A 72,089-nucleotide genomic window follows, 5' to 3' on the forward strand; every position below is an offset into this window, starting at 1 on the left:
AGCAGACCCCCGTGACCCTGTGTTCGGATTCAGTGGGTTAGAAAATGGATGGATGGGGTGATGTTCTTCTATCCAGATTCTGAGCTGACTGTTAAAAACTTGCAAAAGTTGTTCTACAATAATAAAATCAATAACCTGTTCTACTGTGTGCTTTTTTGGCTCTATAGCCACTTGAAGCAAAGGTTTGTAAGTTGTGCTAATAGTTCTTTTGAAGACAGGTTTTCATCCCATTCCACAAAATGAAAATAAATTTGGTCTCTGTGCTAATGGTGAATTTTTCCCATATGGCACCCTTTAAACTGTCATAATGTAATGATTCTTCTGATGGCTAAAACTGCTTCTCTTGCCTTTCTGGTCAGCAATGGAACTAAACAAATTGCCCACTCCATCTTAGGCCACTCACATACTGCTGCCAACCTCTCAAAGGTAGTCAGGTAATGTTCAATATCTTCTCTTTATATGGCAGTAAACAAAGAAAATCCTTTTAACGGACTGGTGAATGCCTTCTTCCCTCCATAGGAACGTCAGGGGTTGGGTATCAAGACCGCTGTTGCACTCTATTTACTTCTCCCTGCATCTAGGTGAACTGATGCTGCAAGCTTTGGATGTGCTGATCCATACACTGCTCATTCATCTCTTGGGCAGAAATAAATTGTCTGAGAAGCACTTCTAGGGCACATACATCCCCTGTACTGGTGGTGTCTTTGCCAACTGGAACTGTACATGTGTCTGCTCCCTGGGAACGGTCTGAAGTACCAGCTACAGGCTGTCTTTTCGGAGCGGAAATGCTCAAAACAAAAATCTTTGTCTATGCTCAAAGTCTGTCTTTTGCTCCTCTATCAGGTGCTCTAGAGAAGGCAAAATGTAAGTTCTCTCGCCCATTGGAAAGTACTGTTCCTCTGCTTCTTCCTCCTCCAAGACACTGCAGACAAAAAACTGCAAGGCAGGGTTTGTTTGTTCATGCAATTCCTTTAGCATACAAATTTGAAAAGTCTGTTTAGGTTTCCTAGGGTGATCGGGCATATGTACCTCATAAGTGACAGGACCCTTCTGTGCCATCACACCCAGATGTTCCAACTAATGTTTACTAACTTCTGTAGGTACACAGAATAGTACTGGAACACATAAGGACATACACAAGACATGCTGGCTTTGACAGACAAAAAGTATTATGGCCACCCTAACATAGTCACTTTTCTCCCTTTTGTTTTGAGATGATGCAAAGGCATTAACACTCAAATTAATGGATTCAAGTCTTTCATCCTCAGGACATAAGACTGTTCATTAGGCACACATTTTGACCTCTGCATGAGACTTTCTTATACATATAAACTTTCTGTATTTTGTCTCACTTGTACCCATATTAGATGTATTAGATGAAAACCATTCTATCCATTTATCCACTATTAAACACATTTAACTTTTCCTAGGATGTTGGAGGTCATAGTCTTTTCTTAGAGCACATTCACATACAATTAAACATTTGTTCACACCAGGCCAGTTTTTAGTCACAATATTTACATGTTGCTTGAAAGACATCAGAATATACCCAATTACAAATCAGGGGTGATTTTCCTGTAAACTTTGCAACTCTAATAACACCACCAAAAGATCAATCGTTGAGTCATGAGAGTTTCTCTATGGCACTTTAAATCCTTCAGAATCTGTGTTTATTCAATATCTCCCTGATCACCAAAGCTTTCCTGAATAAGTTAAATATGTGCCATCGTTAGTGACAAACAGTGATCACAAGAGAGCTTTTCAACACAAAGCAGGAACAAATCCCGGGCAGGGCACCAGTGCACCGCAGATTTATCTAATGTTCTAATTAAATTCACATGATGATTATTATTATTATTAATAATAATAATAATATAAATATATATATATATATATATATATATATATATATATATATATATATATATATATATACAGTATATACAGTGGTACCTCGGTATACGTCCCTTATCCGTTCCAGACCCCTTGACGTATACCAAACAGGACGTATACCAAACAATTTTTTTCCATAAGAAATAAAGGGAAAATGATTAATCCGTTCCCATGAAAAAAAATCCTATTGCTATTGGCATATTATACATTGATGGGGATGTATAAAATAATTTAAGCACTGCTTAATACTAAAATACATAAATACAAAAGCAATTAGATGAAATAAATGAAAGTTTAACCTCACTTTACTTTTTAATAACGTCTTTGTTTTTCACAATCGTAGATACCGTCGTTCTTGGCATACGATATGCAGCAGCCATGTCCCGGATACGCATGCCACCTTCATAGTTTTCAACAATCAATTCAAATTTACGCGAAAAAACACAAAATCACGTGAAAATTCACAATGAGTTATAGTGCGGAGTTGTTCACTGAATTCTAGCAACTGCTGTACTGATGCTCGTGGGCAGTCGTGGCTTTGTCTCGAGGGAGGTAAACAAGGGTAGTGTAGAATTCTCTAGACTGAAGTAGCGACACACTCAGAATAACGTTTTGAATGCTGTTTATTTTGAACCATGTTTAACCAACTCTCCATATAGCGTGCCTTTTAAACCACACCCCTCCCTCCGGCAGTCATACGTCTTAAAAGATGCAGACCATAGCAATCAACACCCGAACATGAAGCAATGGACAAAAGCATCATTGAACAATCATATACAGCAGGTAGCACGCGGGTTGTTCACTGAATGCTAGCAACTGGTAAACAAGGGTAACACGCAAGTCGTATTCCAAACAAAGGTCGTATACCAAAAAACATTTTTCATGTCCAAAGAGGATGTATACCAAGGTATCACTGTGTGTGTATATATATATATATATATATATATATATATATATATATATATATATATTTACTCACACTATGGGGTATATGTACAGTCGAAGAAACTGTACCGGCCATCCCTGCTGGGTATCCAGTTCTCCTTTACATTGAGGAAAATAACTGCAGGCAGGAGGAACCATCAATCTTCTTTTTAGTCTTAAAAGGGTAACACTCAAGTCAGCAAAGCAATAAATTGAAAGTGTTACAAAGAGGTATTCGTGCTGCATCCTTTTATACACTCCAAAATCAAATCTTTAATTCTTACTCATAACATAAGCTCTAATACCACCGGTTACACCTAGTTGCTAACAGGACATGGCAGAACAGAGTCACCTTAAATGGTCTTAACTGCCCCTGGTCAGTGACCTGTGCAACTCCTTTCTCAGCAGTGCATTTTTAATTGCAAGTTCAGTTAGTATGTGCAAAAATGATCTTATCAGATATTGCAGTTTCTTTCGTACAGAGGACACAGCTTCTTCCCAAGCTTGCTACAAGCTTCTTCCTGTTTATGTAGATCTGACAGAACTGTGCAGAGGCTGTCAGCTAACTTGACCACAAGAAAGTATGCAAATTTTTGTTAAGTAAAGACTTCATGCATGCTTCCTGTAATAAGTTACCACTTTTGAAGCAGTTTTCAGTAAGCACTACCTGTGACATTTATTCGTATATTAATGTTTTTGAAATGTATATTTTGCTTAAACTTATAGCAACTTTAACCTTTAAACATAAGCTTAGTAGAGTAGAGACTCAGTATAAACCCAGTAAGCAATGCAGCTGTTTTTTCTTGTCTGGTCAACACACCCATATTACATGCCAGGTGCAAACCGAACCGGTTGTCCAAATTCAACTTCTACAGTACAAGTTTGAAATCATTTCAATACTCTCTCCAAATCAGGATTGTAGGGGATAGAGCCCTGTAACTAAAGGGTACAAAACAGGAGACAAAACTAGACAGGACACCAGCCCGTCCCATGGCACCCACAAAGTTACTCATTTGCAAAGTCTATAATTGCAAATTAATGTAGTGAACATGTCTTTAAGATATGTGAGGGAAAATATCAGACTAGCATGAAGAAAACACAAACTCAACACAGATGTTAAGAAAAGTCAGGACATTAAAATTGACAGACATTAAACCTGTCAGGTGCAGCTGTGCCTCACTACCATTAGGAAATGACCCACAATGCCACACGTTACACACAGCTCTATATTTTATAGCACTTACTATTAAAATGGGTCCCATAATTCATATTCCAGGTGGATTATTTGCTGAGTGTATTTTAAATGAGAGGTTTTAATTTGCCTGACTAAAATTTAATAACAGTTAGGCCTATTCTTGCCAATAAATCAGTTCACATTTTATCACTTGAGGAGATGCGCTGACTTGCTGTGAGTCAGGATCTTTATCTGAATTTTTGTAACTACTTGTACTTCTCCTTCTTTTATTAACAGGCTTATAAATCAGCACAGAGCCTCTATGCTGAAATAGACTTAGCTTCTTTTTCTTTCGGCTGCTCCCTTTTAGGGGTCACCTCTGCCACTTCCAGCTCTGCCTCCTGCCTTTCATCAGTGCCACTGCTCCCAAAACCTACAACACAGCTGATCTCACTAACGTTTTATAGACCTTCCCTTTCACTCTTGCAGATATTCTTCTATCACAAATCACTCCTTTCACTCTTCTCCACCTTGCCTGCACTCTGTTCTTCAGCTCTCTGCCACTCTCTCTGTTGCTTTGAACTGCTGAAACCAAGTATTTAAATTTGTCTCCCTTCACCACCTCTGTTCCTTGCAGTCAAATTCTTACATCAGCCTCCTCCTACACACATGTTCTCCATCTTACGCCTACTGACTTTCATTTCCCTTCATTCTACTATAAGGGGCGGAATTACAGTGTTATTAGTAGGCAGGAACAGTACTGGCTTCAGATTTCATTGGGCTTGTGCAACTTCCTGATCTGTTTAATAGAATAAGCGCCATTATTATTTTACCTTAAAGAGTCAAGGCAGAATAACAGGAGCTGAGCAAAACACCAGAATTAAAGGTACCAAATTCTTAAAGTATTTTATCTTCTTTGAGATTGTCATTGACCTTTTATAATCACTTATATTGTAAATATTTTGTGCTTATTACATGGTTACATAACAAAAAGCTGACTGCTTGGATGTTGTTGTAACTGAAAGTTTATATATTAGCTAAGTTTCTTCCTATTCACCAATTGAAATATATGGTATTGGAATAAACATTTTAGAGAGCACCAAGATGGGAGACAGAGAGACACATAAAGTTATTAATTTAACCTTTAAGAGATTGGGTCTCTTTATTGTTTTACCAACAGGCAGCTGCATAACCCCAGCATGCTTAGGTGAACTTTCCTGTTGTCAGAGAATTGGGAATGCTGTAAAATAAATTCACACCCCGTTTACCAAGACAGGTCTCAGCTTTCTTCACCGTATTCCACTCAAGTTAGCTTAAATCAGTGATTCTCAAAGTGTGTGGCTCTCCCACCCACCGGAGCGCCGTGACAATACAGTCTAGCTAAATAAGTAAGTACCAGCAAAGCAAATGTATGTGTTAATTTAACTTAAATTTATTGATTTGAACAATTTAAATTATTCCAGTAGACTTGACTACATTTTGTAGGAAGCATAACTACAAATATTTGATTCATATTTTCTCAGTTTAATTGAGTTGGTTTAACATAATACTTCAAGAAATGTTAAATTAAAAAGGTCAATACAAACTGTTGCCTTTATTGTACTGCTTAAATATTACTTAAAAATAAAGACAATTATCAAATGCAACTTATTGAGTTTTATTCAGATAAAAAATCCTAAAAAATTGGTGATTAAGCTTATTTTTAACAAAACTAGAATTTACAAAAATATAGTACGTTTATGCACATTAAGTGCATACCATTCCCAATAAACATTACTCATATTATGTTAACACTTTTCTGATATAATGGATATAAACTTTACATACAGAACAGTTTTCGACAAAACTTGTGGAATATGAATTTACTTAATTTTTATTCTTATACATTGAACATATACCAATTTGCATATACATTTTGGACACACAGAAATTTCATTAAAATAAGTCTGATGCTTTCTTTTGATAATCTTTTTCAACTGAACTTTAGGTAAAACAATGGATAATTTTATATCCAAATAAATAATAATAAACTAAAAATGCCACACACACACACACACACACACACACACACATATCTTTTTTCCATCTGTTCAGTCTATTTAAACAAAACATACTTTACAAAAATTATCCAGCATCAAGATATTAAGCATCTGCATTCATAAATTGTTTCCTTGTGTATTGTCGATTGTGATACCAAATTCTTCAAGAGCATCAGTCAGTTCTGCACTTTCTTGTTGATGGTGTGGATGTTCAAAGTGTATTGCGAAACATCAGAACAATCCACATCCTTTAACAATCACAAATTAACAGTATACTTAAAAGGATATTCAATGTATACCTTAAAAGCTTGATAAAGCAAGCTAAATGTATGCTGTGTATTACTAAAAAGAGCATATCAAGTAACAAACATTTCTTCAGAAACAAACTTAAGGCAACACATCAAAGGTTCAGATAATGAAACACTAAATTTCATAGTCATACAAGTGGAAAGAACAGATAAAAGAATATTACAGAACTTTTTTGGGACAGCAAATGGACCTCAATGCCAGCAAAACCTTTATGTTAACATGCCTATTCTATACTGCAGTTCCTAAAATATTCTGCCAGATTATCAGTCATATACCGCAAAGTTCATACTTAGCTTACTAGGCGCTCTTTGATTAGGCCACTTTCCCTCATATGTGACAGGTGTCTGGTCACACTTACAGGTAATCTAACTTAGAAACCATCCAAATATCCGACTACGCCACCCAGTTTTATCAAGAGACTGGGAACTCCTGAAATTTACCAATAATAGCACACAGGTTTCTTTAAATTGGGCGGTGAATAAACACACAATGAAAGACACAACAGTAATTTCGGGAAAAGCAACAGTAACTTCTATTACACCAGACAATAATAAGTACATTAAAAAGATAAATGAATATAAACCAAATCTAACAGTATCATAAAGAAAATTTCTTTTTAGAAAGGAAAGCACACAGTCCACACTCTAAAAGTCCATGAAAAACAAGAATTGGATGATACAACCTGTAGTGATGCAAAGTCCAGTTTGTTCTCAGTGTTACCCCAACACTTAATTGTTCAACTGTCCACGGATGCACTCTGTTCACCGGACACTCATTTCCCAAGAGAAGTTTTTGTCAAAATCGTGAAATCCCTGTCGACGTCTCTTCGTTGTTCCCTTTTTTTTTTCCACCCTGGGCTCCTTGTATTGCTGTGAATTAGGCGCGCCTTATTTCTTGTCTGCCATCTTTGCTCAGTTCTTTCATGCGGCTTTCCTCTCTCGCTGGACCCACAACCGGCGTCTCCTTGTAGAGTTGTCTCTTCCTCCCTGGAAGTATTGCTGTCCTTGTGCCTCACGTCGTGCCAGCCACGTACCCCAGTCTGCCAGTGAGCCCCTGTGCTCTCTGCGTGTCTTGGCAGCGTTCTCAGTGGACTGTTCTCCTCTGCCTTCTCCTGGCCAGAGATTAAATCTCCTTCAGTCCCTGCAATTATCAGTTCTGAACAACCAGATTAAACAATGGCACATCTAAATTTCCTGGGTTTAACAAATAATGGAAACACAAGTTAACAAAATGTATTGTTACCAACCATTAATGAGTACAGAGCTGCTGTTTAGGATCCAATATTTCCAAGTCAGGTAAATACAGACATCCTCCAAGGCCAGACTTCAAAGCGGCGACTCCTTTGCAAGACAGCAAATACTTACACAAACAATCCTGACACAATCAGTAACTGGATTATCCAGGATCCTCCAAGGAAACAGCAGTTCTGTTATCACACGGTGGTATTGTTTATAAATCTCAACCAGCCATAAACTTCAAAATGGTGACACCTTTGCAATACAGCCAATACCTACAATCTACAGACAGCCTTTTAACTTCTTACCCCCACTGCCAACAATGGGTGCCTATTGCCTGTTCATCTGCTGGGCTTTAAATGTAATATTTGCATGTTTCTTTTCCTAAGAGAGAAATGGAATGACCCAGTGTACAAAAATGTCCCCCCTCTGACACATATACTCCATTAAGCATCAAATGAAGACATCTCTTCTCTGCTCTGTTGCATTTTCACCCAACAAAACTATAATCCTTTTCCACCTGTTACGAGAGCATTATATTCAATTTTCTGAATTTGCTTCTTCTTTACCTTTTGCAGACAATGCATAATGCCACACATCTTTTTGCTTGAAGCACCTTCCCTGATATTAAAAACAGACAACAGCTTTGGTGTGTATTTGTCAAAAAAAGACATACATTTTCTCTCTAGTTTCAAAGCAGTTATCCTCTGGAATTCTTCTTTAACCTGTAAAACACAACAGAAAAGGCTTCAGCAAAAACACACACACAGTGGTAAGCATCAACAAACAGAGGCAACTATGTAGGACTAAAGTGAAGAGTGCACCATTAACCTTTCTGTTTTTTCTTTGTCGTTTAAGTTAATATTAGTGTAATGGTATCAACTGATTAAGGTGTCTGCTTAAAAGAACATATTTAAATAAATAGCCAGGATATTTGCTTCACCACTGCTCCAGTGTGGTAAAATACCATCCATCCATCCATCCATCCATTACCAATGTCTCTTAATTGGCAATATTTCTACTGTTTAATTAGCTTATGCTGTGTTTACTAAATTTAGGAACAAATATTAAAATATGTGCTGTGGTGGGCTGGCGCCCTGCCTGGGGTTTGTTTCCTGCCTTGCGCCCTGTGTTGGCTGGGATTGGCTCCAGCAGACCCCCGTGACCCTGTAGTTAGGATATAGCAGGTTGGATAATGGATGGATGGATGAAATATGTGTGACATGGTGGGGCAGCTGTAGCCCACATCAGTATGGAGACAGCATTTTAGTCTTTTTTGTATATGGAAAAAACATAGCTTGAAAGATTTATCATGTAAAAATCAGGTACTCTTCTATTTATGACAAAGTGATCCATCACTTGAAAAAATAACTATCCCACCTTTTGGACCTTTTATACCATGGGGTATAAATGAGTTATGTCAAATTGGGACACCTTAATTTTCAGAGTTTTGTGTCAAGACAAGTGCCTTTGTTAAATTAACATTGAGTTTTGCTGAGTTCAGTTTTATTTTATTATATTCCTATTCTTCTTATACCCTTTGGGTTGAGACACCACCATTGAAATTTCAATGTATGTTCATTCTGGTTGCTCACATGACATCTGCAGACTTTTTAGTCACCTTTCAGTAAATTTTGTGTATTACACCTTTGTCTCTGTTGTTCATTTGACCTTTATCTTTTTTCCTGATATGCTTGAACAGCTTTCTGACATTTCTTAACCCTTTATGCTATTTCTTTAAGATTAATGCCTGAAATTACCGTTAATTATTTACCTTAAATTATTCTCTCACAGTCAACAAGGCTTTCCAGAGAGTGGTACAGTCAGCAAAACACATCACTGGGTGTTTACTCACTAACCTCAAGGATATCTACACCAAACGATATCAAACCTGGGCAAAGGACCCTCGTGCTGCAATCAGGTAAATGTTACCACTGCCTAAAGTGCAATTCAGAGAGACATAAGAGGAGTTTTTTTCCCACAGTCCATCTGCATATTAAGTGAAGAATGTGTCCAGAAAAATGGCACATGATGCCCTGTTATTAGCTCTCTCACATTATTTATTTAGTTATTATTTTTCACATATTTATTATTCTATTAATGATTTTTGATATTTATAGTCATACAGTATATGTATTATTGTTACTGTCCCCTTATTTTGTTTCTAAAAGCATAGTTATTGGAGTTGAGCAACTTAGTATTTCACTACATATTGTCCTGCATGTATAATTTGTATGTAACAAATATAATTTAATTTGAGTGATATGTTTACATCTGACACTATAGTGCAACACCCTCAGTTATCTTTTCATAAGGGGCATGGAAATGACAGTGTAACTTTTTTTTTTTTAACTTGGGGTGACCATTAACAATCACTCATCCCAGTAGTGATCCAGCACAATGTACACAGGCATAAACAATAACTAAATGCCATTACGCATATGACACACCTTGACAAAAACAGGACAAAGGGTGTTTCCCAGGAGTTCTTCATAATAGATTACTATTAATCTAAAAGTTTAATTTCACAAAGGTATTCTTAACGTTTGGGTGAAAAAAAGTTATAAAGAAGGATAGATTTGCAAATGTAAAGCATAAGTAGTCATTTGACAGACATTTGAATTTGACTTGACCATTAAGTAGAACTCTTTTTTTTATTAACCAACGAATGTCTCTTCCACATACAAAAATAAATCTCACAACAGCAAAGGTCATAGACCTGACAAAGTGAATTGCTGACAAACTTGATGTTGAAATAAATTACACTTTTCCATTTCATACCATGGATATATTTTAGCCAACTTTCTTGAAAGTTATCTTTGTACAATTTTTTTTGGGTGTGTGTTATTGATGTTTTTTGATTTTACAGAATTGGACATTTTTCTGTGAAAGTTCACCTATTTCATCATTTTTTTTTTAAATAATTTACCCATACCATAACAATGAATGAGTATCTTGTGGTGTCACAACACAACCAAGAACTAGAATGTACCTGCAATGCAGGACATTGTGAAATTGATGTCAACTTGTACAAATTTAGTGTCATGAGAAATTTTAAAGTCATGCATCAGGTCATCCATCCATCCATCCATTCTCCAACCCGTTGAATCTAAACACAGAGTCACAGGGGTCTGCTGGAGCCAATCCCAGCCAACACAGGGCACAAGGCAGGAACCAATCCCGGGCAGGGCACCAACCCACCGCAACATTAGGTCATTTACTTATAAAATGTCAATATTGGCTGACTTTTGGTCTTTTTTTTTGTGGGTCCTGGTGTGTTCCACAATTTAAAAAATGCAAGTCAGGTCTATGCAAAAATATAATAAAACAAGAAAATTTTTTTTCTTTAATGTCTTTTTCCTTGTTCTAGTTTTCTCTTAACACCAAGTTTGGGGTGGAGGGAGAATGAAACACACTTCATTCTATTCACCATTAGAAAAGACAAATATTTGGCCAGGCACTCCTTACTATAATTATTGATACATATTACTTACTATCTACAACAACAAGAACAACAATTTATTTTTTGTATAGCCCAAAAACACACAAGGGGTGCCGCCATTGCCTTTTTTTGACAATCCCCCAGCCTTGACTCCCTAAGAAGACAAAAAAACTCCAGAAAAACAAACCCTTTTAAGGAAAAAATGGAAGAAATCTTGGAAAGGCAATTCGGAGAGATACCCCTTTCCAGGTAGGTAGGTTGTGCAATGGTTGTCAAAAAAGGTAGTAAATGCAATAAACAAAACAGAACACAAGTAATCCTCTTCACAGAGCTTGTCAGCCAACCTATCATCGCCACCTCAAGAATACAATACAATAGTACAATAGTAACAGTACAAGCTACAAAGCAAAACACAAGAATAGATGATATCACCTAATAAATACAGAAGTATTACATATGAGGATACAGGTTTGTTCAGAGTCCTGAAAACCTCGGCCAACACACTGCCTCCCCCCTACTGGCCATTACATAGCTGAGTCAGTGGTAGGTCGGCCAATCTGATGAACAGACCCTTCAACAAGATGATTTCAGTGCTCCTTTATCAGAGATGACTTTTTCATAGGCAGACAAACAACTTGGCAATAGGGGAGTGGCACCAAGTGCCACATTTGAGTGCCAAGAAGAGAAACAGAGTAGATGAGGGTTAGTAACAAATTATAACTATCATATTACTTATATTTTAGTGCTAATGACTAACAACAGAGATGCAGTATGCACAGTTAGCAGTTATGCACATGATATTTGCAGGCATTTCAATAAGATTTAGATTTGGGTTTTGATTCAGAAATTGTGAAACTCTTCCTTTTTTATTGTGTTATTGGTGTCTTCACATTACATCACTGTTCCTTCCAAAGGTCAATTGTCTGTTCACTGTTGAATTACCTAAATGTCAATATAAAGTTAAGATGAGTATAAATTCAGGATTTATGATTGTGTCCTGTCTATAAGTAAACAATTTCATCCAAGTCTATTTTTGCCTCTTTTAAACACATAATGCAAACTGTAATATTTTGCAGATGTTCTGTGTATCTGTTTTGGAGTATCGTGTTTTTGTTTTTGAAAATGTTCATTCATGCTCAAGATAAATTTAAACTGCAACACATAATTAAAAGAGCAAGTGTGGTCACTGGAATTGATCAAACAATTTTGAATGGCTATGCAAACAGATTGTCATGAATTCTTAGTGACGCAGCCCTTCGTATCAAATATTAAATTCATATTTGGAAGTTTGACAAGAAATAGAGCTCTGTAATTCATAATTTGATATAAGGTTAAATTGTAGCTTTTTAGTGCCAAAGAATAGCTGAGCAAAAGCTACAATGAATTAAGACAATGATGAAATGAAACTTCCAGGCATAAAAAGGGTACTTTTCAGAGGTTTAGTTTATAGTTTTTCTTATTGCAATATGTTTTTGTTATTTAATTGTAATACACAAAGCAAAACAGATTTTTTCTGATAACTTACAAAATTACTATACATTTTTCATAGAAACGGAAAACTAACATAATGCTCTTAACACCCTACTTTACAGATGATATGAGTTTTTTTTTTTTTGTTTTTGGTGTGCACAGGATATTTGAGGAATTGTACCAAAATAACTCCAACTTTGACCAATTTATCTTTGGCACATTGTTCCTAAAATGCTTGCTCTACACATAGATTTAGAGAGTGAATAAGTCAGTGCCTCTTTTTTTCCCCTGTTTAATCCAATTTTATGCAGTCTTTTCTGTCTATTAAGTAATGCACGTTGTCCTTTAGATATTATGATGTTAACATAATGTGTCCTTGTTTATTTCTTTCAGCGGAAATCAAATAGAGAAAATGTCTCATGAAGACCAAGAATATTCTCCTGCCAAAAAGATAAAAAGACAAGGTGAACGTGAACTGAAAATATCTAACCGTTTCTCTATAAGAATCAGTGATGGATTCATACGTACTGTTGGCAATGTTATTGCACCTTTGGTAGCTGCACATGCATCGTTACAGATTATAAGAGAGCTGAGAGGTACAGTATCATGTATTTATTTTATTACTTTCTTTTGATATATCTTATGCTTTAAAATATTTAACATTTCTGGTTAAAGAAGTATTTTTACATTTCATCTTCAATACACTATCTAACAGAATTTTTTAACATCAGATGCCTCATTCAGTCTATTTTAGTTGCCTTTGACTACTTGCCAGTGGACCTTAATTCTAACCCTATGTCACAGGCCTCACGCATTCTGATTAAGCCAGTTCTGGTACAAGATATAGAGGAGGCAGAGGTTGAATTGGAGGTGTAAAGAATAAAATAAAAGATTATGACCTATAATACTGGGAGTATGACAGGAAAACGTTTTGTGGTGTACAGGTGACAAGATGGAAAGGTGAAGGTGCAAAAATGGGAAGAGTGAAAGATGCATGCTTGTTTGCAGGGGTGAAGTGATAGTGATTATGAGGCTGTTGTACTTGTGGCAAAAAAAAGGGGCAGACAGAGTGGTGGAGGTGAAGATGATGAATATGTGCATTATAGTTCTTGAGATAATTGTTAATAAATGACTGATTAATGTGTAGAGTATATCTCATTGGTTGGCAGAAGCAATGAGGAGAAAAATGAGTTTTAGGAGAAGTTGTTGGCAGTGATGTTTAGAGGTCATTGGGAGATTATTGTAATGGGTGGAGACTTGAATGAGCATTTTGAAACCAGTGCTAATAGTTATAAAGGAGTCCACAAGTTCTGGTGTTTGGTAATGTGATAGAAATGGAAATGTTTAAACAGAATGAGCATAAGTTGGTGATATATGAATCCGGTGATGTAAGGAGCAGGGTAGACTATTTGTTTAGTGAGGAAATTTGATTGGAGCATGATGAAAAATGTGAATGTGATTCCTTGAAAAGTGCACCAGTATCACTTGGTTGTAAGAGATCTTTTACTCAGAGGTATCAATAAAAGTAAGAGAAAGTTTGGGGATTAACTATGGTAGCAAAAGCAAATTAAGTTTTAAAAAAAAACAGTTGTACATGATAAGTGGGAAACAATGAATGACTGCCAAGGCACGAGAAAATATTGGTGGAATGCTGATGTACAGATGACAAATGTGGAAAACAGGAGATGCTCTAAATAGTTGCAAGAAAGGGAGAAGGTAACAGAGCAGCTACAGTCTTTGAGGTTTTATCTGGTGATCCTCTGTTGCTGGCATAAGTTACATCTTCTGAGAGGGATGAGACGTGATACTTTTATATTTGGTCTGTATTGCTTATGTACCTTTCTGTTCTTCTGCAAGGTTTGACTCAATTCGGCATGCACACACTGTATGTTATGCATTGTTTGTTCACTGTTATGGTTTGATACTAAATTCAGAAGTGAGTTGTCACTCAAGCCTTAGTTGTGGGTCACATCCTAGGCAACAGACAGTGTCTGCTGGACTGAGCAGATTAGCGCTGCTGCAATTAATCAATATAATAGTCAAATTATATTTTCTTAAATGACAAGTTGTTTCTTTTCCTCCCCAACTTTACGCCCCTGCATGCTATGACTCTTTGTACTGTTTTTGAGAAGGTTAATCATGGTGGCAGCTGCATCATATTCGGTACAAAAAGGTTTCTTCAAATATCAGGCAAAAATTTCCTCTGCATGGGAGTGAATCACCTGATAATCTGAGAAAGTGGTTGTTTTTTTAATGATGTGGTGTTCCACAACAGCACTAGCTCAATGAACACCCAAATAGGAAGAATGCTGGAAGCACAGCACAGGGCAATCCAACGGTGTTGTAGGTAACCCACTTACACTTACTGAGCTGTTTGACAATAGTTATTTTAGTGTTGTGAAGTTGGTTAACATGAGAAACTCATGCTGTTGACTAGGACTGGGGGAAAAGGTCAGAGCCAAGGTATTTCTTCAGACAGAACAGGTAAATTGTCTGCTAAATGGACTCGTCAGTTGCTGTTGCTGTTCCCAAGTGTGCTTAAGTAAAACGTTTCATATGGCAAGCCGAATTAACATTTAGAGATATCTCAAAATGAATTTTAAGATATCTGGAAATGCATTTTAGATATCTCAAATTGACTTACAGATATCTAAAAATGCATCTATTTTAAGATATCTAAAAAGCATTTTATGATATCTTAAATAGATTTCAAGATATCTTGAAATGATATGCTGTACATTTTGAAATATCTGAAATGCATTTTGAGATATCGCAAATACATTTCGAGATATCTTAAAATAACTTCCTGTGCATTTCAAGATATCTCAAATACATTTTGAGATATCTCAAAATCACTTCCTGTAACATTTCCTTTTCTTTCAATGGGACTCCCTGTCTATTTCGAGATATCTCAAAATGAATCTGAGATATCTTGAAATACACAGGAAGTTATTTTAAGATATCTTGAAATGTATTTGAGATATCTTGAAATGTGCAGGAAGTCATTTTAAGATATCTGAAAATGCATTTCAGATATCTCAAAATGAATTTGGGATATCTTAAAATGAGAAGGAAGTTATTTTGAGATATCTCGAAATATAATTTAGATATCTTAAAATGCATTCAAGATATCTTGAAATTCATTTTTTTTCAGATATCTGAAATACATTTTTAGATATCTAAAATTAATTTCATGATATCTTAAAATGGGTCTCTGCTCCATTTCAGATATCTAACAATGTATTTCAAGATATCTCAAATTGTATTTCAAGATATATAAAATGCATTTTAAGATATCTTTAAAAGGACACTCAATTATTTCAAGATATCTCAATAGCATTTTCAGATATCTACAATACAATTTAAGATATCTCAAATACATTTCCAGATATCTTAAAACAGCTTCCTGTCCATTTTCAGATATCTCAAATACATTTCAAGATATCTTAAAATGACTTCCTGCACATTTCAAGACATCTCAAATACATTTTAAGATATCTTATAATAAACAAGTAGTCCCATTGAAATAATAGGCAATTTTACAGGAAATGATTTTGAGATATCTTGAAATGCATTTAAGATATCTTAAAATGCATGAAAGGTCAATTTAAGATATCCGAAAATTCATTTGAGATATCTTGAAATGCAGACACAAGTATTTTGAGATATCTGAAACTGTATTTGAGATATCTTGAAATACATTTGAGATATCTCAAAATGTATTGCAGATATCTTAAAATGTAAAGGAAATTATTTTAAGATATCTCAAAGCGAGTTTCAGATATCTTAAAAAGTAAATTACATTTTAAGATATCCAAAATTCATTTTTAGATATCTCTAAATGTTAATTTGGCTTGCCATACGTTTCATTTACATAGCTAAATTCAACAGACAAGTTGATTAAATGCACTTGCTTGCTTTATTTCCGATTGAGTTGCATTTTCACCCTTTCCCAGATTCCTCTGTGTGGGAATATTCACCTGAAAATATAAGAAAGTGACTGTTTCAGATGGTGTTCCACAACAGCACAAGCTCAATATGTAAACACATTTAGGTGAGGCATGCTGGAAGTAAATTGCAAAGGAGAAGACAATACCATAAGTAACCAGTTACATTTACCTAGCAGTTTGACAATAGTTCCTTTAGTGTTTTGAAGCTGGTTAACTAGAGAAATTCATGTCACTGACTGGCCTTGGGATGAAATCACACTGCAGTGTGGGGTCTCAAAAAACTATTTTTAGTTGTTTTTACCAATCATTAAATTGTAAATGAATCACATTTTATAAGCAATCTAGCTGACTCAATAAGATTTTTTTTTTAAAGCTGAAACTGTTGATCCGGACTGAAAGAGAGCTTGCAGTACATCAATATGCAACTCTCCACTTGCAGGGGAGCTGCTGCTGAAAAGCTGGCCTTTTTGCAGAGACTCAGTTTCTACTACAGTTTAGATTTTAAATGTGCAGACAGCACAGCTCAGCAAAATCCTGTGTGAGAGAATAATTTAGAGGTAACAATAGTTAAGTATTCTGGATTGCAGTATACATTGAAATATTTAAGAACTGGTTTTCAAAAACTACTGAGATGGTCAAGTAAACAAGGGGTGTACCAGAAGAAGATTAATATAATTTACAAAATGTATCAGGGAATGACTAAGATCAGCAACTAAGGCTGGACAATTGACACATACACAGATATTTCAAGGATAATAGCTAAACCTAAAGATATTAAAAGAACAGGAGTATAACAAAAATAAACTTTTATTTCCTAAGTTACCAGAGAAAAATGTACGCATTTATTGACACTGTACACAAATTCAATCATTTATCCAATGAACCTCTACCGTTTGGTTCTCTGATCATTCTATAACAGACTACTGTGAAGAATGCCCTCTGTTCAGTACTTCAGTAAATGACACAATGAACAGCTTCTCTACTGACTCAAAGAGATTTATCAGACTTGTCCCAGTAGAGGGTAAGTTTCTTTCTTTAATTAATATTTCTACCACACTTGGTTTTAAAGTAATATAGGTTTGAAAATAAGCACTTCTGAACTAAAATGGTTATGGGCTCTTTCCACATTCTCTCTTAAGTCACTGGAAAGAAGTGCCATTGAAGTGTAATGTGTGAGTTATCTTGAATGCAACTTATGAAGTGTTTTGCAGTGTAAAGGTTTTGTACCTTTTCTTCTGTTCACTTCTTATGTATGAAACAAAAGTATTTGTTTAGCACCAAATGTTCCAAGAAAATGAATTTTTATGTTGCACAGAACCTTTTGCACAGGGTTTTTAATTGATTATTAATGCTCACTTATGGGGTAACCTACTGAATAACACATCTAACGCAAGTTGCTTTTAAAAAATGAACATAATAAAAATAATGTTGTGAATTTAAAATGAACAAATGGATTAATGTGCATATTGTCAGCCCCGGTTGTCATCATTTTTATAAATAAATAAAAGTAAAATTTGAAGAGACATGACTTGCCTGTCTTCTGTAATATGATTTCATTAGGTATAATTTATACTTTTGTTTTGTCTTGTCCCCTTTTATACTCTGTATTATGTAGACATTAACAAAGTGCCTCAAATCCCCTTAACCTTACCATAACCTTACCACTCTGTGGTCAGGTACTTTATTTCAGCACTTCCTACCCCCTTTCCTTATTTATCTTTAACTGCAGCCAGTTTGATAGAGTGAAAGAACAGCAGGAGAAAGACCTACACATTTAATTATGTATCATTGATAATATGCCCAAATTATAAGAAACCAAAATACAATGTTAGTGTTGGTTACAAACCAATGCAACCTGCTTATGTCAGATGTGTTGTTTCAAGTGGTTTAATATCTTTATTTGATAACTAGGGAGGTTGAGCGACCTACTAAAACCAATCCTATCACACATCCTGTACAGTCTTATATGTGTGCAGAAGCTAGCGAAGAAGTCGCTCTGGGTGGAGTGTCCATTTAGTATTTGAAAGCAGAATGTGGTTATTGTATTTTATTGTTGTGTGTAGTAACTGTACTGCATACAACATCAAACCAAAACAACCGAACGTCTTCTTATTATGAAAGCTAAATTCGTTTAGATTTGGTTCAAAAATGGATGCATACTGGATATTTGTTTTAATTTGGGACATCATGGTTTACATAGCTGGTTATACAGACTTGCAACTCATAGTTTCTCCTAATTTCATTTTATGTTTTGGTGTGTGTTAATTTGCCCTGCCATAGACTTGTACTCCATCAATGGTTGGATCCTGCCTTGTGCTAATGCTGCTGTGACTTTCAAATAAGTGGATTGATCATAACAACTCGATGAAAAGTGTGTTGACTAAAATATCTTTTTAAAGACATTTTATTTTAGACATTTACGTTTAAAAATCTAACTTTTTTAAGCACATTGACAGTTTATCAAATACTATCCAGTGTTCAGAATAGCTACATTTAAAGGTAAAAGAGATCACGGCTACAGCAGAACCAAATCCCCCCTTGTTAATGTAACTGCTCCAACTGAAAGGGCCAAAATTACTAATAATTATTTGTAATATAGAATTATTTTTTGTTTCCAAAAGCAATGATGTTGATCAAAAAAGCGCACTGTGCAAACTGTTGGATCATTGCAGTCAAACATTTGTATAACCCTGAAACATTTACATAACCCTTCACAATTCAAGCATATGGTTTATGAAAACTAAGTCAGTAGTGGCAAGTGTCAGTAATTTTAGGGCCCCAACCACTAATTACCTGTTTATGCAATAATGCAGGTCTATACCAAGTAGGCTATTGATGCAATCACTGGATTGTTTTGCTACATTCATTACTTTGTTTTTTAAGCAATCTTCCCAATTGAGAAAGACAGTGTTTTGTGCACATATAAATTATAATTTGTCCATCTACCCATCCATTTTCCTGACTCAATTATCTAGGGGAGGTTCACAGGGCATCTGGGGCCACTTTAAGCAAGCCCCAGATGTAAGGCAGGAACAATTGCTGGACAGGACACCCGTTGATCCCGTAGCGAGCACAAACACACACACACACACACACACTATAGGCAGTTTAGCAACACCAGTTCACCTGCATGTCTTTGGACTATGGGTGGAAACCGGAGCACCAGGAGGAAATCCACACTTACATGTGGAGAACATACAAACTCCATGCAGGGTGGACATGAACCCCCTGTCTGTACCACTCTGTTACCATGCCGACCTTAATTATTATATAGTAAAAATTAAATACACATATAATATTAAAAATTTAGTTAAATTATGCCAATATAAAATATTAATTACTTGCATAATTTTTAATACATTTTCACTCCAGTTGCATGGTGTACTCTTTTCAAGCAAACAAGCCTATCCATATTTTGTAATTTTAAGGATTCAAATTAAGTTATAGGAATTATTTCACATACACTCAGTTGAAATTTTTAAGGTACACCCCCACCTTCACACAAATTCTACAGTCCAGTATGCCATGTATCTCATGCTTATGGTGCTATTCAATTGAGCGTTAGCATTGGCAAAACAAGTGACCTTGGTGCCTTTATACATAACATTATAGTTGGCACTAGGCATGCTGGCTCTTCCATCTCTTAAACAGCTGTTATTATGGATGTTTCCTCCACAGTTGTTTAAAGGGTTTACTAATAATGATGTGAAAAGCAAAACATTATGAGGGATAGGTCATCCTGGGCAAAGAAGTTGATTGTTCAGGGAAATCCAGGTTCTTTTTGCATCATGCTAAAGGAATAAAAAGAATATTGGGCATGGGTATCGAAATATCTGAAATACCCAATAATCCAAGTTACATAACTGATGTTAACCAGTGCATACATAGAATGTGTTTCACAAAACACATGCACACACACACACATACTGAATATATACTGTATATATGGAGAGAGAAGGAAAGAATATAGTGTTTTTATTAGAATACTTCTTACATTTGTTATAGTGATTGGCTGTTTATTAATCTTATGATCTACGGATATAAATGGTACCTATTTATTTCCTTCAGTCCAAAGACATGCTGTTAGATGGACTGATCCTGTTGTGAATTAGAGAGGTTGCATGTATGTTTGTGAGGGTATTTCTGCCATTCTAGGACTGGCTCTAGTTTACAACCCTGAAAAGCTTGTTCATTAGGCTGAACAGGGTGGATTCAGACAAGGCAATGAAAACATTTAAAACAATTAGTTTGAAGAAGAGGAGCATTCCAGAGTTTTTGGAGCAAGACAACTAATGTGATCACCTAGAGTGTTGTTTAAAAGGAGAAAATATCTATCTAATTATACATATGATTAAATATATGATTGAGTACTCATTATTAATTTAGAAGGAGTTGCTAGATTATGTGTGGTAATAGCTTTTTTTGCTGACTCTAGAAAAGATTTGAAAAAAAATAGCATGTAATACTGATGCAAGTTATAAATATGTAGTGTCTTTTTTACCTTTGTATCTATATAGATGTTCAGTTGGAAGAAACATTTGTAAAAGTACTGAAGCAGTTTGCAGCACGTACAAGACAAATTCGCCCAGGGAGCATTATCATTGATGCTGAATTTTTACAACAGCCCTCTGCATTAAATATAGTTAAAATTATACAGAAGCTGAAGTCTGAAATGAAAACAATAATGCCAGCTGGAAATTGTGTAATTGAAGAAATAAAAGAAAAAGATGATCATTATCCAGAGCCTAAAGTTCAAGGTATGCCTATGATGCATCTTATTCATGCTGCTTTATCATCTTTCCAAAAAGGAAGGCATGCAAGAGTTTGAAAGACCCAGTATATAAACAAATGTTCTATTTTCTGTTACTTTCATAAATTATATGGGATTATTTTTATAGGTTATGTTTACATTTATGGAGAGGTAGATTAAAGTCGAAAGAATGCCATATTAAAAAGTGGATAACCTCTTTGAAACCAATTTTTACATTTTGATCTGTAGGCAGTTTAGTGACAGTTTGTTTTTCTTTATTTATGAATAGCATGAAAATGTTTTTTTTTTAAATAAGCATTGATAATAGTAATATGTGAAAAGTTTTATGCAGATGAAAAGTGTTTTGAATATCTTGTGTTATTTAAGTTGCGGCACTGTTCCTCTTTAGTAATAGAAGTTTTTCTCTTTACATTTGGCTTTAATCGTGTTCTGTACTCTCAAATACTTAGATGTTTAGAACAAAAAGAGCAGGTGTACAAATTAAAATTATAAATAAAAAATTATCAGCTTAATATTTTATTTATCATGAACTTTCTATTTATTGTAGCAATGGACCTTGCATTTTATACCTTGCACATGTTGAAAAAGGAACTTGGCAGAATGAAACATTCAAGGATAGCCGAGGTGATGGATTTTCATAATGCAGAGGAAATGATATCACGGATTATAAAAGAATCGCACTCCTCTACAAAAGTGTGCCTTTTGTCACAAAATGGTAATATTTTCGTTGTTCTCCCTCTCAGTCAGTAGCATTCAGTTGTAATGTGTTTTGATTTCATTTTTTAGAAGTACATTCTGAACTACTAGTGTAATGCTGTTGGAAAACTGAGCTTTTACAGTATGCTAAATATGACTCATAATACTCATAATTTGTGTGTTTTATTTTGCTTTGGTTTTATTTTTTATTTTTGGAATTAATGGCCTCTGAACTCATGTGGGAAATGTTCTATAACGGGCAGGGCAGGTAAGTACAAATTACCTCATTAGATCTATACTAATAAAAGGCAAAGCCCTCACTGACTGACTGACTGACTCACTGACTCATCACTAATTCCCGTGTAGGTAGAAGGCTGAAATTTGGCAGGCTCATTCCTTACAGCTTCCTTACAAAAGTTAGGCAGGTTTCATTTCGAAATTCTACGCGTAATGGTCATAACTGGAAGCTATTTTTCTCCATTTACTGTAATGGAGTTGAGCTCGAAAGCCGTGGGGGCGGAGTTTCGTGTGACATCATCACGCCTCCTTTGTAATCACGTGAACTGACTGTCAACGCAGTGCGTAGAAAACCAGGAAGAGCTCCAAAAAGCGCTGAATAAAACATGCATTATACAATTGAGAAGGCAGCGAAACAATAAGAAGAGAGCGAATAACATATACAACCATATTCATGGGTGCTGCTACTTCAGAAACAAAGCAAGGTGTAAACCTAAAGTTTAAATTAAGTTCATAGACAGGCTGCCACTGGCGTTTGTCATGACCACAGGTAATGCGGGATACAAGTTTAATGAGAGGACGCTTTGATCACTTTGTAACTAAGTTAAAATTGCACGTGAAGGGCTGTGCTTATGCAAATTCCGAGAGACTGTGTTTGTAGGGGATTGACAGTTAAGGCGGGTGGGGGAGTCACGTCATCATCTCCCCTCCCATTCACCTCATTTCGCTCTGAGCTGAGCTCTGCAGCTAACACACGCAGTGTTACAGAAGCGACTTTGTGACGCTGCCACCAAATACTCACAGAAAAATCCACAACTTAATACACACGCTCTCTCTACAGTTTCTCCACACTGAATCCTCCAGGCACTACTCACAAAAGGTTACATTGACAATCGTGTTGCATTATTTTTAAAATGTTTCCTTTTCTTAGCACAAGCACAGCTGCTCCATAACGCATTAATAAAATCACGCATTTAAACACACTTTGCAATACAAGCAAAGGGGAACGTATGTCAATGCATGATTTCATGGTACACCGATTACATTAATCAGCGCTTCCCGATTCATTTTATCCTCGCACACCCTTGGTTTGAGAAGAAGTATGAAAAAATATGACGTTAACACAGATAAACAGATCACCAATTGAAGCTTTATGAATAATCGATTCGCCATCAATAATTGTTTTGGTAAAGCCATACTCAGTGTAATCCTCCTTCCATTTTATAATTTTTCCGCCACTAGCCATGATTAAATGAACGGTAAAAAAGTAAGAGCGAAGCGAGGGTGATTTATTCAGGCAGGCAGGCGACAGCTCAATAGCTCGAATTTGGATATAAGTAGCTTCTATTTAGTCGCCAGAAATATCTTTGTTAGGAATGGAAGTTGAATTTAGTCTTTAAATTTCTATGGTAAAGAAAAAGTTATCCAATGATGACTACATTTAACTATACAAAGTCAAAACTTGTATAAAGTCATTCGCGAATATATAAAGTCAAAACTTGATTATATAAAGTCACTGTTGGAATAAATAAAGTCAAAACTTGAAAATATAAAGTAAGCGCTGGAATATATAAAGTCAAATCTTGAATATATAAAGTCAGCGTCGGAATACAGGCTATAAAGTAAGCGCTGCAATATATAAAGTCAAAACTTCAATATATAAAGTCAGCGCTGGAATATCCATCCATTTCCCAACACGTTGAATCCGACTACAGGGTCACGGAGGTCTGCTGGAGACAATCCCAGCCAACAATGGGCACAAGGCAGGAACCAATCTTGGGCAGGGCACATGCATCATTTTCAAAACATTAACCGAACAGTGTTTTTTTAATTTATTTTTCTGAATACGTTTTTGTTAACTTAGTTCAGTTCAGAGTCGTTTCAATCAATAGATTTTGACTTTCACTTTATATATTCAGGAGTGAGTTTATATACTCCGATGTTGACTTTATATAATCAGGAATGACTTTATAAATTCCGACGCTGTCTTTATATATTCAAGTTTTGACTTTATATATTCAGAAAAAAGTTTTGACTTTATGTATACCGACGCTGACTTTATATATTCAAGTTTTGACTTTATATATTCTGACGCCGACTTTATATATTCACAAAATCTATTTATTTGCCTCTTTGGCACCCCATAGTATATGTGTGTGTGTATATATGTACACATGTATGTATATATCTATAATAATAAAAGGCAAAGCCCTCACTCACTCACTCACTCACTCACTCACTCACTCACTCACTCACTCACTCACTCACTCACTCACTCATCACTAATTGTCCAACTTCCCGTGTAGGTAGAAAGCTGAAATTTGGCAGGCCCATTCCTTACAGCTTACATTTCGAAATTCTACACGTAACAGTCATAACGGTCGATAATGTTCGACAATGTCCGCCATGTTGAACTTTCTTATTTATGGCCCCATCTTCACGAAATTTGGTAGGCGGCTTTTCTGCACTAACCAAAACCGATGTACTTACTTATTTCGATGGTATGACGCCACTGTCGGCCGCCATATTGAACTTTCCAACGTCACCAATTTTCAAACTTCCCGTGTAGGTAGAAGGCTAACCCCATCTTCATGAAATTTGGTAGGTGGCTTCCCTGCGCTAACCAAAACTGATGTACGTACTTATTTCGGTGGTAAGACGCCACTGTCAGCCGCCATATTGAATTTTCCAAATGTCACTAATTCTCCAACTTCCCGTGCAGGTAGAAGGCTGAAATTTGGCAGGCCCATTCCCTACAGCTTACTTACAAAAGTTAAGCAGGTTTCATTTCAAAATTCTATGCGTAACTGTCATAACGGTCAACAACATCCGCCATATTGAACTTTCTTATTCATGGCCCCATCTTCACGAAATTTGGTAGGCTTTAGGCGCTAACCGAAACCAATGTACATACATATTTCGGTGGTATGACGCCACTGTCAGCCTCCATATTAAACTTTCCAACGTCACTAATTCTCCAACTTCCCGTGTAGGTAGAAGGCTGAAATTTGGTACTTATTTTGGTGGTATGATGCCACTGTCTGCCGCCATATTGAACTTTTCAACAGTCTTTGTTACTTATGGGCCCATCTTCAAGAAATTTGGTACACGGGTTCCCAACGCTAACTGAATCCTACTTACGTACATATATACGTCCATAGCCTGCTGCTCAGTCACCGTGTGAGGTGTGTTGGGTCCCCATCCCAACGCCTCCCACGTTGTTGGCTGCCTGCCTATATAAGACCGTCCGTCGCTCTGGTCTCTACATTCCCTTCCTTGGTTCGCCACGGGATTCACGTCTCCCTACTGATAACTACAGCCTTTTGGTTTAATCCACGCCTTCTCCGCTGTTTTATTGTTTGTTTATTACAATTATAGTTATTGTATAGGTATTTTACACTTACTTTACATTGCTCAGGTACCCATTTCCTTTATCATTCCAACCCCCATTACCATGTCTATCGAGATGATCACTATCGATCAAAGAACTGTCACTTACCGAGTGGTTTCCATGCTCGGAGATACCACCTTCCTTTTTCATTCTCTTTGTTACATATTGCACAGCCATATCGGGCTCACTCTTGATATCCGGGGGAAGATTCTGTCTTATGTATTGAATGACTGGGACAGGTTCAAGGTGTGGACTGATGATGGTACAGGAGATAATTATACTACACAGGAGCACTAGAAGAGTGAAATGCTTAAGCCCTTCACCTATGGTTCTGCATGTGAGTTGATGGCTGCCGCTGAATTGTTGGTTGTAAACTTTCAAGTGTACGAAATGGCCAAATATTTTACACCTTTCGACAACCGCCAGTGCCTCTTAAACATCTTAGATTGACAGGTGACGATTTCAGTAGTGGACACTTTGATGTTTATGAATGTTTAAACTCTCAAAAGCTGGATGTTATTTTATCAATGAAACCAGTTGTGTGCTTACAATGCTTGACAGATGCCAAATGTCAATTCAACAAAACAAATCCGGCAAATAATGTCGTAATTGAAACAAACCATGAAACTCAAAACGATTATGACAGCAGCAATCCAAGCTGTGACATTTGAGACAAGATTACTGTTCACATAGCCAACTGCAAGTTACATGCTCAAGAGTAAGCTCAGCGCACAGCTTGGTCATGTTACAACCGGAGGGCCGAACTGACAACATGGTATACAAAGAGATCCTTAACAAATAATTATTTGCATATTTTCCCTCAGTTTAAAAAGGTTTAATTTTCTTCTTAATAAAAATTTTAATGCAGTTCTTTGCCGCTGCGAAGCGTGGGTATTTTGCTAGTATATATATATATATTGTGAACGATACGGGGCGCTTTCGCTCCCTTGAACCCCTGTCCACGACTCCAGACACCAGGTAAAAGTCCTCAAGTTGACTTTATTTTGTCGCCACAGTGCACAAAGCACACTCTCCACCACAATACTCATTAAATCACAATAATACAATCCTCCAGCTCCCAGACGCATTGCCACCCTTCCACCCAGCTCAGCTCATTGTCTGTGAGTTCCCAAAGTCCTTTTATACTCCCTGACCCGGAAGTGTTCTCAATCCCCAGTCCATGTGATCCTCAATCACTTCCGGGTCAGGTAAAAGTTCTTTTCTTCAACCCGGAAGTCCGTCGCTCTTCCTGTGACGAACCTCCGGGTCACAGGGCACGAAGAAGCCCTCAGTCCTCCCTGCAGCTCCCTCCTGTGGTCCCCACGGCATCCAGCAGGGCTTTGCATAAAAACTCCAATGTCCATATGCCCTGCTGGTCTTCTGGGGACCTCCACGCTGCAAGGAGGGCTCCACCTGGCGGCTTGGGGGTATTGGCCGGGATAAATGGCCGGCCATCCATCACAGTATCCCCCCCCCAGCGACGAATTATTATTCAGAGCGGCCTGCCCCGAGAGGGAAGTCTTCCTCCAAGAGGACGTCCTGGTTGAGCCTTGATTAAAACGAACATCTTGGTCCCTGGAGAACCTAGGGGGAATATTATTCCAAATTGACAGTTCCACCAAATATGGCCCAACCTTCGGCACCCGTAGCACTGCCTCTGTCCTCCTGGTATTCTTCCCCTACGGGACTGAAAACAATAAGGAAATGTTAGGTCCGCCCCTTTTGCTGGGAGAGAAACCCTGCCGCCTCTACTGGTGCTTTTTCTCTTTTTGTTTCTTTCCCTTTCTTGTCAGGAGACCCCCGGTTTATTTTCGGGATCTCCTGCTTGATCTGGGGCTTGTCCACAGTCTGAGTCTCTCTACTAAATGAAGAGAGCCCCTTTACTGTCTGCACCCCTCTTGATTTACAAATTACGGCGCGGCGCTTCAGGGCTGCCTCGCTCCGGGAGTCAGCACTGTCTAGCTGCCCCGGATCGATTAGCCCTTCCGCCGACCACTCGGTTAACGTACCGACCTCTCTTGTAGGGTACGCCATGTATTGGCACCCGCTACTTATTAAACGCGGGCCCGGATCACACCGCGTCCCTCTATTATGTACAATACGGGTCTCGCTTACCTTTATCGCCGCATCATTCATTACGGGAGGCTCCCCACCAAATCGCCGCTCGTAGGCCCTCACCTTCTCCAACGGCTCTCTGGCTGCCGCTCCCAAATCCCCGACGATCTTTTCAATGGTCGTCAGGACCTGCAAGACACTCGCTATGGGCTCGATTAGTTTTTCGAGCTCCCGCAAGTTTAAATAATTATTCATTTCGACCGGCAGAACACTCACTTCCTTGTTCGTGTTACCTGCCGACCGGGAGCCAATGAGCACGCCCGCTTCAGGCACGTGCTCTGACAGGTCTCGCGGAGGCTTCTGGGACTTGGAGTTCTCAGAGGGTCGAGTTGCCGTCTGTCTTTAATATTTTTTCGACATCCCGATCAGCTACTTCCCGACCCTCCTTACCTTCTTGTGGGTTGAGTGATGCCTCGCTCGCCTCCCCCTTCCCCTTCGGAAAGACCAAGTCCATTCCTTCGGGCTCGAAGGTGCAAACAGCAGGACGCGGAGCTCCTCCTTCCCAGAATGCACGGGTTTGCTACCGTGTCCCTCGTCGGCTGCCATCATGCGGAAGTCGACTTCTAGGCGCTTTGGCTTCGACAGGAGAAGGCCGTCGTCTTCGGGGCAGTCTCCTTTTCCCCTCGGAGCCTCCAGGTGGTCATCTCCAAGGTACATGCACGGGACAAGGTGAGAAACAATAAACGGATTTTTAACGTCGTTCCCGGCACGTACCTTAGAGGGATCGTTGCTTCCTGGAGGTTTCTCCGGACTTGTAAGGCCTCTCCTTAACTCCTCCCGAGCGTCGGCCATTGCACCTACGGCACTCCCGCTGGCGTTGTCGCTTTGCTTGCCCTTCTTCTTTCCCATTTTGGACACGGTTTTTTCGGGTTTTGGCGATGCTGTGGTGATTCCTGATTCCGTAGTCTTCTCGGGGTTCGTTACCCACAGAAATATTTTATTCAGGTCCTCTGCAAACGACGCTAGAGTATCCTGCCGACTACGCCAGATGTGAACTTGGCCCGGACACAGACAGGCGGACATGTTGTTTAAAACCACCACACGTTTATTAAACACAATATTTACAATAATAGGTCACTAAGACCCCAGTCCATTGGTCACAAAGACCTAGTCACATGCACAAACCCCAAACCAATCACAGTCCTGGCCACAATGCCTTGTCTTCGGGCCACCTCCACAGCTCCTCTTGCCTCGTCCTCCTTCCACCCGACTCTAGCCTCGAATGAATGGAGACGGCCCCTTTTATAGAGGTCCCGGATGAGCCACAGGTGTTCCTGGCATTCCTCCGTTGGCCACGCCCCAGCATGGCGGAAGTGCCGGCTGTCCTCCCGCCTGCTCTCCGGGCGCAGTCATAAATCTTCCCCCCAGCACTTCCTGGTGTGGCGGAAGTGCTGCGACAACAAGTCTCCAAGACATCGGGGCGCCTCCTGGCGGTGACAACGGGCCCCTACAGGGAAAGGCTTCCATGCCTTTGACCCGTGGCCCCCAAAGCAACCCGGAAGGCAAACCCCACGTGATCCAGGCAGGGCTCTGACCCTCTTCCGGTCCCTCCTGGCGTCCCGGCGGGTCATGGCCCCTGGCATCCCTGACAATATATATATATATATATATATACTGTAAATATATATATATATATATATATATATATATACCAGCAACACTCATTTTCTTTTTACTTCTCCAAACGCGGGTATTTTGATATATATATATATATATATATATATATATATATATATATATATATATATATATATATATATATATAGATAGATATATAAATATAGATATACTGTATATATATATATAGATATATAGATATGACAACAACACTCATATCAAAGACAAAACAATTACATTAACAATCATGTTACGTTATTTTTAAAATTTTTCCTTTTTTTTTTTTCACGACTTCTTTAACACACTAATTCTCCGCTGCGAAGAGCGGGTATTCTGCAAGTCATTAATATTTATAAGGTAGTTCCCCAAGACTATCTAATTTTGGAAGTAGATAAAATTCTGGGGTGTAATTCTAAATATGGCGGCACGGTGGCACAGTGGTAGTGCTGCTGCCTCGCAGTTAGGAGACCTGGGTCCTCCCTGCGTGGAGTTTGCATGTTCTCCCCGTGTCTGCGTGGGTTTCCTCCGGGCGCTCCGGTTTCCTCCCACAGTCCAAAGGCATGCTGGTTAGGTGGATTGGTGATTCTAAATTGGCCCTAGTGTGTGCTTGGTGTGTGGGTGTGTTTGTGTGTGTGTCCTACGGTGGGTTGGCACCCTGCTCAGGATTGGTTCCTGCCTTGGGCCCTGTGTTGGCTGGGATTGGCTCCAGCAGACCCCCGTGACCATGTGTTCGAATTCAGGGGGTTAGAAAATGGATGGATGGAATTCTAAATATACTGTGAGACTTCTGAACTCTTTTGAGACCCTCCCAATGAGACAACACGCAGAACCACAACTTGCCGAAGCGTGACTGGCATGTCTGTTAAGGGTTCCTTGTCTGTCACCAAGGCGAACAACTACAAGCTGACCATTGCCACACTCAAAGCATCGATCACCCAATGGGTAATCTAGGGAACATTATAATTTAGTCACTGATCTGACTCTGACGCTGCCTGTTTGCTGTGTCTGTGTATAGTAGAATAGTAGATCACGCTACAATAAATAACCTTGCTGTTCCTGTTTCGAAGAAGAATAAAGAAGATTTTGCTAAAGTTCTTAGACTCAGCCTCGTCTTTGGCGTGCAAGACAGCGACTCACGTGTCACAGGAATTCTGAAAAAATAAGAATATATTGTTAATGTATATTTTTAAGCTTAGATAAAGTGACCAGTGTGTGTATGCTTGTAAGAATATGTAAAATGTAAGCTTGGGACATTGAGATGAACGTGTTTTATTTTTATCCAAAAGTAACTTAATCAACAATCAAGCTTTGACTAATGCAATATCTTACATAAGGCAGGGTTTTATTGTGAAAAGGGACAGTCAGCAAAACCCTATAATTTCAAAGGATTTTAAAAAGGCACTGCCAGGGAGACATCATAACTGCCAAGACTAGGAGAGAGAGAAACAACTGCCAAAGAGAAGACCACTTGGTCAGACTTGGCCACTTCCAGAGTGCCACTTCGCTGCCAAGCATTATGCCTGGTTTAAGAAAGCAAAAACTGCAACAACCAAAGCCATAGCCACCTAAAATGAAGCTTGCTGTGTGTCCTGATTTGAATTGTTCAGGTTGCTTGTTTTCATATCTAACATTTAAACCTGGTTTTTCCTTCAAATAAACATAATTAATGATTGAAATAGTTTAAGCATTTCTTTGCTAAAATTTTCTTTTTTTTTACTGACATTTAGCAATGACCATTGATTGTTAATAAAACGAACTGTGTCCATTTACGTATTGTACTGTCAGGGGTAGTAATTAACCCATGGCTTCTGTTAGACTATGTAGCCCTTTCAAAGGTAGCCATCTGGATATGAAAGCCCAACAGGAGTAGCCATTCTTGGCTTTTGCTCAGGTATTCTTAAGTGCAGCCCTTTCAGGGAAGTAATCTGAAGATGGATCGACAAACAAGTGTATCCCGGCAGGAATGCCTCGTGAGTGGAATGGCTTCTAGCCCCTGTTTATCGAATTTGAGGTAGTTAGCTTTGGCCAGTGTTGAGTTGAGATATTCTTGCTTTGTATTTGAGCTTATCTGTGCTGAGTGAATGTTGAATAATTAGTTTTGCAGGACATATATTTGAATCAAAGCTACCAGTTTATGCATTTCAGTATTAATTTGTCCACCAATACAAAAAGAACTATAGAGGTTAATGTGCCTATCCTGGACACTCATACACCACAAAACAATGGCACATCACAAACTTTTGTAGTAATGATGCATTGCGTTTTTCATTCCAACAAATGGTACATCAGAAACATTTGTAGTAATAAAATGCCTTGCAATTTTAATTCCAACAGATGGCACATCACAACCATTGGCACTGCTTTCACAGATTTAATACTAAATACCATATAACATAGACATGTCCCTAGATGGACACACAGATTAACAAACACACAGAGACACGTCATTTTATTAAGGTGGATTAAGTAAGAATTGTTGACCATACTGTTTGTTTTGCACATGTGTTAAAAGATTTGCCAGGATGCAGTCCTTTTGGAGAGAATATTAAATATTAGCACTTGATGTACAACAAGTTTAGTACACCAGTTAGGCTGATCAATTAAACACAAAGCCATTTTGGCCTTAACAGAAAACTGAGAAGCATGGACTTTACACCGTAAGCACTATCTAGTGGTATAACCTTTCATACTGCATGCTGAACTTAAGCAAAAGCATACAGATATTTTGCATCCAAGTACAAAAGCAAAAGTTTCCATTTTCCAGGAATGGGCGTACAAAGCAAAGTGTTGAATCTGAGTTAAAGAGGGGACTCAAAAAATATGCGTACAGACAATAGCACAGGAGTAGAGTGAAGTTATCAACTGTGCTGCTTGGTATCGTATGTCTACAGTCTTGTTAATCTGTCTGATGACTGGCATTGTGCTGAGTTGATCTAGATGCTTATTTCCGGCATTTATTCTGCAATCGTGCACGTGATTTTGGAATTTTTATTTGCAAGATGAAAACATACACTTCATTATCATTGTTAAAAATACCTCTTCTTTATGTATTAAATTCTAAACATACAGCATGTAACCAATGATTTGAAATACTTTGCTGCTCTTCTAAACACCTCACTGGATCCCTAATGAATGGGTTTGGTGTAACTAGACGTATCATGGTTATTGTACATAAAATATCAGAAGAAGCATTGTTTGACAAAAGAATGTTTTGACTTGAAATAATGCATTCACTTACTTACTTTCACTGAATGGCGGACTAACTGTTTGCAGAAGTGGCATTATTGCATGACCAGAATCGGCACTTTTCTATGAAGTGTGGTTTAGAATAAATGCCCTTAAAGAAAACATTAAAGCATGATATGTCTGAACCAAAGCTTACTTAGTAGTGCTACAAATATTGGAGCTCTCTTTATGTGTATGTTGAAAGTTAATAACTGTAAAAGTTCTAGAGTTATTGGAAGAAAACTATTTGTCCTTTCATTTTCACAGGAAAGGGAAAGAGTTTTATTCTAAATCTCTTACTGCTTATGACTGCAGACACTGATGAAGAATATCAGGAATATATCAAAAACAATGAAGGCATTCTTCCATTAACACAGGTATGCTATCTAACTATAAAATGTTTCCTACCAAAAGCACCTTATATGTTTTGCATGGAAGAGATGCTGAATTAAGAATACTGTAGCTTTTCTTTCTTAAAAATCTCTATATATAAATGTATTTATATATGTACAGTATATGTGTATGTGTATATATATATACTAGGGGGTTCCTCCCTGCTTGCTTCGCTCACCAGCCATTTTGTGTCTCTGCCGCTGATGTTGTGAAGAGGGGGGCTGAACACACCCCAAGGAGACGCAATCGCTCCTCCAAAACCCCCTCTTAAACGGTGATACAATGGAAAACAAATTTTTATCTCCTCTTTGCTCAATCATCCGCTGGCTGCATGTGCATTTCGTGGGGCACTTCGAACATTTAAAAGCCTGTACAGCAGCTGTCTTACTCTTTGTACCGGGAGTGGTTAAATCTTTTGGCACCAAGTTCCGTCTTACTAGACGTGAGTTCTTGTTATTTTTTAGTTTATATTTTAAAAATGGAATAAGAATCTGAAAATCTAACATTAAACATCACATTAAAGTTTGATAAATTCTGGAAAGAATGATATCAAACATACAGTATATATATATGTAGGTTTTAAAATAAGCCAGATTTAAAGTGTGCTAAGAACATGACATAAAAATGTCACCATTGCACGTTTAGGCTTAGGGTTATATATATATATATATATATATATATATATATATATATATATATATATATATATATATATATATATATAGTGAAAAATCAGCCCTGAAACAGATAGACCGACACCCAAAGTCCAAAACACACACGTTTATTTTCTTCCCAATCTTTAGCACAACACATTGCACCCATAATGCTCAGTCCTTTCACTTCTTCTCTCTTTATTGCTTCCTCTACTCCTCTCCTCGTAAGGTCCGTCCTCTGCCTCCCGACTCCGGCTCCCCAAATGGAGTGAGGAGGCCACTTTCATACTGCACCCAGAAGTGCTCCAGGTACTCCCTGATCATCATCTGGCAGCACTTCCAGGGTGTGGCAGAAGTGCTGCAGACCCAGGCTCCGGAGCTGTTCAGGCACCTCCTGTCGGTGGCCACAGGCCCAAGTAGGGTTGAGCTTCTAAGCTCCAAGCCTGTGGCCCTGATACAAACAGGGGGCTGCCCTCTTGTGTCCCAGGGGAGGTACTGCTGTTGGCATGTCCTCTCTCCAAGTCCTCTTTTCAGAAGGTTGTGCCGATAATATATATAAACACCTCATCATCCAAAACTTTACCCTTTGTCTATGTGGATGGGAACTATTTTCATCCACTCTGTTCTTCAACCCTTTAATGTAAGTTAAACTTTATTTCCATTCTCCAAACCTTTGAAATTCTTGGTTTACTCTGTGTATTACATTCCACACATTTTTTGATGAATGGCTCAACAGTAGAGGCACTATGTTTCTGATTTTACTTATTTTTCATCATGGAATTAACCTTTATCATTTTTTAAGAAAATAAATATTGGTCATGTAAATTACTTGCCAATAATGTCATAAGATAATACATTTCCTTATTAATGTGACAGATGTTTATAAAATGTCACATTTGAAGTCCAAATTTAAAGGATATTGTATAAATGCCACACAAAACTGTGTTCAAAAGTTAAGTACTTTCTTTAAGTTTTTTTTTTAATTTTGCATGTTCTGGTGCCTTACAAGTGAGGGTATAGGGTATGAACGATAAGTTTAAAAACTTACCAAACATGTCAATTTTTCAAGCTAAGACAGCTGTTGAATATTCATCGTGCCTTCTGTGTTTCTGATCATGTTTGTGAACACAGAAGGAATCTGGAAATAATCATTTTATCGTATTTTCCTAGTACTGTTTTTTCTTCGTGGTAGGGATACATTTTCTATTTGCTTGTGCAAATTCTTCCGTAAATATGGAATTGAATCAAAACAAAACCAACCACGTGGCAGAAAAACGTTACTGTGATTTGGTCTGTCAGGAGGAGCCACACCCTGGAGGGAAGGTGAAAGGTTGTTGCACAGGAAGACTAAGTCTGAATATCTGAATCTCACAATTTTCATGTTTATTGGTTCAAAAATGACATGAATAAACTATTTTACATGTGTGTCTAATCGCAAGACGTGGATTAATACTTACCAACTGTCTTTGTTTAAAAAAATGAGCATATTTGGTACGTTTTTAAGATTTTCATCTGTACCTCATAGACTGCAATATAAAGCGCCAGTGCAGGTAAGGTATTTTTTAAAATGCATTTTAAACGATTAACTTTAGAACACAATTTCGCATGGCAAATGCAAATATTGCGTGTTTGTGAAGAAATACGACTTGAAAAATACCAAACTTATCCTTTAAGTGTCCTACTTGCTGCAGGCTGTAAAATTGTTAAGCAACTGTCTGTTCATTTACTGGAGCTTGTCTCACTTTCTGACATACATTAGTAGTAGTAGAGTGTTCGCCATTATGGATGCAATGAGAAGTGAAGCAATATAACAGCATTTATTCGTCAGCTGAACAGATTACAATATGCAATCTTTTGAGGCAGATTTGGCCCCTTCTGCTTTGAAAGCTTGCATATTGTAATCTGTTCAGTTAGCCAATAAAAGGTGTAATTTTGCTTAATTTGCCTAATTGACATACACTGGTAACATTTAGTTGATAAACAATGTAACATCATGCATTTGCCTGTGTGAGTATCACTAGGATATTATGGTAACTGAAATACAAGTCGCCCAAGCACATTTAGGTAACATTATCAGAAATGCAGCACCTGCCTTACTGTAGCTTGTGGTCTGCCTGTTTTTCCTTTCATTCAGATCACGTTGGATAATAGTGTTACAGGGTACTTTTTTTGCAGCTGGTGACATCCTGGCCATAGAACAGTGAACAGTGATAGCCCCACACATTACTTGCAAATTCAATGTTCAGGCATTGTGCGTGCTTTTTAGTAAATTTCATTGACAATAACAAAAAAAAAAAAAAAAATTTTTTTAAATATTATTGTACATTTTTATAAAATAAGTGATTTGTAATAAAATAGAAAAAATAAGCAGAAAGATTATTTATGACCTGCCACAATCTTTAATACTGAAGTCAATGTTATGTTTTTTTGTTTCCCTCTGTTTCATTAATCCTCGCCTCTACCAGGAGCATCTTATGGGAAATGCAGAAATGATACCAGATGTTGTAAGTGTTTTAATTTGGTTTTGCTTAATATTACTAGCATGTAATCATCTGATTGTGACTAGCTTAATTATAATAAAGATATGTTTCATTATTAATCTAGCAAAATTTACATTTGTCATTCTCTGAGCAAATGGGTTCATAGGATAGTGAATCATGTAACGGTTTCCTTCAAAATGTCCTGGATCATAATGAGATTCCTTCTGTAGCTTTTACATTACATTGGCACTATAGTACTGACATTCAAAATGGTTGAAGCTATTGTACAGGGTGGTGCAGGGAAATGGGAAATTTTGAATTATGTTCAATGCACGAATAAACACATTACAAAATATATTTAATGATGAAATTTATTGTACAGGGTATGCAATTAATGATGGTAATCAATATTCATTCAATATTCATTTTATGTTTTGAAGAAAACATCACGAAGGTGTTGTCCATTTTTCCATATACATTCTGACAGCCTGTTGTGGAACTTCTGCATTGCTTGACATAACATGTCAAGAGGAATGCCAGTGATTTCCTCTTCAATCCTCCTTTTTAGTTCAGCAATGGTTACAGGGCATGTGCAGTACACTTGGCTTTTAAGATGTCCCTACAGAAAAACATCTGGGGATCTCGGAGACCATGGAATGTCGCTGTTGAGTGAAATGACACGCCTTCCAAACAATCGTCGAATAGTTGCCATTGATTTTCCGGCAGTATGCAAAGTGGCTCCACCTGGGGACTTCTTTTTTAAGAACCCTTTTCTTTGAAATTATACACCCATGTTAAAATCACACGGATTGTGTGGAACACGATCATGATGTCCTAACTAGTAATGATGCCGAAATTCCCTTTGCGCAGCAGTCACACTATCACCATTCTTATAAAAGGCTTTTACAGTGAATGTTCGTTGCGCACCACTCCACTGCTCCATTCTAACTAATGACAAGGGGTTCTCAACGAGGTTGCATTGATCCCCAAACAACTGCCGATGCCCTAGGGTCACCAACACCTTGTTCCAAAATTTCCCATTTCCCTGTACAACCCTATACAATTAATATATATAACTTGATTATTTTTCTACAGTATCACATGATATACAGTATCTAAACCTACGGCTACAAAGACTTTACTGGCGCTCTGCCCCAACTTGTATTTTGTTTCATTTTTTGGAATTTAATAATTTATTTTATACTTATCCTTTTATATATAAATACGCATAAATACGCGCATTCTTTAAGTTCCAGTCTGATCACTGGGACATTGAGCCATTTGAATGTTGTTGGCCTGGCCTGTAATCTTAATTTTTTCATTTTGCTTTTTTATATTTTATTTTTTTTTTCCTAAGGGAATTTTTTTTTAGTTGAAGCTTTTTGGCTTTGTGAGAATCTCCCTTTTGGTTGTTTAATTATAAACAATTTTAATTGGACTTTACTGATTCCAAAAAAGTTGTTTAAGTTGTTTTCCTTTTGGGAGAGGGTGGAGTATTTATTATTTCATTCAAAACTTTTCTCTTAGGTCCATCTTTTTTCCCTGAAGAGAATAGCTTTGTTTTTGTTAATTGCTTATTTAATTCCATTAGCACATTTGTGATGTTTTGATACAGTCAACCTAACCACTGTATTTAATTTTGAAGCGTTCATGCTTCTTTTTCTTTCATCTTGTAATCAAACCATAACAATAGTAACACTGATACATCAAACTGCAAACTAGAATCACCTAACACTAGGGTGACAAGATGTCCTGCTTTTAATAAATGCACACAAAACTCTATGGACCCCACCTCCAGCTCTTGGATATATTATACATTTTTACAATTAGCATAAAGCTTCAAACTCTACATCTACCGTGTTGTGGGTTGTGTCCCATTTTGGAACTATGAAAATCCCATTTTGATCCCAAAGGGCTGCAATGGTTGCAGAATTTCATTCTAAACCTTTTAATAATTAGTAAACAGTTTTTTGGTGCTAATTAACTTTTTTGCCTTAATTTTAATTGTCTTAGCTTTTAAGACTCAAAACTCATAGTTGCTTCTTTTTTCCTTCATTGTCAGCCAAATAATAATGAGATACAAAAGAAGCCAACTCATGACCATCTAACCTGTGTCCATTGTACAATATCTGAAAATAAAGAAAGATGAAGTTCTCAGTAGATCTTCACCAGAATGAGAATACCAAAAGGCCATTGAATTAAATAATTGGTTTAATTAACAACAAGAATCACTTTCTTCTAATTAAAAAAAAAAAAACGGTTGCAGTGATATTGGTTGGAGTTGGACGTCCCAGCTTAACTGGTCATATGTTGTCTCGCTTCACATCTCATTTCTGTTTGGATGCAGATTAAGGAAAAATGAAGCAATTCAGGGGAACAAATCTTAAAAAGAGTGCAATTAAAATGAATGTGAAAGAAGTAAATTAATTATAGAAATTGGTTACTGATTAAAAAAGTTTTAGGAAGGAAGATCTGTAGCCACTGCGGTCTTCCACAATCAAAGCTGAACACCCCTGTAGTAAGCCTGCCTAACAAGCGTGCCATAGAGTGGGGCTCTTGTTCAGAATGCAGACGCAACTTGGTTGTTTCACAATAATTAAGATAAGGCATATATAGGTATAAAGTTTCATATTTCTGTTATCATTTTAGCCCTAAATTAGTGACTTAAAATCAGGGACCCATTTTATTGACCTTAAGGTTAGTGTAAGAGCCAATCTTAGAAAGTTAAAGTTCTGAGTTTAACTCAGAACTTTAACTTTCTAAGATTGGCTCTTACATTTCCGGCCCCTAATTGGCTATGCAGGAGCGGAGACAATTACTTTACTTTACTTCAATATGAGCCAATTACTTTTACATTAACTATTCATTTCAAATCATTAGCAATAACACTGCAAACAAACATTTTTAAAAATTTCATATTTCAAACATTGGCTGTTTCTTGAAGTAGGCACAGTTTATTCACGGGTCTGTCCAGTGTGCTGGTTTTGGTCTGCACACAAACTCTTCTGACTGCTCCTTTGGCATCTGGCATTGTCTTGATGACTCGACCCATTACCCAGGAATTGCGAGGTGTAGCTTTATCTACAATTAGAACAACGTCCCCTGGTTCAAAATTTCTTCTTGGTGCAAGCCACTTTTGACGTTTTTGAAGTATTGGCAAATACTCTTTTGACCATCTTTTCCAAAACAAATCGGCCATGTATTGAATTTGTTTCCAGCGTCTTCTTGGGTATGGTTCATTTTCTGAAATGAGTTTAGGTGGTATTTCAGGTTTTGTCTTCAATAATAACAAGTGATTGGGTGTGAGTGGTTCCAAATCATTTGGATCATCTGATGTCTTCGTAAGGGGTCTGTTATTGAGTATTGATTCCACTCTACACATCATTGTAGGAAGGTTTTCATCATCGAGTGTTTGTTGGTTTAGTGTTGAATTTAAGATCTTTCTTATGCTTCTGATTTGTCTTTCCCACACTCCACCTTGGTGAGAGGCTGATGGTGGATTAAAAATCCATTTGATTTGTTCTTGCATCATGGCGTCACTGATTTTTTTGTGTTCTAGTTTTTTAATAGCTTCTCGTAGCTCTCTTTCTGCTCCGACGAAATTTGTTCCATTGTCTGAGCATGATTTTAACTTGTCCTCTTCTATCCATAAATCTGAGTATTGCTTGGATACAAGAATCAGTGTCTAAGCTATGTGCGATCTCTATGTGCGCAGCTCTGGTTGTTAGACATGTGAAGATTACTCCGTACCTCTTGACTAGACTTCTTCCTCTTTTGACTAGGAAGGGACCAAAATAATCAACTCCAACATTAGTGAACGGTGGTTGGTTTGATGCTAGGCGATCTTCTGGCAAATCTGCCATTTTTTGCTCACCTGCTTTCGCATTGTATCTTCTGCATGTTGTGCACTTTGAAATTATTTTTCTGATAGCTGAATTTGCTTGAGGTATCCAGTATTTCTGGCGTAATTGTGTGAGCACATAATTGCGCCCACAATGTCCGACGCGTTTATGAATGTGTTGCAATATGAGAGTAGCAATATGTGAATGCTTGTGTAAAATTGCAGGATGTTTAGCTTCTTCGGGCATTGCAGCTTTACAGAGTCTTCCTCCAACTCTTAATATTCCATCTTGTATGATCGGGTCGAGTTTATAGATTTGACTGTTCTTTTTAACACAAGTCTTTTCTTTAGAGCTTTTAATTCTTCTGGAAATTCTTGCTGTTGACTTAGACGGATAAGCTCTGTTTCAGCTTTAACTAAATCATCTAGAGAAATTGTACTTGGTTTTAAAGACCATTTATATTTTTTCATGTGTTTTGTGATGAGTGATTCTTGTTCTTTTGGATTACCTTTAGTCTGACTGGTTTCTAGTTGAAATGTTTTTCTTTCATTTCTTAAGTGCAGCAGTAAGTCTTTAAACTTGAGAAACCAAGCTACTGCTTTCTTCAAGCGATGCCAATCTGAAATGTAAGTGATTAGTTTGTTGATGGATTCGGTCGCCTCTTCTTCTCTTGTCATGTTAACTGCACAAATTTTAATTTCTGGATCATCTTCTAACAGTGAATCATTCAGTTGATCTGGTCTTTTGGCCACTCACGTTCTGACTTCAATAAGAAATTTGGACCATGTGACCATGTGGTGTTCTTGAGAAAGTTTTCTATGTTCAGCCCTCTAGAGCTTGATCAGCCGGATTAAGGACAGATGTGACATACCTCCACTGTGAAGGTTGTGAATGATCTCTGATCACGGAGATTCTGTTTGCGACAAAGGTCTTGAATCGAGTGCTTTCGTTTGAGATGTATTTTAGCACCGTGGTGCTGTCAGTCCAAAATGTAGATTCTTGTAAAGGCATTTGAAGCTCACCTTTAAGCATTTTGTCCATTTTTACTGCCACGACGGCTGCTGTCAGCTCCATTCTTGGAATCGTGACCTGCTTCAATGGTGCAACTCTTGACTTGCCCATCAGAAATGAACAATGCTTTTGCCCTCTTCATTGGTTAAGACAAGGTAGGTGACAGTGCCATATCCATCTTCACTAGCATCTGCAAAATGGTGCATTTGTGCTGTCTTTATGGTTCCAAACCGGTAGGTTTGAAGCATCTGTTCACTTTATAGTCTGTAAGTAACTTCAAATCATCCATCCATTTTTCCATTTCTGAATGTGTTTAACTTCTACTTCTTCATCCCACCCACATTTCTCTTTACATAAGTCTCTTAAAATAAGCTTTGCTGGCAATAAAGCAGGTGCTAGAAAACCAAGTGGATCATAAACTGAGCTAACAACAGACAGATACCACGCCTTGTAGCGGGCTTGTTTTGTAACTTAATTGAAATTTGAAACTGTCAGTTTCTGTGCACCACTGGATGCCCAGGGCACGCTCTGTGGGAAGGAGACTGTGGCTCAAATCTAAGTCCTTTTGTTCATGAGCTCTGTCTTCTTCAGGTATGGACAATAAAACTGCTCTGTTGTTACTCACCCACTTAGTCAAATGGAATCCCCCTTTGAGGCATAGAGCTTGGAGGTCCTTTGCCAGCTTTATTGCTTGTTCTTCTGTAGTCACTGACCTTAAACAGTCATCCACGTAGAAGTTATTGAGAACGGTGTTAACAGCTTCCTCAGGAAATGTATCTCTGGCATCTTCGGCTGTTCTATGTAAAGCATAAGAAGCACAACTGGGTGAAGAAGTAGCACCAAAAGATGTACTGTCATTTTGAATTCTTCTAGGTCTTTACTTAGATTACCTTCAGGCCACCATAGAAAACGTAAAAGATCTGTGTCTTTATCTGGTATCTTAACTTGGTAGAACATTGACTTAATGTCTGCCATTAAAGCTACTGGCTCCTTTCTGAATCTTGTAAGGACACCAATGAGTGTGTTAGTTAGGTCAGGGCCTTTAAGTAATTGTTCATTAAGTGAAATCCCCTGGTAGGTGGCTGTGCAGTCAAAGACTACTCGAATCTTATTTTTCTTTGGATGATACACACCATGATGTGGGATGTACCACACTCTGCCTTCATTACAATTCAGGTTTTTTTTGTGTACTTTAACAGCATAGCCATTGTCTATAATGTCTTTCATGAAGGCTTTATAGTCTTCATGGAAACCTGAATTTTTGCTCAATTTTCTTTTGAGTCCAATAGCACGCTGTTCAGCAATGCAGCGGTTATTCGGCATTTTAAGTGATTCATCCTTCAAAGGCAAATTTAAACAATAGTGGCCACCTACCAGTCTTGCAGATTCTGAAGCTATGCGCATGAACTTGATGTCTTCCTGTGACATTTCCTCTTTTTCCTCACAGTTGCGCTCTGGAAAATCTGTGTTATACTGTTGCAGCAGCATATCTTCAATTTCTGTTATTGAGACACGATTGATTGAATGTTTAGGTGTCTTACCACTTTGTTTTGTGAGGTCGTCTATCTCTTTGTATGGTCCACCAACCACCCATCCAAGTGCAGTCTTCATAGCGTGAGGTCCACCTCTTTGGCTAGGTATGATTCGTGACTGCTTGAAGATTTCTGGATAGTTGATTCCTATTAAAAGATCAACTTCAGAGTCAATACGAGATAGACGTACCTCTTTAAGATATGCCCACTTATCGATATCTTCTTGTAGTGGAATGCTTTCTCTGTTCACTGGAATGGAGACCTGTGTGAAGACCTTTGGCAAATCAATATATTTAACATCATTGAGACCACAGACTTGTAAATCTGATAAAACAGAACATTGGGTTAGCATTTTTGAATCATCATCGTAATTACTCATAGTTTTGAGGAATACTTGCGTCCTTTTCCTTGAAGGCTCAGTTGTCTCTGGAGCTTTCAGTGCAAATTGTTACTGTACTGCCGAGGTCTATAAAGGCGTATGTTTCTACATACCTTTCACTTTTCTTGGATTTTACCTTAACAGGAACTACTTGCAGTGCACATTCTTCTCCAGCCCCTGTAAAGGTACAAGTTCCAGTTTCGGTTTCTGTTTCAGTAGATGTTGCCACACTAGCCGTAGCTTTTAGTACTGCTCCACTGTCCCCTTGAATGTGCAGGATATCTGGGTGCTGTAAGGAACATGTCTGACATTTCATTCTCTCTTTACAATTCTTACTTAGATGACCCTGTTTGAGACAGCGAAAACATAAACCTTTAGATTTTAAAAATCTATTCTTTCTTTATGTGGCAATTCTTTGATTTTTTTACATTCGGCAAGAATATGCAAATCACTGCAAAATGCACAAGGTTTTTTAAATGCACATGTATTTTTGACAGAGATTCCTTGAGTATCTTTTTGGGCTTCATCAGAAATATTGGTGGTGAAAATACTTCCTGATCTTTGTCCGTACTTCTGAGGAGACCTACTTTTGTCAGTTTTTTCTCTTTTCTCTATATTAGTATAATCTTGTGAAACGGCACTATGTACAGGGTCTAAAAGCATTTCAGCTTCGTTACGCAAGAAAACAATTAGTTCAGGTATGCCAGGTCTTGTTTTATTTTCTCGAAGCCTGAAAGCATATCTCATCCATTCGTTTCTTAGAGAAAATGGAAGTTTCCCAAGTACTGTACGCACATTATGACTGTTATTGAATTCTCCACCGTTCCCTGAATCATTCATAGTATTCATGCAAATTGAGAGGAAGTTAGAATAATCTCTCAGAGCCTCTCCATCGTTTTGCTTAATCTGCGGCCATTTTAATGCTTTATTGAGATATGCGTCTGCTACATATTGATGTTTGCTTAATTTAAATAGAATATTAATGTCTTTCATAGTCATAGCTTATGGTATAGTCTTTTCCCCCTATAGTTAACAAGAGATAGAACCTTCTTACTATATCTGAATAACAGTGTGATAATAAGCTCAGTTTGTTTAGAACAGGTCTCATTAATGAGGGACTTGAAAGATCCATTTTAAAGCTTAGGAATGGGATAAGCATACAGTTTTCTGACCGTTTTGAAATGGTTCAGAAATGATAAGTGAGAAGTAACGATTTGTGATGTAACAAGATTAAGCTTAGAATTGAACTTTTCTTAACTTTAACTTTTTCTTTTTTGTTATTTTAACTTTTTCTTTTTGTGTGAATTGTTTTACTTCAAAACTTAACTAAACTCTCAAAAACCAAGATATTTTGTCTGTGGAATCATTTCTACGCGTCAGGCTTTTGTTGAATCCCATATTTTTTTGAGTTGAAGCTGCAGAACTTTGGTAATTTTGGGAAAACGCAGCTACAGTTAGTGTTTGGGTGAGGAGAAGGCCGTCTCAAGTGGCATCCACTTTCTGAACAAGACTCTAAAGTGGTTCTTGAGTTCATTCCTTGGAACCCTTGTGGCCCAAATCATTTCTTCTCTTAATTGGATTTCTACCTTAATTAAGTCATTATTTCCAGTTTTCTATGGTTCGCATACATCCAGAAATTACAAACTGGTTATGCTATATTTTTTAATGAGAATAACAATTTATTCTTTTTTCTTTTAATTTTTTTTTAATGTTTATGCGGCACGGTGGCGCAGTGGTAGCGCTGCTGCCTCGCAGTTAGGGGACCCGGGTTCGCTTCCCGGGTCCTCCCTGCGTGGAGTTTGCATGTTCTCCCCATGTCTGCGTGGGTTTCCTCCGGGCACTCCGGTTTCCTCCCACAATCCAAAGACCTGCAGGTTAGGTGGATTGGCGATTCTGAATTGGCCCTAGTGTGTGTTTGTGTGTGTCCTGCGGTAGGTTGGCACCCTGCCCAGGATTGGTTCCTGCCTTGTGCCCTGTGTTGGCTGGGATTGACTCCGGCAGACCCCTGTGACCCTATTTGGATTCAGCGGGTTAGGAAATGGATGGATGGATGGATGTTCTGGTTACTTAATAAACACACAAATGGGTAACACTGAAGTAATTGCTTCTTTCAGTCATCTCTGCCAAAAATCATGTATGTATTCAGATACACTTCTGAAAATAAACTACACAGAAAAAGTGAATTAAAAAATCAAATAAAGTAAGCGCCTAAAGATACAGAGAAAATGCAAATGTGTGTCAATGTCTCATAAGTGTAAATCTGTAATTATTGCACTTTTCTAAAACATCTTAATAAGTTAATATCAAAGGCATTAAAACTTACAATGAAAAAGACACCTGCGTTCATTTTGTTAACTCCCAAATAAAGACCTAGAGGAGAGAGTTGACATAAATACTACAGTACTCAGTCCTAACTATATCAACTCAGCAGAATATGTCAAAGCACAATGTCTTTTAGCTACCCATACAAAAGCAGGATAATCAATAAATCTGAGCAGAGTGCAGAACAAAAAGGCCAAAACGTCTTCTTTCAGAAATGAAAACTCTTGCTGAATGGCTGATTCCCTTTCTTGCTCAATACTTGGTCCCTAAAATGCGTGGTCTGTAGAAATGCTGTGAAAATGCCAAAACAAATCCATTGTGATTCAGTGTTGTATAGCAGTAAAATATGAAAACATCCAAAGGGTGAAACCTTTTTATAGGCACTGTATTTTGAATGACTGCAAACCAAATAAAGTAATGTCATGAACTGGATATCTCAGTTGAATATACAAATTAAAGACAGCAAGAACAGAGTATGCTATTTCACAACCTCTTTCTAAAACATGTCTGTGGTGTCTTAAAATTTGAAAGTGGCAACAAAAAGAAAAGCCCCAGCATATCCACATTTACATCATTTTTCTTTGTGGGATTCAGTAAATCTACCTTGAGTTTGTAAGCCCTGGCCACCTCTAGTATAATAGATATCTGAACAGCCTTTTCCAACACTTAAATTTTAAATGACCTGGAACCTTAGCTAGAAATGATCAGTAAATTTATAAAATAAAATTTCAAATGACTTAGAACTCTAGCTAGAAATGATCAGTAAAATTATGCACTTTGGTGGTGCAGTGATAGCACTGCTGAGTCAAAGTAAGTAGATGAGTCTTTGCGTCCCAAGTCTACACTGCATAGAGTTTGCATGTTGTCCCTGTGTCTGCATGGGTTTTCATTCAATGTCCAACGACATTCAGGTTAGGTGAATCAGTGACTCTAAATTGGTCCTAATGTGTGTTTGCTTTGTGGTTTGTGTGTTTGTCCTTGTTTGTTTGTTCCTGCCTTGCACCCTATGTTAGCTGGGAATGCTCCAGCCCATTACTATAAAAATGATTAATGCAAATTAATTAATTGTTCATAATTTATTACTTCTAATTATACTCTTCAAAAGTTTGCAGAGGAACTTGAAAAATATGAAGATGAAATTGACAGTGACCAGAAGAAAGAGATAATTACACAAATTATACAAAACTGTGATTATACATCATCAATTTCAAATGATAAGGTGATTAATTTCATATTTATTACATTCATTTTAAGTTATGTACCATAAGTTAAATATTAACTTTCTTGAGCTAAGATAAGCTGATGGTGTTTACCATTACATTATTTAATCATATTGAGGATTTAATATTTCCTTTACTGTTTCTTTTGAATGCTAATTTGCTTTCAGCAAAATGTACTTTTTGTTCAGCCACACCTGCAAAAAAGACAGATGGAAACAACAGGACAGCCCCAAGAAAAGAAGAAAGTCAAGAGAGAGAACAAGGGTCAGAGGAGATGGGAATTTGGCACCGTCATGTCATAGATTTAGTCATCCTGGGTTTAAATCCCACAACAAGGATCCCACATTGTCTACTTAGAGTCTGCACATTTTTTCCCATGCCTGCATGGGTTTTCCTCCAGATGCATATATTATCTATTCATATCTCTAAAATCACCCTTTGCTAGAGAGGTTAATTGACAATTCATGTAACAGAGGATACTCCAGTTGCCTGGTGGTCTTTCAAGGGCTGTTTGAATGTCGTTTTAATATTACATACCCCCCTGATGACCATGAGTTCAGAACAGGTAATCCACCTGAAGGCAAGCATGCTCATGCTGGCCAGTACTTGGATGGGAAATCATCTAGGAAAAGCTTAGGTGGAAGAGGTGCTGATGAGGCTATTAGGGGATGCACACTCTTTGGTCTGTGTATGAATCCTAATGCAGTGATGGTGACACTGTGCTGCAAAAATGGCACCATGCTTTGGATGAGACATAAAACCGAGGTGCTGACTCTCTGTAGTCGTAAAAGATCCCTGGGCATCTTTCATAAACAGTGTTTCCTGATGTCCTGGCTAAATTGCCCATCACAGCCTGATCATTTTGGCCAATATCTTTTTCTCCCCTTCACCACCTAATAACTAATGTATGGTGAGTGACTGCCCCTGCACATTTAGGTGGATGTTGCACTTTGGTGGTGGTTGAAGTGCCCCCCACCCCCTCAATGTAAAGTGCGTTAAAGTAGTGAGAAAATTGGTATTTAAATGTATTCTCCTCTTCATTTAAGTTGTGGATTTTGAATTTCCTTCAGAAAGTCAAGTTTGTCCCGCTTGAACTTAACCATTAAAAAGTATGAAATGCTAAACCCTTAAGCTAGTAATATCTTAATGTAATTAACTGAATAATAAAGAAATGTTGAGAGTACCTCTCCCCTCATCCCTCACCCCACAGATTGCTTCTATATTTATTTAACTTACTTTCTTCATACTGGTAAAATATTGCACTTAGTTTTGTCATACATCCTCTTGATAACTGTTTTGGTTAATGATAATGGCATATTACTTCATGTTCATATTTAATGCTTAATGCTATCTTTAGGGGAACTGGAACTTGACAAGTCAATTGTTGAAAACTAGTTTTGATTTTATAATTTTAATGTTTCAGATGTCAGAAATGATCAAAGCTGAAGAGAAGTCATTTTCTGCTCTTAAACAATATTGTAATGGTCAGAGTCTCAGACACTTTCAATCCTATTTACTTCCTGAGTAAGTAAATCAAAGTAATTCTTATAAGAAAATAAGAGTATAAAATCTTGATCTCCCTCAAAAATCTTACTAGAGTAGGAATAAAATTTGCAAGATGGAAATATAATTAAGTTTGCTAATACACTGGATATGTTGCCTGGAGTAGGTCAGTTTTCTGCCTTTATCAGGCTTATTGACTAGTTAAATTACTTACCATATAGATTTAAAAAATTGTTTATCTACCAGTGGAATCGAGCAGTGACATATAAATTTGTTTTTGTTTGCTGCTATAACTGGTACAAACATGATTAAGTTCAATATCATTTTGTGATCTGTTAGTTTCTTAGAAATAATATGTGAAGGGGTAATTTGTTGAAATTATTGGTTTTCTGTCCATTTTAAGAAAAGGAACAAAGAGATCTTATATGGCAACTACGAAGACTGTTGTGCGTCTCCGTTATGGGCGGATTTATCAAATGAAAGTTGAATATATGAGCAAAGAAGATCTTCAAAACAGCTTTATGAACTTGTAGAAATTGTAAGAAATCGTAAGTTATTGCTTTGTTTATCAATGATATGCCACATATACAAAGCCAATACAATATTTTTATAGTGTTTCATGTGTTGAACACCATACCAAAGTGAAAATGATATGTAGCATAGTATTTCCCGGTGTATAGTTGTCACAAAGTCTAAAAATAAGAGGCATGGCCAGTTAGTGTCAATTACAGTAGTCAATACTGGCTGGACTTTTCTTTGAGTTTTGTCCTGCTCTGTTTTCACATCCTTCTCCTGATCACTCCAAGTTTTGTTTGCCCTGTGAACATAACAGATTTGAATCCACAATCTCAGGGTCAGTCATGTGATTGTCCAGCCTGCTATATCCTAACACAGGGTCACGGGGGTCTGCTAGAGCCAATCCCAGCCAGCACAGGGCGCAAGGCGGGAACAAACCCCACACACTAGGGACAATTTAGGATTGCCAATGTGCCTGCATGTCTTTGGACTGTGGGAGGAAACCGGAGCACCTGGAGGAAACCCACGCAGACACGGGGAGAACATGCAAACTCCATGCAGGGAGGACCCCGGAAGCAAACCCAGGTCTCTTTACTGCGAGGCAACAGTGCTACCACTGTACCACCGTGCCACCCAGAACAAGTTTTTTTATCTCAAAAAACTTGCTACTTCAAAGTGGACACATTTGGTAAGAGTTAATGCTGTTTCATTCACCTATGGACACTTCAAAGATCTTTCTTGGTGTGTGCACTATTCATTATAGGACCTTATGGTCAGAAGCACTGCAATTTCCAAACCAGGCAGTGATGCAGCTTGTCAGAATGCTCTTGATGGTGCTTTGTAGAATGTGGTGAGAAGTGGAGGGGTAGACTTGCAAACAGAGACACTGCTGCACCTTCTTGGCTATGAAAGTCTTACTGATTGACCAAGTAAGGTTAACTGTGAGTTACACCCTAAGGAATTTGGTGATCTTGACCAATTCCACCACAGAAACCTCAATAAGCAGTGAGATCCGTCAGCTGGTTTCAACATTCCTTGAGCAACTTGGCCATATGTGTTGTCTGGCCCAGCAGCCTTGTGTAGATACAAAAAAGTTCTTCTCACTTCAACAGTGGACAAACATAGTGTTTGTTTTTCCTCAGCATAGATTGACATCCTCGCAGGAATCTTGTTAAGGGCCTTAAAACCATTTAGTACATCAGGTAAGGACCAAAGGGGTTAATACAGGGTGGTCCAGATCTATTTATGCTGATCCAGGTCGTCTGGATGACTTTGATTTATGCGGGGTTGATTCCAGTTCGGCGCAAAGGCGATCCTTCATGTCATCAGTTTGCACACTTCCTGATGGTCCAGGATTTTTTGGATGATTTGCTATGTAATAAACTTAATAAGTTATAGCGTAATGAAAATTGCATAATTAGATCTGGACCACCCTAAACTATACTATATGAATTACCAGCATGTTTAAAATACACATAGTTTTTCATAAATATTCATTATATTGTATATTAAAATTAAATTAATAATAATTACATTTTGTGATTCATTCAAGTGGAACAAGGGAAAGGTTTGTTTTTTATTACTGAGGAATATAGCAAATCAAATGAATCAATTTACTTAATCGGACAGTTCCAAAGAATCGGATCAGTAAAACGAATTGACATGCCCATCACTACCAATCAAAGCATAGATTGTAATCTAGTAGAGTCAGTTGGAGACTGGATATTAGTCTGTTGTAGTTTCAAGCTATATAAATGACCACTGGCTTTTGTTTTCTGAGAGGAATTTCTTGTTGGTGTTTTTTTTTGTTCTCTTTTTTCTTTCTGTTTTTATGTATTTTGTAGTAGTGTTAAAAATTGGCATAACTAGAAACTTAAATTTGTCCTCAATCAGTGGAACATAAAGCAGTTGATGATAGGGAGAATTATCATTACATTACAGACAAAAGTACCAATACATCCTTACACAATTTTTTAAGGCTTAGGTCTCAAAGGATTAAATAAAAATAAAAAATAAACACTGAGTGGTTCACCTTCCTCTATTCTTACCCCCTCTCTCAGTTACATGTGCACAACCCCAGTAACTAACTCTTTAACCTGCCTCTTACCCTTATCATGTTTCCCAAAGCAATCACAAATTTGACCTGATGCAGTTAATAAATATTAAAATTCAACCACCAAAAAGGTGCAACTTGTAACAACCATTGAAACTTTCTTTTCCAGCATTAATATATTCCAGGAGTTTCTGACAATTCAAGAGCAGTACAGGGTGATTGCGTAAGCTCTATTTTAAAGGACCAGGAGAACCTCATATTTGTCTGTCAGACTTTTATGCAGGAACCCTGGTAATGACTGTAGAAGCTTTATCGGTTTCTGCATCATTTCAAGAGGTCAATCTAAAGCAGATTAAATACATTCATTGTATAGCATGTTTATGTTTGTTTTACTCCCATTGTTGTCTTCCATATTTCATATCAAAATTTCTGGTGCTTTCATATAATTTTACAAGCATAAACTGCTGTACTCAGAATAGAATTTATCTTAAGCACCAAAACAGGCTTTTATTATATATGGATATTATTATATCACCTGATCACTTGTTTGTTCGTGTTTTAATTTAAGGTGAAGAAAACAAAAGAAGTGGAAAAAGGAAAATAAACAAGAAGAAAGGCATCATATGGCTTTAAAAAAGAGGTTTGAGATCCTTACAACACATTTTCAGCAGCACAGCTTTGACGAAGTGAGTTCCAAATACAGTGTACTATATTTGATTCTGCTTTAATTTAACCTTAATCCTAAACGTAACCTTACAATTTTACTAGTGTTCTGAGTTCATACTTATTTACACATTAAAGCATATCTCGTAAGTTACAAAAGTGTGGTTTAATTAAATAATTCATAAACCAAAGGACTAAATTTAGCAAGGTGAACTTGGGAATGGGAATAAACATGACTAGGGGTGCTATATTTCTTGCTCATTAAACCTAATCTGTTGGCTTTCCAGAATCTTTGCTTGTGACATCATAAGCGAGGTGTAGGAAACAAATGGGCCAGGCTCAGAATGTTCTTCTCTCTGACGCCACCCATCTTTACACACACACACACACAAAGCTGAATACCCTTCAGTCAGTCATATCATTGTCCATCTCGCTATATATCCTAACACAGGGTCATGAGGATCTGCTGGAGCCAATCCCAGCCAACACAGGACACAAGGCAGGAACAAACCCCGGGCAGGGTGCCAGCCCACCGCAGGGCACACACCAAGTACATATTAGGGAAAATTTAGGATCACCAATGCACCTAGCCTGCATGTCTGGACTGTGGGAGGAAACCGGAACACCTGGTGGAAACCCACGCAGACACGGGGAGAACATGCAAACTCCACGCAGGGAGGACCCTGGAAGTGAACCTGGGTCTCCTTACTGTGAGGCAGCAGCACTACCACTGCAAAAATCTAATTATATTGATAGCCTGCTCTACAATGAATGATGAGACAGCATGATATAGGGTCCACGTTGAACCACAGACATACACATTATAACACTTAAACCACTAACATCAAATAAAATGAAATAAAACTGTACACTTACGTTAATCAACAGTAAACTGGTATGCAGCAACTCCTTACATGGAGTTTTTGTAAAAACAAAGAAAAATATAATGAAGAACTACACTAAAGTGAAAACAAAAGCCCAAAATGAGAACAGAATTGAATTCAGGGCAATTGTTTTTACAGAATAGAAATGACATGGGGAAAAATATGAAAAAGTCAGGGGCCTCATGTATAAAACATTGTTTAGATTTAATACTAAAATTTAGCTTATTCTAGAAAGGCAAAATGGCATAATCACAAAAGAAATTGGATTAAAAAAAGCTTGTCCACCTGGACTGATGCCACGTTACTTTAAATTCTCAAAAGAACTTAAAACTATGTGCTCATGCACACGCTTTCAGCTGCTCCTCGTCACCTACCATTATTAACCACATATGTGTTAAAAAATGACTTTTTCAATATTAACGACATAATTACCATTTAAATATTTCTCATATTTTGGAGCAACATCTTTACTTTGAAACCAAAGGAGAACACAGAAAATGCAGTGTATGTGAACTTGAGGTATTACTGATATTTAGGGGTGTTTAGGGCTGATCCCCCCACCCCCCATGGATGTACTATATTACTAAAATAAGTCTGAAATAAAGTGTATTTTTTCCTACATTTTTAAGGCTACCATTAATGTAAATATGTTGATCACTGAATTAGGGTCGGTTAAAGACTTACAGCACAGCAGGTATGACAGAGTGCAGGTTGACTGAGATATTCCTGACCTGTCGGCGAGTTACCTGAGAAGTGACAGCAGGTAGCTGATAGAAATTCATGAAAAACCAAAAATGTTCTTCAGTGCAGATATGCAGCATTGGCCCCCTTAAAAGGGAACTGGCTGCTTTTACTTTATGGATCATGGGTGTTGTCATTTCCCAGTTTTTCCAAAATGTTGCATATTGATGGGTCACCGTTGTCCTAAAAATAAGCTGACATCAAGTTTTCTTTTATAAATCCTGATATATGAGTTCAAAGCTGTGTACTCACATTTCAAGTATCTTTTTATAAATCATATTCTGGGAGACGATTAGCCAATCTCTTAATCAAAATACTTGCAAAAGAAATACACAAAATACTTGAGCCAAGAAATCAAATTGAAACACAATATTGAAACAAAAAACTTAAACCACGATAACCAATGAAAACTCCATATTGATTTCCTAAAATGTGTTTTTTCCCTGACAAACACAATAAAAAGGTATGTTTTATGAACCCAGAATCTGGGACACCAAAGCCAACATAGTATCATTCTTGTACTTACAACTAGCAGTGTAAGCCTGTGCTGTAAAAAACCCAGGCTCCTAGAAATCATGGATTCTGGCACTTCAATCAATCAATCACATAGGTTGTGCATTAGCGGTTAAGGGTGGTTCTCTTTTCGGCAGTTTCGTTTTGCCAATGTGCTCATCTCAGTTGTCTATCAGTGGCTAAGCAAGTTTCTCTCTACACTGAGGTTTTGTTTTGCCAATGTGCTCACCTCGCTTGGGTATTAGATAGATAGATAGATAGATAGATAGATAGATAGATAGATAGATAGATAGATGATAGTTTCACTTTGATAGAATAGATAGATAGATAGATAGATAGATAGATAGCTAGATAGATAGCTGTAGTCTCAAGGGAAATTCACATAATCCAGGCCAGACAGATACAAAGAAACAATATTAATTAAATAGTAATAAAAATGAAAAGTTTATAAATAAAATTAATGTTAGCATTTACTCCCGGGTGGAATTGAAGAGTCAAATCTCCTCAGTCTGTCAGTGGAGCACACTGTCACTGAAGCTACTCCTCTGCCTGGAAATGACACTGTTCAGTGGATGCAGTGGATTATTCATGATTGACAGGAGTTTGCTTAGTGCCCGTCGCTCTGCCACAGATGTTAAACTGTCCAACTTTACTCCTACAATAGAGCCTGCCTTCTTAACAAGTTTGTCCAGGCGTGAGGCGTCTTTCATCTTTATGCTGCCACCCCAGCACACCACAGCGTAGAAGAGGGCACTTCCTGGTAGAACATCTGCAGCATCTTACTGCAGATGTTGAAGGATGCCAACCTTCTCAGAAAGTATATTCTGCTCTGTGCTTTCTTACATAGAGCATCAGTATTGGCAGTCCAGTCCAATTTGTCATCCAGCTGCACTCCCAGATATTATAGATATTAGCGGAGCTTTTTTTCATGTCTTCACTTTGGCAAAAGCTTTCTTTGAGCTTCAGGCTGTAGTCTCGCACTACCAGGCCAGACAGACAGACAAACACACTTCCATGTGCAGACGTTTATATATAAGATGCCAAATCTGTACACACTCACATATACCCATGTGCACACACACACACACACATACACACACAGAGTTTGGCTACAAGCAACACAACTCTTTTAGTCTTTTAGTCCTTTTCCAAGATTTCTTCATTTCTTTTTCCCATCAAGAGATGTTTAGTTGGGGGCTGTCTGTTAAAACTTTGTCTCTGACTTTCTCTGACAATACTGTATTGTATGTTCATTTTTGCTTATTCCATTTGCAGCTTTAAGTCACACATGCTTATCACACATATAATTAAAATGTTATTACTATAGTTTTGAGTAATTGAATTTCCCCTTGGGATTAATAAAGTATCTATCTATCTATCTATCTATCTATCTATCTATCTATCTATCTATCTATCTATCTATCTATCTATCTATCTATCTATTTATTTATTTATGTAAGGTTGCTAAATATACCCTGTTACATTATCCTCCACCCAATGCTGTTGCTTTTTTATAAACTAATGCCTCCACCCGCCAATACTGTACACTCGATCTAAGCGCTACACTGGTTGGGTTGTTATTGCTGCTAGGATGCAGTTTAAAAAACTTGTTATTAACTGAAAATCCTTGCTGGTTTGGTCATCTTTACCTTCTGTCACTGGTCTACTTATTCTTTCATGATTTTTTTTTTCTTTTTTGGCTTGTTTAATAAGTGTGCCTCCTCCAAAGACACTTCAAAATGTACTCTTTTCTCTCAGTTGTTGCTTCCACATGAAGTTAACAGATTCCTCTCAATACCCAGACCACCGTGCTTTTATTAACATGTAGCTGATGTATCTTATGAACCTAACAATAGTTACATTTATCAACAGTCATTTTCCAGTCTACCTATAATATTAGTTTTTAAATTCCTTCTCCACACTCTTGCTTTGTTCTCAAATGTACAGTATGTGTCCTTTATTTCTATAAAGCAACCTGCTTATAATAATGCTTAAGAAATTTGCAACATGAATGCGCTGTTTTCCTTTCCATTCTAGTAAATTGTATTGGGAATCTTTCGTGGCATCAGAGCAGGCACTGGACAAGTAAACAAGTTAAAGTAATCTCTCCCTAATAAAATTTGAAATAGAAAGATAATCCATAATTGTAGTCACACAGAGTGTTTTTCTGTTTTAACACAGATACATTTCAAAATTCGCCAGTTCTTTTAAATGAGAGGCTTTGAAATTTTAAAAATTTGTACAGTGTGCTCTGTTCAAGATACATCAATGAACAGTGACCTTTCCTGACAAATTTACAGTATGGCAAATTTCAACAAAATCAGTCTAGTGAGTTTCCAGCTTGTTTGATGTAGACGGACAGATAAACATGATGACAGTAGGTGCTTTTCACCTTATAGGTGAATGCACCTAAAAAGCACTGACATCATGATGTGCAGATGGTTGAAATACTGGCTTCAAGAAAGAAACAGAATCTTTGTAATTTAAATACCATGTGAGGCTCTAATATAATTTTAAATCTGAATTAATGATTTAAATGTATAAGTAGTACATACTTTACATTTTCAGATGACACTAAATTAGATGGGTTAGCAGAGACAATAATTTGATCATGAAAAAAAATCAGAACTGGGTTAATGCCATAGGCTGCAGATTACTTTTGTTTGAGTTAAACTTTATTGGTTTATATTTTGAAAAGTACAGTAAAATCTTAATATATTTAATACAGATGGAACAGAGTAGATTAGTTGCACAAAGTATACAATATTAAAAAGTCTTACTCTTGGTAGGCTTGTAATTGTCTACATACTATACAGACAATGAAGAGAAACAATCTGAAAAGCTAACAGGGTGATCTGGCAGATTATAAAGTATATCTTATTATTTGGTTTATAGGCTGAGAGACACTACACTGTATATTGCTTATAAAACCTCATCTGGAATACAGTATGTAGTCATAACAGCTAATGTGGCTCTCCAGAATGGACCCATGTTTTCCAACTGTGAATGTGTTATGATGATTAATCTGAGGAGATTACGCTTTCCTGAGATGATATAGCATTTATAATTAGAAATGGAATAAAGAGGACAACGGAAGGCACGGTGACGCACTGGTTAGCACTGCTGCCTCGCAGTTAGGAGACCTGGGTCCTCCCTGTGTGGATTTTGCATGTTCTCCCCATGTCTGCGTGGGTTTCCTCCTGGTACTCCAGTTTCCTCCCACAGTCCAAAGACATGCAGGTTAGGTGCATTGGCGATTCTAAATTGTCCCTAGTGTGTGTGTGTGTGCGCCCTGTGGTGGGCTGGCACCCTGCCCGCGGTTTGCTTCCTGCCTTGCGCCCTGTGTTGGCTGGGATTTGCTTCAGCAGTGACCGTGACCCTGTGTTAGGATATAGCGGGTTGGATAATGGATGGATAGATAAAGTGGACAACTGACCCTCTCTTTGAATCTTTAAATGTAGTGTTATTCTAAATAAAACTTGGGGGATAATATCATCCTGCTTATGCTTATTTGCATCTGCTTGGAAGTTGATTTACATCAGCATTAATCTCATAGTCTAAGTCTGAGTTTATTAAGGTGTATTATTATGATCATTTTGTATTTCCTATGACAGCAACAGTAATCAAATGATCTTCACTTTTATTAATAGAATAGAGAGTGAAATTAAGGTATTAAGGACCAGGGGCCTCAAGCATAATGCCTTGCATAGATAACATGCAATATAACATGACGTAAGCACAAAAGCGGAAATGTGCTTATGCACAAAAAAATCCGAAAGCTCAAGTTCACAAAGTCACACAGTGCCTGAAATAAAAAAGAAGTTGTCAGATATCAAAGTCACCGTGAAAAAGCGAGTCGTACCCCACTGTCTGAGTATCATATGAAAGCTTATTAGGGTACAGAGAAAAAAAAAAGGTACACAGTAGGGAAAAAATCACGAAATGTCAACTTTAATCTCAAAATTTCCACTTTAATCACTAAGTTTATTTTGTCATTAAAGTAGAACATCATAAACTTCATCTTAAAATTGTTTAATTTACTAGTTTCTCAAATCCCATCGTAACTAAAGTAGTAGTAACGTTAAATGCTTTGTTTTGTATTTGATCTTCTATGTGCTCTATATGTGTGAATCACTACATGCTTCCGGGCTTTCTCTTCCTCCGACAGGACACAGAATAAATTACATACGTAATATAACAGCTCTCTGAATAATTAAAATATGATGTATACGTGATATCATTTTCATGATAATAGGAGTTAAAGCATGTTATTAAGCATGGGAAAATGGTGGTGTAGTGATTGTTCATGTCTCACGCAAGGTGCTTGTTGCGCCATGTGCAACCTTCAATGAAATACTTTATTTTAGCAGTACTGTCTCTTTCAAACGTACTAACCTCCAATTCCTTCCCTTACTTTTCTTTTATCTGTATAATATAATAAACATATTTTGCTGCATTTTATCTTAAAAATGATATCATTATCATATGGAAATACACGCTTTATAAAGTGGCTCAGGTTGTACAATATTATAACTGTATCGCAAGTTTACAGCGATGTAATTGTACTTATAAGTACAAACAGTTCTACAAGGAGCACTTGATGGACTGATTGAGTGTGTTTAGAGTTCTTGGGATAAAACTGTTTCTGAACCACGAGGAAAGGCTCTGAAACGTTTGCCGTGTGAAAGCAGTTCAATAGACAGCATGGCTGAGGCAGCGTGTGCTTGATGCTGTATACCGATAATTCTCTTTCTGATCAGCTGCTGTACAGCTGGGATTCACACTCAGATACAGTGATATTAATACTCCGAGCGGTGCAGTGAGAGTAATATGGAATAAGATGATCCGATATGGCAACCCCTAACGGGAGCAGCTGAAAGAAGAAGAAGGTGCAGTGAGAGTAACAACACTAAAGCAGTTATGGTATTTAGAATAGTTTGACCATTCTGTGGACCATTATATTGTTAAAGGTTAATTACAATCAGATGCATTAAACTAATAAACAATATGTGGTTAATTTCAGTGTATTTATAAAGCCGTGTCAGGGATGTGGATCTAAAAAAGAAAGGGTAAGCACACAGAAACAGTAGCACTGCTTTGACACTGGGTGCCACCAGTCTGCATAACCGAGCGCAGAACTTGCGTATGACAGGGTAAGAGCTACCATGGAAATGTGCGTGGCTTTACGCCAAGTTTAGGTTTTATACATCGCGATTTGAACATGGAAACGTTCTTACGCAACATTTTTGTGCATACGCACCGTTTATACATGAGGCCCCAGGTTATTTACCTGTGTACCACTGAACCAAGTGTCAACCCCCGACCCATGATCCTGTTACATTATTGTCTGATATCAGACCCATTGGAGTAGTGTTGTCAACAAATTTTATTACAAGTATTGAATCAAAATACAGCTGTGTGTTAAAAGGAATAAGAGAATAGGGCTCAGATTTCAACCCGGTGGCACTCCAATGTTCAGAATTAGAGTGGAGGAGGTGTAGCTTCTAACCCAAATGTTCTGTTTGTTGGTGGTAAAGTCCATAATCCAAGTACAGAGTGTATACTGCCCAGACGAAGATTCTTAAGTTTATTAATCAATTTATGGAGAATTGTGGTACTTAAAGCAGAACTGAAATCAGCAAACAACATCCTCACACACTTTGATATTACAGATGTGTCAATGCTTTGTGCAGTGTGATCATGACATCTGCAAATCTGCCTGGAATCCTGGTATTGATGACAATATTAGTTTGTTAATCACTCAATCATTTCACTGCTAAGTTTTGGCAACAAGAATAATGGTAGTGGGTTTGAGTCAAGTGTGGAAATAGCTTGTTGTAATGAGGGAAAAATATATTGTTAAACACTTCTGCTAGTTGGTCTGCACATGTGTTCAGTGCATTACCCAAAGCCAAAGGACTTGCTGCTTTGTTAATGTCAGTTCTGCATAAAACAGAATTCACCTAATGATGTTGAAAATAAATTCCTTCTCTGGTGGTGCAATGTGAGTGACAGCTGTGGTATTTTTGATTGTCAAAACAAGGAGAGAACTGATTTAGAACATCAGGAAACTAAGTGTCATTACTGGGGTTAATGGGGTTGTTGCTTTAATTGATTTCCAAATACAGCAAGAGTTATCATTTTAAAATGTTTCATAATGTACTATTTTTATTTTTGCTTAAAGTCTCTGATGCCTTTTTTAGATTTCCCCTAGTAGCCTTATAAACCTGGATATCTCCACATTTAAATTCTGCATCATGTGCCCATACATTGCTGTTCAACCACGGCTTTTAATTGAGGAACAGTTGAAAAGTTTTTTTTTCGTTGCTGTAACACAATTTTAGCACAATATCGATAAAAGATAAAGCTAATGTTTATTCCTTTAGTTCTGCCTCCTGTGAAATTAGATCTGAGCTTTCAAACTACTCTTGCCATGCTGGCTTCCCCTGACCACATTTGTACAATGTTTATAATTGATTTTGCTCTGCAGACTAGGGAATTGTAAACAATTCCTCCATTGTTTGATAAACTCAAATTAAAAATCTTAGAGTAAATTCCTTGCACTAGCAGAACCTGCCAGAAATGTGTTATGTCATTCAGTTTTGGGCATGTCTCCATTTGAGTGTCTTTATGGGTTTCAACCTCTTCTTTTGGATATTTCCTCCTGCTCTTCATACATTCCCAAAGTTGCAACTTATCTGTCGAACTTGTCGTCCACGTAGCAGATAGTTCGTGGGAACCTAGTAAAGCCAGGAGCTTCTGCCAAACGGTTTGTGGACTGTAAGCAGAAAAAGATGTCTACCTTCAAGATTAGACAGTAGGTGTGGCAAGCTACACAAGACATCTGCCTGAGGGTTCCAGTGTCACAAACTAGAACATTAATTGGCCCTTAGATTATCCATAGCAGAGTTGGCCATTTATCTTATAGCCTGGCACTCCCAGCACATCTTAAGATATATTTGACTTTTCATGTCTCCAGACTGAAATCCATGCATTCAAGCCCTTATTACAAGACAAAGATGCAATTTCCTCCTGTCCAAGTGAATGGTTTTGAGGAATTTGAAGTTTCCTTGGCAACGTTTTCCACACTGCAATGCACTCATTTGTGATATCATCAGAGTGATGGTTTAAAGGTTGTCCTTGGCAGTGCCAGAGTTTGTCGGATGAACCTTTCATATGTCGTTTCCTATCATTCTGGAGATTAAAATAAAATTCAGATGCCTTGTTCAGACAATTTGATAATAATAATAGACTCAATTAGGGTAATCTGCCTGAAGAAACGTTTTTAGAAGGAACTACTGTTGTTAGTCCTTACCTTTTACTCTAGTGATTATAGCCCAGGAAAAGCAGAGAGATTCTGAAAGAAGTTCTTCTTAGTAAACTCACCAATACCATATTCAGTGAGACATAAACATTTTAAATTGGCCTATCTGTTCTGCTGTGTTCAGCTACCCTGTAATTACTTATATCACTGAATTAGTAGATTAGTATTTTTGTTTGGAAGACATAAAGGTATGAAAGATTTTGTCTTGGCTTGAGAAACTTTTAATAGAACAGAAATTACCGAAGATTTAGCTTTGGCTTTATTTCAGAATATTTTTTCTCCTAATTATCCATGGATAGAGTTAATAATGAAGTTTATTATGGATCTTCCTCGCACCCAATGTTAGATCAATTTCCAAAAGGTTTCCAACAAGTTTATTTTTTTACTATTATTTTGATTGTTTATGTTAATATTATAATTTATTTTTATTACTTGCCTAATTATATATTTTATGAAAGCATTATTTTATTTCTTAATTATGTAGTTATTTTGTGTATATTTTTGTTCTCTTATGTTCTATAAATTTTGTGTGTGGACCCCTAATAGGTGGGGCAACCAATACCTCATTGCAAGGAAACACCTGGTCAAACCCCTGCCCCTCCAAAAGGCTTTTAATGTCAGGCTGGGAGAGCGACTTGCTTGAGGTTCATTAAATGCACTTTGGAGGAGAGTTAAGTGAGTATTTTTTTGTTTCTTTGTTTGGATACCTAGTTTTGTGATTTTATTTCTTTTCTGCTCTGGCTTCTTGGTTTATGATTGACAGATTTAGGATTTGGCTTGTTTTGTTTGGAATGACTTCTAGGTTAATTTTGTTTCTTCTTTTTTAGCCTTGCCTGTTTTCGTATTAAACATTTTTTAGCAAATGCCACAGTTAAGTATTTTCAGCATGGCTGTAGACATAGTGTTCACTGTTGCTGTACCTGTTGCTCATCACATGATGACATGCTACCTTCTGTGTTCAAGCTTCCATACTTTTTAATCAACTTCTTGTGCATTTAGTTATTCAGAATCATTTTAGGGAGTCAGGCCTTTTCAAGTGTTTATTTTTGACTTTGTTTTCTGGTTTGTGTGTTGGGCTTTGGTGATCAGTTTTCTATTTTCTTACTGGCATTTGACCCTGAGTTTGTTTTTTGATCTCATTTTGTCCTATGTCTCCTGGACTTTGTGACTCTACCACCATCTCTGTATCTTCAGTAGGGTGTCAGGACAGTTGCATAGTCGCAAACACTTTTTTACCTTGCTGTTGTTGTCTGAAGGTAGCCTTGTCTGCTAGGGTGTAGACTATCTCATCTAAAAAAGAAGAGGTCTCCATTATCCATGAAGTTAATCCATGCCCTTGCATAAAGAACAGCACTGCCATATGTTCTCCAGTGTACCTTGTAGCTGCTCAAACTCTTGGATTTGTAATATTAAAGCTGCTAATTCAAACAACTCACAGTTTCCAAAATTTTAAACATTATTGGAAAAATGTACTTTAGACAATGACCTTTCTCACCTTTAGAGATTACTACCTAATATCAAACATTATCTTTTAATGTGAATGAGTAACTGAAATATTCAAAATATTTAATTACAATTGATTAATTTTTTTGTCTGCAATGCACTACAGAATGTGAAACATTTTACCAATATTAAAAATGTAGAATTGTATTACAATACAAAATCATTTTATGAAGAAAATTGTTACTATTTGTATTTTCAATGAGTGGTCTTTTTTAGGAGGATCTACTGAAAATTGAAAACCCAAATTGCATACTTCTGAATGAAGAAGTAAATACTTTTGAAGGGAGCACAGCATATTTTATGGGACTTGGAAAAAATGCAACTGAAGATCGCCTCTTCATCAGGGTACGCAAACTCTTTTTAAAATTCCAACAGATGGTACACATTATACCATGAGGAAAGTATGTATGTGAATTTGTAGTTTAACAATTATATGGAGGAAAACACTGTTGTATCCAAAGCATAAAGTTAGTGCATGATGTATTTTGTAAATTCAAGGAAATGGGGATAAACTTACATTAATTTTAAAATCAGATTGTAGTAACAGAAAAAGATTTTTAGTCAAGTTTAGAACCTTTGGGAATGAATTTTTGGCTTTGTTTTCTTTTGAGAATTAATCTTTTATCTTTCTTGTCAACAGACATTTGTCTGATATTACTGACTAGTCCTTTGCATGTCCCTGAAAAAAATGTTTTATCACTTTCCCAAAATAAAATCTTTGGCTGATAATTTTAGCTAATAGGCACACCAAATTGTCCTGTGCCCAGTTAAGAGGGAACAGGATAAGTCAGGGACACCAATGGTGTCATTAATTTTATAATAAGGGAATTCTGGGGAGAGCCTCACTATACTTTCTGAGTGTATTTCTGACTCCGAAGTACAGTGTAAATGTACTTTTTAAATTATGGGCCAATTGACTTTGAAGTGGAGAAGTGAATTGGAACAAATTCTGACATGCAAGAGGTGGTATGAAGTGAAAGTGAATGAGAGAGAATAGAATGCTGGAAAAAGTGAGTATTATTTCTTGCATGTGTATTGCTTTTGTTAGATGGATATGCAACTTTTACAACAATTATAATGAATCTCCTTAGTGCAATTAGGTGTCCAAAGGGTGGAAAAGAAGTAAGAAAATTAAAAGAAGCAGGTTCAAAATATTTGAAAGAACAAGCAGCGAGTCAGAACCAGGAAGACCAAAAGGATTAGAAACACAGCCAAAGCAATAATAAAAAAGCAAGTCAAATTATTGTAAAAAGTTAAAAACATTAGAACTTTAACACAATTGTGATGAGAACAGACCTCTTAGCCCAAAAAGCTTCTCTTACCTATTCACCTATATTCTCCAAGTAACAGTTCACTTAATGATTAAATCCATTACCATCACCCTAACCTCTGTCTTGCTTGGGACTGGTTTTGATGGGTCCTGTTGTGGTTCCCCATACCTGTTTACAACCTCAGAGTTGTGACAGTTATCATCCAGCTCTTATCACAATCTGCAATTGGTAGAAAACCTCAAATTCTGTGGTTGATGCCCCAGGACACTGTGCACCTCTACTCTTGGACTTACGTCCAGCTGTTCTACGTCTCTGATCTGGAGTCTTTTCATGAGAAATTTTGGAAGTGCACACCTAAAGGAGACCTGGGCAAGACCAATTTATTCTTTACTACAATGCAGACAAGCCACCACCTCCTTGAGCTCAGCAACTTTAAGCTTGAGGTGTTGGATCAGCTGGCACCTCCCCGAGATGTAAGAATCCTGGGAGCAGACATTGCCAAATTCAACTTCCAAAAAGTCTAAAATCATACAGGACATCCATTGTACTGGTCTCATGAATAAAATTTATTTGTGTGACAGCTAAGCCCTTTTGTAATTAAGTAAAAATTAATTAAAAGTTTAACAAACTACAGCTCCTTTTTAGTAATTACTGGCTCACTCTAAGCCCCCATATTTACTGTTTAAGATGCTCTCACTATTAGATGCTTTCTTCCCTTTGCTACTGACACACTTTAAACTGCCTTCTGAATGTGTTTTTTTCTATTACTAGACTTTGCCTCTTCACCTCTTCCTTTCTTTCTAATCCAGCACAACTATATATACTATAACTGCCTTTCTTAAACATGCTCTTACTGTCACCTTTCTCCTAGACTTGTACTTGAGTTAACTAGATTACTTTACTTGTTTCTTTGCTGGGAAATCGACTTCCTTTTTTACTACTAATAGAGATGAAGCTGGATAATAATTCACTTGCTGTTCTACTGCTGAACTGCATTATGCCTATCAGAGCTACTGCCACTTTTGGCTCACATGTGCAGATAAGCTGCACACGTAAAACATGCCCTTGCTCCTGAGTAGCTGGAAAATATACTAGGAGAGTTTGCCCTAACCAAAAATAGTCTCTGAAATGCAATGTTTGTAAATCATCCCAGAGCTAGGATACAGACTGTTATGCCACCATTTTTTATAGGTGGGCCTAATGATGCAAGATGTCACTTGATCTCGCATAGCCTAACCAATAATGAGAATACCATCAGCAAACAATATGGTCATGGTCATGTAAAGACGGTCACAAAATGTTGTCAAATGTGCAAAAGACAACTCAACATTGTGTCCGTGGAAAACTGCTAAAGTAAACAACTTATTTAAATATTAAATTTGTGCAAAAATTATCAAAATGTATTTCTTGACAGCAGTATATGACTACTAAAATGTACAGAATTCAGTGATATTTGCTTCAGTTTGGTACATTTGTTTATCTCTCCATGTGTTTATTCTTTGTACAATGATATCTTCACTTTTTAATGCTTTGACTTCTTTGGTATATTTTGGAGTTGGGAAAGGTTCAAGAATTCCCCCACAATATAAGACATAAATATTCCATGCAGACAATATGGGGCTGGAAAGTGGAATTATAATTTTATGAAGACAAGCAAATCAAGAAATTGTTAAATTCAAGTTAAGTTATCCAAAACACCAGTCAAAAAAGAGACATGATTTCATGTGGTGTCAGATAATATGGAAAGACTGCATCTCATCCCAAAAGATGTTCAAGATTGTGGCGAGTAGAAGAGAAAGATAGGAAGGTAACCTGCTAACCTGAGTAAACCTGGAAAATTGTCAGTAACTTATTGGTGATGATGATGAGCACAAAACAAACATTACAGTCATTTTGTTGACTTTTAAGATTTTGTCTTTACCACATATTAACACACTGTATTTTTAATGTTTAATAAAGGAGAAACTGCGAGAGATGATTACTTTGACAAATGTGTCTGCTGACCAGGAGAAACTTCAAGAAATGAAAATTGCAGCAGTGAAGGAAATAGTAGTCTATGCTCCCTGCAAACTTCTCTGTGGTCAAAAAGAACTGATTGAAATGCCTGGGACAGATGAATCTGACCCTCTTGCTCTTCATGACATTGGCAACATACTAAATGAGGTAAATTGAAATGTTAGATTTCCTGAGATAAAATAAGAGCATAATACAAGACGAAATATGCCTAACCATTAATTTATGTTATTTGTTTGTTCTATTAAATTAAATGAAGCTATGTACAGTATTTTAATGTATTCTTGTTTATAATAGAGATGTAGAGCTGAGACATTTTGCACGTTAATTGGGACACATAATTAAGCATTTTACTCGGCTCTTTACATTTGGCAATCCTACTATTGTTACTACTATTAGCAGCACTGCTACTAATGCTTTTATTAGATACATCTATTGTATTTTACCCCATGACACTTAGGGGCACTTGAAAGAAGTATACAAACAGAAGACACTAACAGCATTTATTTATAAAATTTTATTTATTCAAAAATAAAGATATTTATTTTATGTTTACACATAAAACATGTAGCTCTCGATGCATTTAAAAACAATTAAGAAAAAATGCAATTTAAGTGAAAAAATAACAAAATATAAACAAATAAAACACAAAAAATAATGAACATTAGAAAAAACAGAAACACCCATAATTCTGATAAACAAGCCAGTAAAAGAAAAGGTGGAGTTATGAATGAATTACCATCACTGGCCACTTTATTAGGCACACTTGTTAAAACAAATATCAGTAAATTACATGGCAGCAATTCAGTGCATTTAGACGTGTAAACATTATCAAGACGAGCATCAGAATGGGGAAGAAAAGTGAGTTAAGTGACTTTGAACGTGGAGTGGATGTTGGTGCCAGACAGGCAGGTCTGAGGTCTGAAACTGCTGATCTTATTTTTTCATACATAACCATCTGTAAGGTTTACAGAAAATGGTCTGAAAGGGGGAAATGTCTAGTGAGTGGCAGTTGTTTGGGTGAAAATGCCTTGTTGAGCCAGAGGTCAAAGGAGAATGGCCAGACTGGTTCAAACTAATAGAAAGGTAACATCAACTCAAATAACCACTCATTACAACCAAGATATGCAGAAGAGCATCTCTGAATGCACAACAAGTCAAACCTTGAAGTAGATGGGTTATGGCAGGAGGACACTACACCAGGTGCCACTCCTGTCAGCTATGAACAGGCAACTGAGGCTACAATTTGACAGGCTCACCACAATTGGTCAACAGAAGATTGGAAAAGCATTGCCTGGACTGATGAGTCTTGATTTCTGCTGCAACATTCAGAAGGTAGGGTCAGAATTAGGCATGAACAACATGAAAGCATGGATTCATCCTGCCTTGTATCAACAGTTCAGACTGGTCATTATTATATAATGGTGTGGGGGATATTTTCTTGGCACATTTTGGGCCCCTTAGTAGCACTATTTAAATTGCACAGTCTACCTGAATCTTGTTGCTGGCCATGTCCAACCCTTTATGACCACTAACTTATGATGGCTACTTCCAGCAAGATAATGCACCATATCACAAAGCTAAATCATGTCAAGCTGGTTTCGTGAGCATGACAGTGAATTCACCATACTCAAAGGGCCTCCACAGTCATCAGATAGCAATCCAATAGAGCACCTTTGGGATATGGTGGAATGGGAGATTCACATCATGGATGTGTAGCTGACAAATCTGCAGCAACTGCTGGATGCTATCATGTCAATATGGACCAAAATCTCTGACGAATGTTTCCAGCACCTTGGTGAAATTTTGCTACAAAGAAATACAGCAGTTCTGAAGGTTCAACCTGGTACAAGCAAGGTTCACCTAATAAAGTGGCTAGTGAGTGTAAATCACTGTTAACTAAACTCCTTTTTTAATTCTCCAATGGTTATAATGGTAACTCTGAACAAGCCAAGTAGGCCCATATAAACAAAAGAAGATGATTTATTAAGGCAAAATAAAAATAAAGGAATCCAACATTTATGATACATGAGATAAAATATGAAAGGCCAATGCCACCCTTAGCCAACCTGCACACAAATAAGGTTCGTTATTATTTGTACCAACTACAGTTTTATCCAGGACACTTGCAAGCCCAGACACTCAAACTCCTCACTCAGTCTCTCGAGAACCTCGATCAGAGCCTCCATTGAGTATGCAAAGATCACAGCATAGTCTGTCAAGATCAGTGAATTATTTCTTCACCAACACATGCACCACAGCTGCTGGACCCCATGACCCTGCACAACCCAGTCAATTTAAGCATTGAATATGGTAGGAGCAAGAGCACACACTTGATGAACACCAGAATCAACTTGGAAAAATGCAGAGGTTCTGCCTCCATTCTGCACAGCACTCACAGTACCAGTGTACAGGTCAGCCATGACATCCAGCAACTTTGGGGGAACCAAGTGAAGTCTCAGGCTGTCCCATGGGACAGCTCGATGAATTGAGTTGAAGGTTTTTCGAAAATTGACAAAGGTTGCAAAGAAATTTTGCTGATATTTGCATTTGCACTTGATGAGAACCCTCAGTGCCCTGATATGGTTGATGGTAGACTTCTTAGGTGTAAAACCAGACTGCTCCAGTCACTGGTAGGTGACCAAGTGAACACAAATCCTATTGAGAATGACCTTAGAAAGGACATTACCCAGCTCCAAGAGCAGTGTTACCCCCTGTGGTTGCTGCAATGCAGACAATCTCCTCTCCCTTTCCAGAAAGGGGCGACAAGTCTCGTTTTTCAGTCAGTTGGGATGATGCCAGTCTCCCAAATGGAAGCTATGACTGCTTGCAATGAAAGGAGGACAGCCTTAACACCAGCATGGTGAAGTTTACCCCAGATACCCCAGATCTCTGGAGCCTTCCCAACCCTCAGCTGGTTCATCACCTGTGCAATCTCAGTGAGACTGGGTGGTTCACAGCTAACTGGAGGATCTGTCTCAAGAACCATGGACCCAGAGATATCCAACATACTAGCTGGTGGATCAGCATTAAACAGCTGCTCAATGTAGCCAGCCAAGTGGGCCACAACTGCAGCATTATCCATAAGGACTGTTCCATCACCCACCCTGACTGTGACTATCTGAGAATCAGAATCCATAAAATGGAATATTTCCAAGGAGGTGAATACTTTTTTAGGCACTGTATATCTATATAAAACTTTCAAACAAAAAAGCTGGTATTTTTAGGCATTTAGAAGCTGAAAAGATACTTTTAGTGTTTACTTATCAATTTGTTAATTATGTAACTCACCTGAAGATAAAAAGACTTTTACTTTTGTATTTTTTCCAATAGGCGAATGGTACTTTACTTTTGTCAGACTCTTCCTTTAATATTGGAGAAGCTGATGTAAAGACAATTCTTCGAGACAGTAAATTCCTTCACAACTTTGTAAAATCTCCAGAAAGAATACATGTTGATGTTCATCTCTTATCAGGAGAAGGTTTTCATTTTCCTTTTAAATTAAAAATTCATTTTGAGTTACTTTAAAATTAGGATATTTTAAAAAGGCTGCATTAATTTTTCTTTTTTTTGTCAGTATATCTTGAACTTAGTTAGAAAACTAAATTAGAAAGGTTAACTCCTAATTGTACAAATAAAATAGACATATCACTGGAAAATTTGGTGCAAGATACAGGGAAAGGAGAAGATCAGGACAATTTAATTTCCCTAATGCACACCTTAGAAGATATTTATAATTATGGATATGACTTTGAGGTTAATTTGTAAATATCTGGTTGTATTTAATTTAAGGGGACATTTTAAATACTTTATAATTGTATAGAGTAATCTTTTTATAATAAACTAATATTATTTTGTATCAGTTGAGACATATTCACCTTATTGAACTGTATACTGTATATATTTAATAAATGTGATATACTCATATTTTTTGATATGTTTAATGAGAAATAATGCAGATATTGATGAAATATCAGTCTTGAGCAATAAGTAAAATGTTAAATCAGAATCAAATTTATGTAAGTTGTGTTTTAGTATACTGTAAAATTTCACAGGAGTTTCCCGTTTTATGTAATTATTTTATGTATTGTCACAAGATTGGTTCCTGTATTGTAACAGTTACTGCAAATTTTAGGAACAACTTTTTTTCATTATTATTTCTACTAAAGGGAGAATTTTCATGTTCTTATTATTGGAACATTTCATTTCATTTATAATTATAAAGTATGAATTTATGAATATAAAATTATAAATGGCATATAAACTAACTGATGTTTTATTGATTTTGTAGAATAAAGATTTGCACTTTACAAAGGAAGACAAAATTATGGATATGGAATTTGTTAAAGAAGAGCAAAAAAAAAGGAAGGAGAAATTCAAGGTCTTGAAAGGCTTCTTGAGGTCTGAAGAAAAAAAAAACCACGTTAATTATGTTTCCTACATACACACTCAAATAAGAAACTTTTTGTAGTATCTATGCACCCATTAATGCCTAAAAGTCACAAAAATAGAGGAAAAAGGAGCAATAGTCGGTCAGTCAGTCATTATCCAACCTGCTATATCCTAACATAGGGGGTCACGGGGGTCTGTACATTATCATGACTGCAATTTTAGAGAACATTTTGCTTTCTAATAATTTTGTGTAACATTCATGTCACGTTATCCAGTCATATGCTCACCACTTCCTAACAAATAATATTTTTACTAAAATATTTTTAAATAAACCACTTATTAAAAATCCTTTTTTGAATGAAAATTGAACACACTCAAACATGAATGAGTATTTGAATTGTACACTCACCTCCCACTGTTACATTTATATTTATGTTCACAATTTGAGTATCTCTGGATTATTTACTCGCTGTCTGTAAAACTGCATGGGTGAAGTGACCTTCAAGTACAAGGCTTTCAGTGTTCTTTTCCTGATAATCTTCTCATTTGTTGGATCTTTAAATTTTAATCTTTAGTCGTACTCTTCTTTCAGTACACTTTGCATTGTTGGTGCAACATGAAGCACAATGTTAGGCAATGAAAAAGCAGTTTCTGTGCTGGACTTGTAACTTGTAACAAGTGAATGAAGAAGGGAGGCAGATCTTCAGTTTCAGTTCTTGTTCATGTGTGAGTGTATTCATATTCTGTTTTATTTCACACAACTTTTTTCCTGGAAGTGGTATATTTATCAATATTCAGTTAACATATATGTGTTTGGGATGTTGTGAGCATACAACTGAATGACTTATCATGTGGATTATATGACACAATGTGACATTTTTTTTCTTGGGGGTTTTTGATATTGTTTGCTGCTGTCCAATGTTGGTTGCAATAGATTTTGTAATCTACTTTCTGAATGAAAACAACAGATTACATTTTTTTCTTGCCAATCAATACAAACTACATTGGGTAAATAACAGATCAAAAACTATCATTTTTGGTTGAAATATTTCTTTAAACAACTGTCCTAATTTATGAAAATGCATTTCTGGAAATGTTTCTTGTATTGTATCAGGTAATATTAATACATTTTACCAAAGTGTTGCTATAGTCATTTATTTTTAATTTTACAGAAACAACTACCAGAGAATGTGAAAAAAAGTGTAAACTCGTCTGTGATTTTGCCAGTTTTTCATTGTTCACTTCTTATGCAAGAGGTAACTAAACATTATTAAAGGTTATCATTACTATATACATATTTTTCATTCAATTATCAAAATCCATTCAGTACAAATTATTTTTCCCTCAATGTACATCTCTCTATATATGAAATCCATCGTCTGTCTGTAAGTCTGTCTGCTTTTCACACAAGAACCACTTAACTGATTGTTTCCATACTTTGCTTGAACATTCCAATTAATTTTGCGACTTAAGTATCATGGTTTACTTGCAGGAGCAATTTATGCCTGCTAATCTGAGACAGAAGTTGCGGGCCAAGGGGAGGGGGAAGCATGATGTCAGGAGTAGAGAGTCGGGCAGGGCCCTCCTCACTCACGCACCAGCCTCCGTTCTAATCGGTCTACCTCTGGCCACGTTTTGGAGCGTACCTTCTCTCAGCTTAGCTAGCGATACCAATTTGTTCATTGATTTTTAAAGGTTTGTCCTGTTTCACTACTACGCGGGCGGAGTTACGGGAGACATCTAGTACAACATTTTTTAAAAAATATGTAGTTAATTCTTGTTTTAGACTATGTTTCTATATTAAAACATAGTAAAAAATTGATATGTAATTTACAATATATTCATACGTCAGATAAGGGCAGCAGGTAAGAGTGAAGTTCAAATGCAGTCATTTATACACTATTTAAATTACAGATGTTTGTAATTATTCCCGGGAATACCTGGAGAAGGCGGCTGTAAAGCAGCCAATGAGCAGCTGTTAAGCGCGGTACAGACAACGCATTAGACGAGTACTTTAATCGGACAATTCTTCCGCCTGCTTCCAACTATTGATTTGGATGTTTCATCACGTATGTTGGACCCTGAATATGAGTCAGTTCGCAGAGAGCTGAGCAGCATGCATGGACTTGGGGCAAGTAGCTGGGAGCGTGTCGCGCCGCTGAAGACCTGAGCGACAGGTGGAAACACACCGTTTAGGCTAATTCCATTCCTGCATCTCTCGCACACACATGCATAAGCGAATGAATGCAGTTTTGAACCGACTGATTGTTGTTGATGCTGATTGACAGATACCTAGGAGGACATAGTAGGAAAAAAGGAGGACAAAGAAAGGCGCTATTAAAGTTTCACTCAGGAGGTTTAATAGCAGCGGAAAGTTTGGATGTGGGCGATGG

The 72,089-nt window shown here is 37.2% G+C and overlaps 1 protein-coding gene across 2 annotated transcripts; it reads left to right on the forward strand.

Moving 5' to 3' along the window:
• The first annotated feature begins 4,724 nt into the window (after positions 1-4,724).
• LOC120527787 lies at positions 4,725-48,395 on the forward strand. 2 transcript variants are annotated; one of them, XM_039751602.1, is made up of 11 exons: positions 4,725-4,877; positions 9,369-9,495; positions 12,880-13,082; positions 17,356-17,457; positions 20,954-21,193; positions 21,755-21,922; positions 32,756-32,865; positions 36,000-36,038; positions 46,206-46,319; positions 47,744-47,844; positions 48,227-48,395. In XM_039751602.1, exons 3-11 carry the CDS (start codon positions 12,899-12,901, stop codon positions 48,354-48,356), a joined length of 1,188 nt encoding a protein of 395 aa, XP_039607536.1. In that variant the 5' UTR covers positions 4,725-4,877; positions 9,369-9,495; positions 12,880-12,898; the 3' UTR covers positions 48,357-48,395. The 2 variants fall into 2 exon arrangements, with proteins under 2 accessions (XP_039607536.1, XP_039607537.1); XM_039751603.1 differs by lacking the exon at positions 17,356-17,457 and having other exon boundaries at positions 4,729-4,877.
• Positions 48,396-72,089: the final 23,694 nt, after the last annotated feature.

Source organism: Polypterus senegalus, chromosome 4 (assembly GCF_016835505.1).
Source record: "Polypterus senegalus isolate Bchr_013 chromosome 4, ASM1683550v1, whole genome shotgun sequence".
Lineage (NCBI taxonomy): Eukaryota > Metazoa > Chordata > Cladistia > Polypteriformes > Polypteridae > Polypterus > Polypterus senegalus.

Bases quoted from the DNA above. Each gene is read 5' to 3' on its own strand.
- LOC120527787 (XM_039751602.1), top strand. From the start codon at position 12,899: ATGTCTCATGAAGACCAAGAATATTCTCCTGCCAAAAAGATAAAAAGA. The intron at 21,923-32,755 runs GTAATATTTTCG...TCATTTTCACAG, and splicing joins GTGCCTTTTGTCACAAAATG to GAAAGGGAAAGAGTTTTATT. The intron at 32,866-35,999 runs GTATGCTATCTA...CGCCTCTACCAG, and splicing joins GCATTCTTCCATTAACACAG to GAGCATCTTATGGGAAATGC.